Genomic DNA, 72,089 nt, shown 5'->3' with positions numbered 1-72,089 from the left:
GAGGAAACGGAGGCTTATGCCCAGGATCGAACAACTAGTGCTGGAGGCAAAATTGAACCTCGGGGTGTCCTGACTCTCTATTTAATCCAGATCAGCTTTGAAACTCAGAAACCTCCTGGGCGTCCTCAGTCACCTCTCTCCTCTGATTGGAAGGCTGGAGGATGGAGCCATAAATTCCTTCAGAGCCACCCTTTATGGCAGGTTCTGAATTTTCCAGCTCATTTCATTTCCCATCTGCTGCTTTGCTGGGTTTCAGCTCCAGACATCACCCCCTCCCCTCCCTCTCAGCTTCTTCTTATATAGTGTCTTCCCCTGGGAGATTATAAACTCCTTGAGGGCCGGGACTGTCTTTCTTTTCCTTATTTGTATCTCCAGAACTTAGCACGGGGCTTGGCACATACTAGCTGTTAATAAATGTTCATTGACTTGCATCCAGGCTCCATCCACTATCCCCACCTGGCTGCCTCAACTCCTAGAGTTGTTTAAGGAAGAATCTATTGACCTGATTTATTTAGACTTTTAAGTCAATAATAATGTTCTAAAGAAAAGAATTAATTTTCATTTCAGTCACTAAAGGATTGAAGGGAATATTTTTTAAACCCTTACCTTCCTGGTTAGAATCAATACTGTGGATTGGTTCCAAGGCAGAAGAGCCATAGTAAGGATTAGGCAATGGGAGTTAAGGGATTTGCGCAGGGTCACAACAGCTAGGAAGTGTCTGAGGTCACATTTGAACCCAGGTTCTCTCATCTCTAGGCCTGGCCCTCCATCCACTGAGTTACCCAGTTGCCCCCAAAGGGAATATTTTTTAATGAAGAAGAAACTGACTTGAGATATGCTATAAAGGGGAAGAATAAATAAGTACTTCTCTAGATGAAAATATGAAAACAATTTTTTAAAAAATAATCCAGGACTAGTGTTGAGATAAGTGTAAATTAATATTTTTAAAATAATTACATAATGTCAGATGCATAGCAAAGCATTAAAAATAAATAAATATAAATAAATGAATAATGAACTGATTTGATATGGAAGACAAAGAACATTGAAAATATTCCCAATTTAGTGATGATAGTAGATTAAGCCACGGGGAATAAACTGCATGGAGATATTGGAAGACTATAAAATGACTGTTAAAAAGTTCCATTTGAGCAAGTATAAGTTAATGAAGGAATGAAGGAATATCTAGAAATATCCAATATAGGGCCTAGTTCCCTCATATGGAAAACAAAAGTTGAAATAGATCTCTCAGGTTTCTCTGGGTTCTAAAATTCTCACCATGAAGTCTGTGGCTGCTCCAGAATTGGCATGCCTAAGGTAGACGGGATTCACGCTGAAGGTCTGCTGCAACTTGAACTTGTCTTTGACCCTGTGGGCAGTAAAATGGACATTGCTGGCTGAGGCCTCTTCAGAGGCAGATGATGGGGTTGCATGGGTGCAGGGCTTGGTAGCTGCACTCACCAGAAGCCAGTACAGTCAAAGTGAACCATCATCCACTTGGAAGGATTAAAAGTAAAGGAATCAGCATACTCGATACCCTTCAAAAACTCTCGGAATTCAGGGCAGAGGAAAGCAGTTCCTGCATAGGCAGCGTCAACATGAAGCCACAGGCCCTCACTAGCACCTGTTGAAGCAAAAAACTATGTGACTACAAGATTTCTTGCAATAAATTCCCACAGATAATGAGTTTAAGGATTTCTCTCCTCTAAGATTCGGACCTGGCTAAAATCTGATTGTGGTCCAAAGTGGAGCCCAACTCTATATATGTGTGTGGAATAAGGCATTTAAATTTGGGTCTGAGACAAAAAAGGGTAAGATGTGGAAGTAGAGCAAATGAGACATGATGATATCCTCTTCCTTCTTTCAAGAAGAGCCTGAAATTATCCCTGCTTAAATCCCTGGGGCAAGAAAGTCCACTTCTTTATTTCTTCATTAGAAATAATTCTTATGGGGAAAACCAGGGGAGTTAACTTAAATATTAAATGTGGGTCCAGAAGGGTGTGTAGGAGACCGGAATGACAAAAGATGGGGACTTAACAAGTTAGGGAGACTGGGTTTAATTGCTAAGGAAAATGTCTGTTGACAGAAGTAAAAGGCCTAACTGTTACCCTGCACCGTCTAGACAAGGGGCCTATGGAAACTAGCAAGCAAATAACAAGAGTTTATAACTAAGGGAACTATGATAAAGGATGGGAATAGGGGTTTCTACACTTCTAGACTAAGGGCAAACCACAGGGTCAGGGGAGGAATTTATCTACACTGAATTGAGACCTAAACAAGGCAGGGCCCAAAGGATAGCAGGACTGAAGTGGGTATCCTCACAGCAGAGTCCTGACACACTCCAGCGATGCTGCAGCTCTTCCAGGACCACTAGCTGTGCTCTTTCAGGTGGGTAGATTCTGGGAGCTAACCCAGCCCAAGTTAACCTGCAACTCAGGTTGGGATTAATAGTCTATACCAAAATCTCCCACAAGTAGATGACAATCTTCCTTCAGGATCTCTGGAAATCAGGGTACAAATCCACTTCCTCTGAGGTCTCCCAAGGTCAGTTACAACTTGTCCCAACCACCATGGAGTCTGTCTCAGAGAGAGAGCCACACTTCCTTCTTCCCCAATCCATTTGGAATTCTCAAGCCCTTCCTGCTAGGTCTCCTAAATAATAAATAATCCTCCTCACAACATAATCCTTAAACTGACTCACTTCCTTTTTTCCATCATTGGGCAGGGATACCCTCAAGTGTGAGTAGGGAGTGAGTCTCTTGTCTTAGGTCAGGCAAAACCTGCTCAACTCAAAGCATTGTTGGTAGGAAAGTGCTTTGTAAACCTTAAAATATTATGTCCATATGATTTTTTGTTATTGTAATGATCTGTTCTCCCATTTTAATAAGAGGGCCCTAGCTTAAGCTACTGGAGAAATGTTCTCTTCTTTTGGATAACCTAACTCAGAAGTCCCAACAGTAAGGTTTGGGGTTCCTATCATTCTGATCCTTTCCATTCTCTCTTCCACCATCTTCTTCTCCCATTGGGCTCCCATGGAAATTTCTTCACTGGGGCCAACTTGGATTGGTCTCACTCGGGTGGAGGTTACAGAAGTCCTTGAGATTGGTATATTGCTACATCCAGGAAAGGGAGCAAGTTTGGACAAAGGCGATACTTGATTCCTTTTAGAAATATATTCAATGAGAGAGCAATGATACTGGCTAGCCAGCAGGGGTTCCTTAGCCACCTTCTCTGGTCCTTGTACCTCTATATTAAACAGGTCTTAGAAGGTCAAGGAAAGGCAGGTGTGAAATCCCACTAAAGCAGTTCCACACTGTCAAGACTTCAGAGTTCTGTATTTTTGTGGCTGTGAGCAACAACCTTTACCAATTCAGACCACAACTCCTCCACACCTAAATAGATTATCTTTATGAATTGCTATAATGCCTCTCCTCCCCATTTACCCCTTCCCCCCCAAAAAAACAAATATCCCAGTATTAAGTGTCTCTGAATATAAGTAAGCTGATCCTTGGACAACGTACGTACAATTTGTCACCAAGGCCATGCTGAGAGTCTTTCCAGCTTGGTTAAGACTTATTAGAGTCACTTAAATCCAACATGACTTCCAACTAATGAACAAATGTGGACAATTGTGAGCTAAATTATCTTAGCTAGACAGGATACATGCTTACAAATAGGCCCCAACTCTGCCAAGCAGTCGAATGCACAGACACCAGTGGTCCCTAAGGTAGCACACACCTGAAAAGAAAACAAAAGTTACTGTGATTAGTGGGCTCAATTTATTCATTTTTTCTTCAACCCTTAATTTTCCATCCTCGAATCCATTCTAAGACAAGAGTAGCAAGGGCTAAGAAACTGGAGTTAAGTGACTTGCCCAGGGTCACATAGCTAGAATCTAATTTTTTAAATGAAGCTGTAACCACAAATATAACCTGGCATCACTCATGACATTAGAATATTCTTATTTCCATTTTTTAGCATATTGCTAAAATTCTCTCAAAGCTTCTTTCCCACATTCCTTTTCTTTTGCTCAAAATCACATCAATTTATTTCCCTTCAATTCTCATGAAGTGTATGTATTCATTCATTTCAACTTACAAAAACAGGCACCAAGCCCTGCTTCCTGTCCTCTTCAATTGCTTTCTGAAGAGTTTCCCCTCGGAGAGAGAAATTCTTATCCACAGGCAGGAATTTCATCTTCACGAGTGAAATCAGACCAGCCTTTTCAACTGAGGAATGGGCCTGAGCAAAGGAGAGAGAATAACACCACCTCCTGACATTGGGCATTTATATAAGAGTCGGAAGAGGCCTTAGAGCTTTTAAGGCCGACTTTCCTTATCTGGTAAATTAGGAGACGGAGGCCAAAAAAGGGTAAGTGACTTGTCTGAGGTCATACAGCTATAAAGTAGCAGATGCATGATTTGAACTCAGACCCTCTGACTCCATATCCATCACACTTTCCACCAAAGCATTCTGCAAAACACTTTATTATATATTTTGCCTCATTTAAGCCTCACACCATACTCTGAGATAACTGTTATTGTACCCACTTAATAGATAGAAAAATGGATTAAGAGAGTTTAAGTGAGTTGCTAAGGGTCATACATCCAGTTAAGTGTCTATAGCAAGATTTGAACCAGCTCTAAATTAGGTACTTTCCTAGAACCAACTCATAGCAGCACTTTAATAATAATGATAATTATAATAAAAAGCATTTATATAATTCTTTAAGGTTCGCAAAGCACTTTACATAGGTTAACTCATTTGATCCTCACAACAACCTTGTGAGGTAGGTGCTCTTATTATCCCCATTTTACAGGTGAGGAAATTGAGACAGAGCAGTTAAGTAACTCACCCAGAGTCATAGAGGTAAGGAATTTTCTGAGACAGGACTTGAGAGGGATTAAATCCCACTTCAGAACACAGAAGCTCTGGAATGTCAAACATTGGCTTGAAAACTCATCTTGTGAAAACAGGTTAGTAACATGGGACAAATTCAATTGAGTATAGGTTTGGGAGGAAGACAGAGAGGAAGGACAATTGACAAGTCGTATGTACTAATCAGCTGGGAGAAGAGAAATCTATACCCTCTGAAAGTCCAGCCCTCATCCTCCTATAACGGGACCCTAGAGCAGGGGAGTGGGGGTCAGCAAACTGTGACCCAGCCCAAATCTTGCCCACTGACTGTTTTAATATATATTTTAAAATGTAAAAACCATTCTTAGCTCACCACAAAAATAGGCAGCTTGCCAGATTTGGCCCTCAGGCTGTAGTTTGCTGCCTCCCTGCCTTAGAAATATCTATCCAGGCCAGGGGAAAGATCATGAGACAAAGTATAAAGATGCCAATCACGATGGAAAGGAAAAATTCATCCCTTCCTCCAGATGTTGGCACTCAAAAGCAAAGCCCCAGCAATACCACCTCTAGGTCTATACCCCAATGATACCAGAAAAAGAAGGAAAGGATTCATTTGGACAAAAATATTGTAGCAAAGAACTGGAAACTGAGGGTGTATCCATCAACTGGGGAATGGCTGAACGAATTATAGAAAAAGAGTGTCATAGAATAGTATCGTGCCATACAATGAATGTGACAAATGACAAAAAGTGGCAAATGACAGTGTGACAAATTCAGAGAAACCAGGAAAGATTTATATGAATTGTGGGGAGTGATAATTGATAATATTTATTATAATTTATAAAGGATATTTATAATAATATATCTTATATAATATATTTTATAATTTATAAAGGAAAACAACTCTGAAAGGCTTATGATCAGTATAATGACCAACCAAGACTCTGGAAAACTGATTTTGAAACAGAGAGATGATGGACTAGGGATGGAGAATTAGATATACATCTTCAGATGTGACCAGTGTGTGGATTTATTTTGCTTGACTATACTCATTTAATTCAAGGTGAGGGGAAGAGAATTAAGGGGGGGGGAAAGAGGATAGTAACAGTGATGGGGAAAAGAAGCATAATGAGCATTTTAAAAAGACACAGAAGAGGACAGAAGGAAAGTCAAAGAAAATATAGACAACTAAGGAAATGTTGATGCTATCAGGTTAAATTTAATATATATATATATATACCTTTTTTTAAACTGTACCTAATATAAATTAAAGTTTTGAATATAATCCTCATTCCTTGGTTATCTTTTAAATATGAAAATGTTGGGGGCAGCTGGGTGGCTCAGTGGATTAAGAGCCATATCTAGAGATGGGAGGTCCTAGGTTCAAATCTGACCTTAGACACTTTCTAGTTGCATAACCCTGGGCAGATCATTTAACCCCCATTGTCCAGTCCTTACCATTCCTCTGCCTTAGAACCAATACACAGTATTGATTCTGCGATGGAAGGTAAGGATTTAAAAGAAATAAATATGAAAGTGTCTGTGTTTGTTGATATCTGTCACATTCATCCTAATCAAGAAGAAAAATTCTTTTTCAAAGTACCTTTCACCTCAGGTTAATAACTTCTCTCAAACCTGGAGAGCTCACCTGGTCAGAGGCATAAGCAATAAGACGAGAGTTCAGAGAAGATTCTTCCACATCTGGCTCGGACGCTTTCATGTTCAGGATTTTGTTTTTTCTGGCTGCTAGCAAGGCCACCAGGGTGGATTCACTGACTGTACTCTGGGAAGGAGGAGAAGTCATGAGTGGCTGCTTCTTTTTTCTCCCCTTCCAGATACTCCAGAATTAGTTCTTTTCATTTCTGTGGTTTTTACAACTACGCCCAAGAAGAGCCCAGTCTCTGCTTGAGGCTATTCCTCATCCCCTCACTTTATTCTCCAACCTCTGTCATCTTGTCCTATTTGTCCCTTGTCCACAACATACCAAGACTTGTAATGTAGCTGGATATCTCTTTTACTAATCTGCTAAAGGGTCAAAGAAAAAAAAAATCACAATACTAAGGGGATCCTTGTGGAAGGCACAGAAAATAAGAAAACAACCAGTCTCTAGTAAGTAAGGATTAAGTTCCCAATATTACAGAGAAGGAATAAGGGAGGAATAGGAGGAAAAAATAAATATCATTTGAAGCAGATGGAAATTAAAAAAAAAACACTTTTTTTAAAGACAGGGCACAGAACAAAGACAGCAAGAAAATCCTTAGCCCCAGCTCAATTTGTGACCTGCTTCATGACTCATTCCCCATCTCCAGGGCTCAGTCTTTCCATCTATAAAATGTATCCACTTTCTCTCCTTCCCAAGTCAAAGCATATGTTAGCTAATCAGGAAGTTAATAAGGAAGGTCTAAACTATGGAAATAAGTGATTTACCATACTAAAGGACCATCTCCTTCCATTTTATTTGATGTTCTCACATATTTCCTCCCCACTTAATCCTTGTTTTCAGAGCTATTTTTAAAAATCATCAAATGAACACTACTGGACACTTCATGATCCACAAAACAAATAGGCACTAAGACTCCTGGGGGACAATGTGGCCAAATTCCGATTCTCTCCAGCTGAGCTGTATCAAAACACTGATTTGTACCCTGATGCCTTGAAAGGGTTAACTCCAGATACATCCAACAGTCAACAATTTAACGCTTGGACTCTGGCTTCATTATTTTCAGTAAATTATAGAATGACCCGGACCATTTAAGGAACTCTGACTTAGTGGTCCTTAGGAGATAGTGACAAAAGATAAGAATATAAAGGCTACACACTTATCTTTATTTTGCTCATTTCTCCCTTCTCTCCAGCTTTCCAGAAAATGTGAATTACATGTCCTAATCTACCATTCTCCCTTATCCAGCCTCACCATATGGGCAGGAAGGGGTTTGAGTCTGTGTGGTTTGGGGGAGGAGGAGGAGGGAAATAGGGGAAGTCAGGTTTATGAACTAAAAAAGTCTAGATTGGGATAATTATGGTAATATGATGATTTATTGATTTTCTTTTAAGGAAAGAGGAGGTGGGGTGGGGAAGAAAAGGAAACAGGGAGAAAAGGAGAGGGAGAAAAATGGGAAGAAGAGAGGAAAACTATGAGGGAAAAGAAAAAAGGAAGGAAAATGGAAGAAGAGGAAAGAATGAAAGGGAAAGAGGATGGATAAAGGGGGGCGTGGGAAGAGGAAAGCAGATAGCAAAAGGGCTATTTTATGGTGTGAATGAGGCAAGGAGTCAGGTTTATCATTCTCTTCCTAAATCAGCACCACTTTTTTCCAATTCCAAATGCAAGAGCATGGCATCATCTGAGGCACCTGTAAGACGCCTCCACCTTGGCTCCCCGGGTGGTGGTGTAGGAAGTGCTCCGGAAGACCCAACATTTTTGCCAGCCAATCCATGACATTCATCTCCAGTTCCGTGCAGGCTGGGCTGGAGGCCTGAGACATGGAAGGGAGAGTTAGGACCTCTATCCAACCTGGGAGCAACATTCCCACCCATCTCTAACACTTGAAGCAAGCTGCTCCTCTGCATAACCCCTGATCAAATCCACCCTCCCTTGCCAGTGGGAAGCAAAGATCTCCCTGAGTAAGAGATCAGTGAGTGACAGGTAAGCTCCCAGGCCTTCTCCCACTTCCTACCCTTCAGCTCTCAGGCATACTAAGGGAAAAGGGGAGCAAGTTTCCTGGCATCTGATCATTTCTCCCTTGGAAGTCAGCTAATCCTTGTACAATGCTAGTCAGGGATCACCAATTCCATCTGGCCTTGCTACAGAGAATATATGTGCCTGAGGAAGATTTAGATAAACACAGACTTTCCCAGCAAATCCTTGAAGAGTAGATCTGGAGAGTAGGGGTAAGTATAACACAACTAAAGTTTAAAATTTTATGATATCAAATAGAATATTAATTTATGCAGAAGATGGGAAAATGTGATATTATTATTCACCTTAGAGGAAGGATTCTGAATCATTTTTTGTCACAAACCCCTTTTTATAATATTGTTTTTAGATATATGAAATAAAATACATAGGATTATAAAGCAAATCAATTATATTCAAAATAAAGATATGATTTTTTTCCTATCCAAGTTCAGGGATTCCTTGAAATTTAGTCACAGACTGTGGACCCCAGAGTTAAGAATGCTTCTTGCCTTAGAGATAATATAGACAAAAACCATAAATAGGTTCAAGGGGTGTTAGGATACATTTTTGGATGATGACAGGAGGGAAACTAGGGGGTTGGGGGATAGTGAGGATACATCTCCAGTATCAAGAAAGACAACTATGCTCCCTCTCAAAACATTCCTTGTTGCCACTGTCAGAGAAAGGAAACGGGGCTATATGAGTTATTAGTCTAAGATGGCATGATGTTTGTTCTTGTTTCCCCTTCCAAAAGCAACTTGTTTCCCCACTCTTGCTACTTACCCAGGTGAATCCTAAGCAGTTAATAGCATCTGCTAACATGTCTCCTAGCAGAGATGGCCAGGAGGTCAGGGCTGGAAAGTAGGCGTGCATATGGGGACTCTGCCAGTGGACTACCTGGGAGAGAACATGCAGAGGACATCAGAGGAGCACTGGGGTCCAGTTTCCTTCCACAACACCCAGAGAAAAGACCTGGGCAGGGGCCATACTCTCTTCCCAAGCAAAACCCAATAAGCATTTTTCCTTCCATCAATTCCAAAGTCACCTGAAACCCTTCATGTGCCAGAGAAGTCTTGTTAAACAGAAACAACCCTATCCCCTTTAAGAGAGAGAGAGAGAGAGAGAGAGAGAGAGAGAGAGAGAGAGAGAGAGAGAGAGAGAGAGAGAGAGAGAGAGAGAGAGAGAGAGAGGTGTATATATGTGTACGTGAGAGGCAGTCTGGCACAACATAACAAATGGATCTTGGAGTCATAGAGACCTAAGGAGGTGGCACATATTAGTTAGGTGGCCAGAGATAAATCAGTTAACTTCTCCAAACCTGAGGAAATGCTCCAAGTTATAGACAGGTTAAAGTCTTACAATGTGGAGTTTCCACACCAAACTAATTAGCCATATATGTAACATAACCCATCTACGTGCGATCCTGATGTTTTCCATTAGCAAGCTGTGTTTCTTTTGAACTGTGCCTTATCACATGTCTCCCCACATCATTGTGGTATGTTTTAGAACCTTTGGGCTAAAATAGAAACCTGTCTGATTATCACTCAAAGCTACTCACAAGTTGGCCCATTTCTACCTTTCCAGTCTCTTTTACATATTATACATCCCCATACATTCTATGATCTAAACATATGCTGTTCCAACCACACATGGCCCCATGTCCCCGTGCCTTCCCACTAGCTGGTTCCCATTCCTAGAATGCACTCCCCCTTTACCTCCATCACTTGGAAACCCTCATTTTCAAGAATCAGTTCAAACTCCACTTTTTGCAGGAAGTTTTCCTGACAACTACCACCACCACTTTAGCTGCTAGTGCCCTCCCTCCCAAAACAAGCTTATATTTATTTGTGCATATGTTATCTCCCCTGATAGATTGTAACTCCTTGGGACAGAAGGCATTATACATTTTTTTAAATGATGCCTTCTCACTCCGAGTTCAGTGTCTTTTCTACTACCTAATGAAAGGAGGAGTTGGATAAGACCAAAAAGAAGGTTTGTACAGTAGGTTTGCTTTTGCTCTTCTGAATTCCTTTATTCTACTCAACTTCTTCTTTGCCTTCTCCCCAAGTTGTCTACTTCGGTCCAGTTTAATCTTGTCTACAACCCTAATACTATCATTCCAGATCCTATATCTTTGCTGGAGGGAGCCCCTAAATTGCTGCCTCGACTATTCTTCTCCTACCCCTTTTTCTTTGTCTCTCCCAAGTCAACCAATTCATTAAAATCTAGTTCACATCCTTCCTCCTCAAAATTCTTCCCTGATGACTCCAGACCATTCTGACTTCCCTTTCCCTTTCTAAATTTCTATAAAATAGTTTGTCCATATTGTACCCTATGCTCTAATAACTTAAAACCATACTAAAACTTTTGGAGCATCCTAAATATCACAATGTATATCCCTAACTTCCTAAAAAGCACAGCTTAGGTACTGTTTCCTACACGCTTCCTTTCCTGTTGCCCTCAACAATCAGCACTTTCTCCCTCTTAAAAATTTCTTGAATATGATTTGTATTTACTTATGTGCACATTGTATTCAGACAGTAAAATATAATCTTCTTGAGGGCTCCTCTTCTTGTTTTTACCTTTGTATTCCCAGTGTATTGCACATATTAGATGCTTGATAAAGCATTATTAAATCTCTTAGCTAAATTAATCTTCAGTGTGTATAGTTACTTTTCTATTTAGATCTTAAAATCATAATAGCAATAACTAGCACTTATGTAGTGCTTACTATATAGTAAGTGCCAGGCACTATGCTAAAATCCAGCAAATATCACAGTGCCTTCCACAGAACACTTGGGAAGATCTCAGTTTGAAAATTGCCTCAAAGAATGATCCTAGGCTGTACAGGTGGTAAGTATCAGAGGCGGGATTTGGAACCAAGTCCTCTGACTCCATTATCAGAACTCTTTCCCCTCTACCACACATAGGTCTTATCTTCCCTACTAAACTATAAGTATGTTTGTTGAGGTAAGGGAATGTATCTTACTCATCTGTATTCTCTACAGATCGATGTCCATAACAGTGCAATTCACATAGACATTTAATGAATTTCTGTTGAATTAATGGATGAATGGATGGATGGATGGATGGATGATGATGCTAACTAAAAGATATGCCTCTAGAAAGTGGGGGGGGGGGAGGAGAAAGGAACCACTGTCCCAAATAGATCTCAGAAGGTCGATTCAGGCTTTGGAATTCAAGGTCTTGCCCTGTTATCATTCTTCTACAGTGACTGTTGATGGGTTTCCCCTTTCAAATTCTACCATCTAGTGGCTATATCAAGAGTGAATCACCTGCTCTCTCTAGATAAAATATCTAATCCTGATGAGACTTTATCAATAGCAGACAGACACCTATTTCCTAAGATAAGCATCCTTGGCTCCGCCTGGCAGCAACCACTGGATTTCATTACATCAAGTAAATCAGCTGTTTCCCCATCACTTTTTGACCGTTACTTTGCTTGCTTCCTTTCAGGCAGAGAGGCAGGAGATGGCACTGCCAGATTACAGTTAGCAGAGGGCTCTTCCTACAGAAGGGAATCACTCTGATCATCTCATCCAGGAAACAGCCCCTTTTTGATAAACTTGCACTTGTATGTGTGTGTGTGTGTGTGTGTGTGTGTGTTTTAATGGTATTTTGAAATTGGTTGGATGGTCTAAAAGCACTGGGATTATCAGAAGCTTCTTTCCTTCATTTCATTGCCATAACTCAGTTTACTTCATTTGATTCTCTTTACTATACTCCCCATTCTAGTAAAAGTGACCCCCTCCCTAGCTCTTCCTGGTAAATATATCATCTACTTTTGCATAGGTAATCCCCCAAGTCTGAAATGTACTCCCCCACCTCTGATTGGAGGTAAACCTAGCTCCTTTCACAGGACGGCTCAATGGCCAGCCTCTGTGGGGTTTTTCTGATCTCCACTCTACCTACACCAATTATTAGCCCTTGTGAATTATTTTCTATATGTACTTTGTATTTACTTATCTGAGCACATGTTCTCCTTCCCTATCCTAGCCCTGACTACAGTAAAATGTAAACTCCTTGAGAACAAGTACATATTTTCATCTATCTTCAATGTCTTACATACAGTAGGGATTGGGGGGGGGGGGCTTTCTATCTCCAGTCTCTTGTTCAAAGTAAGTGCTTTTTGGCTCTCCAGCACCTTGCACATAATAGATTCTTTTTTAAGAATCCCTTACCTTCTGTCTTCATACCATAGAGTAGACAGAAGAGTGGCAAGAGCTAGGCAATGGCGGTTAAGTGACTTGCCCAGGGTTACACAGCTAGGAAATGTCTGACGTCACATTTGAACCCAGGACCTCCTGTCTCCAAGCTTAGTGTTCTATCCACTGTGCCCCTACATGATAGATTCTTTTTTCTTTTCTTTTTTAGCCCCTCACCTTCTGTCAGAGAATCAGTTCCCAAAGAGCTAGGCATTTGGAGTTTAGTGACTTATCCAGGGTTACAGAGCTAGGAAGGTTCTGAGGCTGAACCCAGTTTGAACCCAGGACCTCCAGTCTCCAGGCCTGGCTCTCTATCCATTGAGCCACCTAGCTGCCCCCCACATAATAGGTTCTTAATAAATGTTTAGAAAGTTGAGTGGTTTTCCTGGGCCAGATGGGACAATGTTTGGATCCAAGCATTCTAGGTGAATAAAGTATTAGAGAATCATAAAATATTAGAGCTAGAAGGAACTTTGTTTTACAGATGAGGAAACCAGAAGGAAGTGAAATAATAAGACCAAGATCACACAGTAAGCTACTGGAAGAGCCAAGACTGGAAGTTGGCTGACTCCTAGACCAACATACTTTCCCCTATAAGAGGTAGCATCTATGCAGTTTAAGAAGCAATCACATAATAAATAATGATGCAATTGTGAATAATGCATTGTGGATCACATTCATTGACAAGGGTAGAATTAGGTGATCCCAAAGATGCTTTCTAAGGCTAAGATCCTATAATCCTATGAAAATATAGTTCTGCATAGTAGCTGAATTCTGGTAGATGGAATAGGAGTGCATGAAACTAGTCTGGACTCAGAAAGCCACTTAGTTAGGAGTAGCTTGTTAATCATAATTAAACCTCAACTATGTCTTCATTTCTTCAGTATCAGAAGAATAACAACGGGAAATAATAATAGCTAATATACAATAACTTTAAGGCTGGCAAAACACTTTACCATAGATTGTTTTTCATTTGACTCTCACAATACCTCTTTGAAGTAGATGGTATATATTATTCACATTTTACAGATGAGGAAATTGAGGAACAAAAAGCCTAAATGATTTCTCCCTGGTAATATTGTAAATAAGTGTCTGAAGCAGATTTTGAACCTATGTCTTTACTTCAAGTCTAGCACTATGTGTACCATACCTCTCTCAAAAGAGAAAAAGAAATAATCCTTTTTAGCACTCGTACCCTGGTATAAAATTTCACTCCATTGTTAATAGAGCCCCTCTCCCAGACCCAGAAGGGACCCACTTGGGACTACTGAATTTGGTGTATTAGAACAGTGGTCACCAAAGTAGGACTAGGTTCCCTTGTGAAATCTCAGACCTGACCTCAAAGATGTATTATTAACCAGTTGGAGGGTGGGAAGAAGTTCATTCTAACTTCACTGATTAGTCCTTGGAGTTTGTCTCCCAATGATCATACCTGTTCTTTTCACTCAACACCTCCCCCCTTTCCCATTTCCTCTACTTTGAGTTACCCCCAGTTGCTGTGTAGATACCATTGGGAAAACTGTACCTATACCTCCCCATTATTGCTGAGATGGCTTCCTGGTGGGCTCTGCTTAGGGGATGGTGACCAGTGAGTAAGATTCCTGCCTCCTCCCTTTTCATTTTGGGTGGGACAGAGCAGGTCATATGGGTTGAGCAGGCATGGATGGATTACAGCTCTCATCATTCTCCCTAAAACCCCCCTCTTCCAAACTTCTCTATTACTATCACGATCCTTCCAGTCATCCAAGTTCACCACTCAGGTATTATCTTCAACTCCTCATTTTCCCTCACCTCGCATCTCATAGCCAATTGGTTATCAGATCTTTTGGGTTCTGCTTCTTCTTCTATCTCTCTCACACAATCAGCCTTATCACCTCTCATCTGGACTACTGCAATAGCCTGCTAATTGATCTCTCTGCCTCCAATTTTTCTCCATTCCAATCCATCTTCCACTCCTACTGCTAAATTTTCCTAAAGCACAGGTCTGATTATGTCACTCCTCTATTCAATAAAGTCTAATGGTTCCCAATTGATTACACAGTCAAATATTATTTCATCTTTAAATCATTTTTTGTGCATCTAAGTTTTGAAACTGCACAATTATTAGTAATGGTGGCACATGAACATGATTTTTAAATAAGTAAATATATACATATTAGAGATTTTACTCAAAAGTTTTTTACTGATAGGGATGTGAGATCAAACAAGTTTGGGATCACTCTTTGAATGAAATAAAAATCAAGGATTTTGCTACCCACAGACCAGTTTGCTTCCCTCTTTTCTATGGTTGCAGCCTACAGCTGTAACCTTGGTTCTATCACAAATATGTGCTCCTTAAAAAAATAAACAAATAGGGACTCTGGGCCCAATGGAGGCAGACAAGACAATGTAGATGGCATTGTCCAGCCCTCGGCAAGTTCTTTGGCCTATTTGGCTTCAGTTTCCTCCCCTGTAAAATGAGGGAGTTGGATAAGATGAAATCTAAAGTTCATCCAAATTTTAGCATTCTGTTTTTCCACATCCTAAAGGTCTCTTCTTGTCTCGTCTGTGATTCTATGAAATCAGTCCCCATAACTAGAAAAGCATTTCAGAATACATATTCTACTTAGAGGTAGTAGGCAGGCTAACTTGTCAGCAAAAGGCAAACCCAACACGACATATGAAAAAAAGAAGGGAACAAATCAGTATGATAGAACAGAAAAACCACTGGATAAGGATTCAAATCCTGATTCTGCTACTTACAATCTGTGTAGCCTTAGGCAAGCCATATAACTTTTCTTGGCCTCATCTTTCTCATCTACAAAACAAACAGGTTAGACTAAAAGCCTTCTAATATTCTTTCTAGCTCCAAATCTATGGTTGAAGACTACAGAGATTATTAACTTCAATAACAGGTCCAGTCTAGCACTGAAATCCAGAATCCTGAGTCACCAAACTCAATAAGGCAAGTGAAGAATTGACAGTCACTGTCAATACATCTGATGTGCTGAAACTGTACATACATGGTCTTTCTTGAATCTCTGGAAAATCCAAGTTCTGCATCAGTTCACCTCAATTACCTGCCCCCCCATTCTTAAATCAGTGCAATAAGACGGTCTGCCCTTTTTCCTTTGGTGCTGTGCCCATTTCTTACCCCAGGCATAATGATTTTCTCAATGTCTCCAAAGATGGTGTCCCAGCTGTCTGGCTCCACAGGGGCACTGTCAGGCAGCTGGCTTCTCATGTAACCGGGCTGCACATCAGGAGTAACCCGCCTCTCTCTCACAGTGCTCAAATACTGGAAAATGTAATCCACCATCTCCTTTCCTGAAAAAAGAACAAAAGAGAGAGGCTGTACCTTGTGACCTAACCAGTCCCTTTGCATCATCATTCAGGCTTTCTTATGCCCACTTCAACCCTAAGACTCATATGCTAAGAGACAGGGTGGAGAAGCAGACAGAAAGGAGGTTTGAAAGAACTCTCCCTAACCCAGTGGGTCAGAAGGGATCTTGGCTTCAATTGGCAATTTTTTAAATTTCTGAACTTCGTAATACCAAACAAAATGGATGTTTCCATATACATAGTAGACTAGAAAGAAGATTGTACATGAAACTTCTTCAGATCTCTACTGTATACAGCTTGCTTTTCTTTTTTAAGTATGTAGTAAATTTAACCTATAACTTACCCTGCTTATCTATGACTCTTTTTGGCTTGCTTTCTTTTTTCTGTTTCTTAAAAATGTTTCAGTGACCCTCTTTTCTTTCATTTTCTTTTCTTTCTATCGTTTTAAAATCTTATTCTCATTCGCCATTGCCCTCCCCCCACCACCACCACTGGAAAATTTAAAAAGAAGCAAAACGAAACTCATATAATGAATATATATAGTGAATCATCTAATGCAAATATTAATAATATGGAAATAGGTCTTGATCAACGATACATGTAAAACCCAGTGGAGGGGGAGGGGAAGAATACAAATCATGTAACCATAGAAAAATACTCTAAATTAATTAATTTTTTAAAATGTTTAAATAAAATTTTTATTAAAAAAATATATAGTGAACCAAAACAAATTCCCTCATTAGCTATTTCCAAAAATGTATGTTTTATTGTTGATGTTCAGATGGTGATGTGCTAAAAAAAATTTTAATAGTTTCAGTCTACATATCTTCCTCCCTTGAGGGAAAATTTCCTGTGTGTCAAGTCACAACGGTCTAACATTAATTCTGGACCACTCATTCCTACTAAGAGGAAAAAAAGTCTGATATAAAGTAAAGCAAAAACAATGTATACAACAAAAAAGTAAGGACAAAGAGTATAATGTATACAATAACAACATGGCAAAAACAAACAGTTTTAAAGGACTTAGGAGGACTGATAAATGCAATAACCAACCATGAATCCACAGGGACTGATGATGAAACATACTACCCACCTCCCAACTGTCAACGGATTCAGGATGCAGAATGAGAAGTAGGGGCTAGGCATTTTTGGACAGGATGAATGTGGGAATTTGTTTTTCTTTTCTTTTCTTCTTTTTTTAAACCCTTAACTTCTATATATTGGCTCCTTGGTGGAAGTGTGGTAAGGGTGGGCAATGGGGGTCAAGTGACTTGCCCAGGGTCACACAGCTGGGAAGTGTCTGAGGTCGGATTTGAACCTAGGACCTCCCATCTCTAGGCCTGACTCTCAATCCACTGAGCTACCCAGCTGCCCCCGGGATTTGTTTTTCTTGACCATAACATATTTGTTATGAGGGTTTTTTCTTTTTCTTTTTAATTTGAAGAATGGAATAGGAAAGTGATAAAGTATATTCTTGTTAGTTAAAAAATAAAATGAAAAAATTGTCTTAAGAAATAAGAAAAAAAGGAAGTATTCTCCCTTCTCTCTATCTCATAGAACCAGCCACCAGCCACAAACTAATGAAATTTATATTGATTCAGTTACAAAATGCTCCCTAAAGAAATAAAGAGCAATTCAAATTATGAAGCACATTCAGTGCTCAAGACTGGGCTATGCAAATAAAATTAAAATTAAATCATCTTTTCCCTGCGCTCCACTACAGAGAAATTCCAGAGTCCTGCCATCTTTACCTAAGCCATCTGAAAACAAAGAATATGTTTAAGAACACTTGTATCATTACTCCATTTCATACACACATACACAGATCTCTGACCATACTCCTCACTCTTAAAATTGTAGTTATTTCTCCAAGACCTCAAGAGGTAGAAGATTGTGATTCCCTAGCAATTAAAAGGGGGAAAGAGTGTGTTTATTCAGCATTCTGGAGGGTCAGAGTAGGAATTCCCCAAAGCTGAGTGTTTTGAAGCCAATAACAAATATTTCCTCTTTGCTCCTCCTTATTTCTCCAGATCTATTCCTAGTTTTCTACTTCTAAATAAATTCTCATTGGTAAAATGTCCATGCAAAATTCTCATATGGTAGTCCTGGGCAAACCTGTGAAGCAAACAAAGTTTGTTCTAGACATCTTCCCCACATTCCATTTCTGTTTCCCTCAGTTCCTTTTAGAAGCATTCTTGCTGCTTGTCCCAGTCTGAAAGTTCCCTCCAGTCCAGCACTGGTTCCATAGGCTTTTCCTTCCTTTTTTTAAGTCCTTGCCTTCTGTCTTAGAATCAATACTGTTTATTGGTTCCAATATAGAAGAAAAGTAGGGGCTAGACAAGGGGGGAAGGGGTTAAGTGATTGGCCCAGGGTTACACAGCTAGGAAATGTCTGAGAATAGATTTGAAGCCAGGACCTCCCATCTTGTCTCTCAATCCACTCTAGCTACCCCCTCTTTACTCTTTTGACATCTTTGAACACCTTTAGTCTCCGTTTATCCCCCATTAGATTCTCTTCTCAGAATAAATACCCACAGAGAAGAACACTATCAGGCAATTGTTTTTTTTTTTTCCTGAAAGAAATGTTTAAATGAGCTTAGACAAATTTAGTGTATTCCTATTTCTATTAGATATTAAAATTTTAAGAAGGAATTCCTTTATTCCAAAAAAATGACTCCCAAATAGTGAAATATCAGGCAATAAGGTAGGTCAGTAGAGGAAATGTGTTGGGTTGGGGCACTTGGGTATGCTTTCATATAGCCCCATAAATTATGCAAAATAGGCACTTATATCATTACTCTATGCAGGGGTCCTTAACCTGAGACCTGGTAGATAAATAGATAGATAGATAGATAGATAGATAAATAGATAGATAGATAGATAGATAGATAGATAGATAGATAGATAGATGGATAGATAGATAGATAGATGGATGGATAGATGGATAGATAGATAGATGGATGGATGGATAATGTGAATACACATATATTACATACACACATATGCATATAATCATGTGTATATACCTATAAGTATACATAGATATACATAGATAGCTATATTTCAATATAGTTTGTTTTCTTGATAATATTATGCATTTTCTTTTAAGCATTTAAAAACATTATTCTGAGATGGGATCCACAGGTTTCACCAGTCTGCTGAATGGTTCAACGACATAAGAAAAGTAAAGAACCAACTCCTGGTCTTAAGGCAAGATTGCTTTGAGGAGAGGAAGAAGTAAGAGTGGCCCTGGGAATATACTATATGTGGAATGAAAAGGAAGAGAAAATATGTCGCATGGGCTATATATAAAAATAATAAAGTAGATAATTTTTTTAATCTTAGAATCTCTGGGATAAAATATAAACTTCTCTCATTAGCATTCAATGCTATTGAACCTGGTCCATTTCTGCCTCTCTAGTCTTTTTTACTCATTATACTTCTCCATACATTCTATGATTTGGCTATATACTCTTCCAACCATACTATATCCAGGGTCTCCATACCTTTGAACTAACTGGTCCTTATACTGAGAATACATTCTTGCCTCATCTCCACCACTTGGAAACCCTAGGGTTTGTTTTTTCAAGAATCAGTTCAAGTTCCATCTGTAACTGAAGTTTTCCTGACTACTTCCTAGATGTTAGTGCCCTTCCTCCCAAAAGTACCTGGTACTGATTTGTATATATGCTCTCTTTTCTGATATAATGTGAACTCCTTGGGGACAGGAACCATTACACTTTTTAGAATATTGGGAAAATAATTGTTTGTTTAGCTGATTTAGAATCTAAACCTTCACTTCTCTTTGGGAACTGGAGAACCAGTTACATTTGCCACAGAGGAAAAGGGGGGGGGGAGAGACAGACAGACAGACAGACAGACAGACAGACACTCTAGGGGAAGAGGCGGACATAGCAATATATATAATCATTTACCTCTTTCTCTGTATTCCTCCAGGTCCATGATGTGTCCCTGAGTCTCCTGCTCCCTTTATAACCAAGTTAGGTTTGTCCTGATGCACAGGGTCACTTGCAGGAGGCTTTGAGCAGGTAGAGTAACACAGCTTCCCCAAGGGACTCTTCAGGTTCCTCATTCTCCAGGCAGCTTTTATTCATTCTTATCTAAAGGACTCACGTCATAGGGAGGCAACATCTCTTCTCTGTATCATCCCCACCCCTTTTGTAGCTATTTATATGTTCTTCTAGACCTTTGATGCTTCTGGATACATATATTTTTTTTTGCCTTTTTAGTAATCTTTTCCTTTGATATTAATAAACTCATGCCCCACTTTACCCACCCTGCCCCCCCCACTTCATTCTCTTTTTTGTGAGTAATGACCAGGACCCTGGTTTATTAAGATAAAAAGAAACTTCTGAATTAAATATGATTAAAGACCAAATATGGACACAGTCAATGTGGGTGGTGTGCATGTGATGCTTACAGTCAATCTCAACTGACAAAACATCCAAACTTAGAAACAGCCACCTAATCATTAGTTTCTTATCATAAATTGAACCATTAGAAGAACTTGCTGCTTTCATTCATTTCATTATTCTCCTACTCTTAGTATGGAAATAGGGTTTAGTTAGCATCATGTACCCCTGCTAACAAAGCTGTGATGGTAAAGGACCAACTATTCCTCGACTTTACTTGAAACAAGTAGATTTTTGAAGCACGATATCTGGGAGCACTTTAAAAACCATAAATGTACATATATATGTCATGTGTTTGAGAGTGCTGTAGAAACTATAATAGCTTGAACACAAGTTAAGAAATGTTAAAAGTCCAAAGTTTAAGAAAAATCAACAAGATGAAATTCTTGGGTCCTCATCTCTCTTTGATATTGGGGTGGTAGCTGAGGCTTTTCCCGCAAAACTGGCATTTTGTCTCAATTTTCTTATTGTCATTCAACAAACATTTATTTTGTAACAAGAATGAGCAAGGAAGTGTTAGACCCTATAGAAAATGGTAGGACACAATCCCTACCTTCCAGGTTATAACCTAGAAGGAGTTAATGGTTTTACCATCATCCTAGTGAACCCATTGCCCTCAAGCTACCTACCCTGAGACTTGCAACCTTCTGTTACTTTTTTGATTCTCTCGGTCCTTTACTTACCCCTTATAGTCAATTACCCAAATCCTCTTGATTCTTCCCTTCTCCTGTCTCTTCATTTGCCCCTTTTACTCCAATTCCACAGGCAACACCTTACCCCTGAATCTCTGCAATGGTTGCTTTTCCTCTCATTTCTCATTCATCCCACACACTACTGAAAAAATACATTTCCCCAAGGTTTTAGGGTTATTTTCCTTTCCCCAACAACTTGCAGAACTGCTTTGTTAAGTTAGATCAATATACACACCTCAATATGATTAAGACCTCTTTCAAGTGGCTATTCCCACCACCCACCTCCCCACAACCATCATACCACCACATCCCTACAAGATATCTCTGGTAATTCTTTATCATATCCTCAAATCCAACTAAAATAATTTGCTTGATGACCTTCCGGTTTCCCACCTTCATGATCTGATTAAAACAGGGTAGAATAGGATTCATTTACATGTATGTTCTTCCCTCTTAATGCAGTATCATACTGGGGTTCACCCAATGGAGCTGTACTGTTTTGCCTTGCTCAATTTTTTGGCAACTAGAAGGTTCGGCACCAGCTCCTTCCCAAAATATGCTAAAGCTCTTTTTGCTTTTGCACTTATGTCTAACCAGTTCTTTCTCATTCTTTTTGTTTGTTTTGCTGCATTCTGATCATTGAGTGAAATACCTTACATTTTCCCCCTCTGAATGTCACTGTAGAAATTGCAGTTTGGATTTTTTTCAAATTATATAGGTCATTTTTTACTTTCTATATATTTTCTGAGATATTTCTACTTAGTTTGATTCCAAATTATCTCCACAAAACTAAAGAGATGTCCTTCAATGGGGGAATGGCTGAGCAAATTGTGGTATATGATAGCGATGAAATACTATTGTGCTATAAGGAATGATGAACAGGATGATTTCAGAAAGAGCTGGAAAGACCTACATGAAGTGATGCAGAGTGAAATGAGCAGAACCAGGAAAACATTGCACACGGTAACAGCAATACTGTGGAATGATCAAACGTAATAGACTTTACTACTAACAACAATGCAATGATCCAGAACAATTCTGAGGGACTTATAAAAAAAGAATGCTTTCCACCTCCAAGGAAAGAACTGTTGGAATAGGAATGCAGATGAAAGCATATGATTTATCACTTGTTTATTTGTATATATATTTGGGGTTTTGGTTCTATAAAATTATTTACTTACAAAAATGAATGATTTGGAGATATTTTGCATGATAATACCTGTATAACCCAGATTGAATTGCTTGCCAGTTCTGGGAGGGAGGAGGGAAGAAAAGAAGATAATTTGGATCATATAACTTTGGGAAACTTATGTGGAAATTTGTTATTAAATTATTTTGAATAATAAAATTTTAAAAAAGAATTATCTCCATATTTTAGAATATTTTAGCCTCCATTATCCATGTCTTCAATAAAGATATTGCACAAAACAAGCCCCAAGACCAATCATGAAAGACCACTCAATTCAGTTCAATTCAATCAATAGGTTTTAATCAACTTCTGCATTCATAGCACTGTGCTAGGCATTAACAAGGAACCAAAATATAGATAAAATAATGTCCCTGACCTCATGTAATTTGTAGTTAAGTAAAGAATTTTGATAATTTGATATGGTACAAATCACACAAACCATCCATGTTCTCTCCCTATCCTTGCCTAAATTCTACATAAATAACTAGCAGAATGTGAGCTCCTTTTAGGCGGGGATGGTTTTGATTTTGGTTTTTGTTGTCTGCTTATTCTCAATGCCTGCACATAATAAGCACTTAAAATGTTTTTAATTGAATTGTTAAGTGGGCAAGGGATCCGTGAATAAAATACTATGTGAGTTCCTAAGTAGAAATTTTTTTTAAAAAGAGAAGGCTTAGGAGAGTTGTTATCTGCATTAGATTTTAAAGGGTCTATGAAAATTAACAAAGGTGGGAACAATAAGGAAAATAAATCATAGCAAGATTGGGAGTATACCATTGGACTGTAAAATAGAGTACAAGGGAGTAAGATTAAAAAAGATCTAAAAGGTAGAAAGACATCAGACTATGAAGAGCCTTGAACACCAGACAAATAAATCCAAACTTTATCTGGTAAGCAATTATAAAGAGGAGCCATTGAAAGACTGAGCAAAGAAGCAGCAAGCATGTCCAGAAAGACCAGAGGCAGGAAGGCTCATTAAGAAGCTACTGTAATAGTCCAGGTAGGTGATACTATGCACCCTAGTACTGGAAGTAAAAGATAGATATTTCTCCAGAAGAATAAAGAATCACTTCCAACTATCTTTTGGATTTTTACTTCAAATCAATTCATTCACATTAAGTCAAATAATCACCGAATTCCTATATTATTAGGACTGAAGGATTTATAGCAAGGATTTTGAGATGTAAGAAATGTTAGCAGAAGACCACCCAGCATAGATTATCATGATCAAAACATAATCACAGTAACACAAAGGAAACAGATGTGCAAATCTAAAGCTCTCTCCATCCCAAATGTTCAAATGTACTATTTGTGTCTGACCTGTGGCAGAGCCTTCCAACATCATATTGGATTGATCAGCCACAGCTAAACACACTGAACCCTGACCCCAACACTGTGACATCATTGGTCCTCTTGGTATATCAAGGATGAACAAGCCCAACTCTCACATTTTGTAGCTATGGAAACCCTCAAAGTCAAAATCAGAGTTTCCTAGTTTATCAAAAAGATCACTGAACCATATCACACCTCTGCTCAGCAATCTTTGCTAGCTCCCTAGTATTTTGCCTACAGGACAAAATGCAAATTCCTTAGCATGGCTTTTAAAGTCTTCTAAAACCTAGCTCCTAGTTACCATTCCAGACTTATGTCATACTATTTGTTTTCATTCATTCTATGTTCCAGACAATCAGTTCTTTCCCCAGAGTCAGTCAAGTGTTTTTTGTTTGTTTGTTTTTTAAACCTTTACCTTCTATACTAAGTATCAGTTTCAAAGCAGAGCTAGACAATTTGGGTTAAGTGACTTGCTCAGGACCACAGAGCTGGGAAGTGTCAGAGGTCATATTTGAACCCAGGACCTCCCATCTCTAGACTTGACTCTCAAACCACTAAGCCATCTAGCTGCCTCTCAAGAAGCTTAAGTAAGCATGATGTGCCAGGCACTGGAAAAATAAAGAAAAGCAAAAACACTCTCCTTGCCCTCAAGAAGCTAGCAATAATGGAGAAAGACAACTGTAAATGATTATAGATGTCCACAGAATAGATGGAAAATAATTCCAGAGGACCAGTCATTCACAGTTGAAGGATCTAGAAAAGACCTCCTGCAGATGGGATTAATTGAATTATGAAGCAACCCAGTACAAATAAGAGGCAGAAATGAACGGGGCATTTCTTCCAAGATACTGGAAGCAAGCAATACAAATGTACAAAGGTTGGAAGTGGAGTTTCACATGCTAGGGACAGCAAGTAGGCTAATGTAGCTGGATCATAGTTCATGGAGGGGAACAAAATTTGAGACAAGAAAGAGAGGGGTCAGTCAGTTAGGTGGTGTAGTGAATGGACAGTGAGCAGGGCACAGTAAGAAAGCCAACCTTGGACACTTCCTCTCTGTGTGACCCTAGTCAAGTCACTTAACTTGGTTTGCCTCAGTTTCCTCATATGTAAAATGAGTTATAAAAAACATAGCTAACTACACCAGTATCTTTGCCAAGAAAACATCAAATTGGATCATGAAGAGCTGAACAAGACAGAAAGGATTTAACAATAACAGGTTGTAAAGGGCTCTGAATTAATATTTGATCATGGAGATAACAGGGAGCCACTGGAGCTCATTGAGCAGTGACATAACATGGTCAGACCTGCATTCTGGAAAAATCACCTTAGCAGCTGAAGCAAAGATGAATTGAAGTGGGAAGGTGTGAAAATAATTTTGATATCTTTACTCAATTTAATCAGTATTTACTTAGTTCATGGTGCCTTCATGGGAATCAGTGATTGTTGTTAGATTAAATAATTAAGATTGACAGATATATTATGTATTACTAATATTAATATTATGTGTTTGTGGTATCATTATAGATTATAAGACAAGATCATATGACTGTTACAGAGAATTATATCCCATTAACCCTGGAGGTTATGACTGCACCAACATCCCCTGACCCTAGGAATCATTGTTACTCCTCTTTTTTGACCTTTCTTTTTAAAACCTTATCTTCTGTCTTAGAATCTATTGGTTTCAAGGCAGAAGATTCACAAGGGCTAAGCAATTGAGATTAAGTGACTTGCCCAGGGTCACACAGCTAGGAAGTGCCTGAGGTCAGATTTAAACCCAGGACCTCCCATCTCTAAGCCTGGCACTCAATCCCCTGAGCCACATGACCTTTCCTTTTGCCCACAAATTCCTTATCACTCAAGATACTGCTGACCAAACACTGAATGTTTGATTCTTCCTGAAACCTTCTGCTGGAGTGGCAGGTAGAAAGCCTCAGTTGATGGCCTGTGGAAAGTTATAACAAGATATTAATCACTGATAACCTGCAGGAAAAGCCTGCTGACAAAGTGATTATGATGGATGTACATGTTCCTTAGCCAATCATAGTCTCCCCAACTTCTGAAGATGAACAATCATGGAATTGTACCACCTCTTTCTATTTTTGGCATCACCTCGATGGCTGTAAAAGAACTTTTCCCTTAAGTAGAGTGGTCCTTGGCTGTGATGAAGGTTTTAGACCCAATTGATTAGGGACCACCAGAATCCCTAATAAATTGGTTGTGCTCAGAGCTCTGTTTCAGTTACTTTTGTTACAGGTTGTATATTTTGGACCAACAGAGGGAAAAGAAAGCAATTAAATAGCTATTGTAAAAACCTAAATGTGGTGATAACCACTACTAAGGTAGTAGCTATGAGCATGGAGAGAATGGGACATATTTGGGAAATGCTATGAAGGTAAAAACATGATTTGACAACAGATTAGACTTTAGATGAGTTCAAATGAGAGGTCAAGGCTGACCATGAGATTGTGCTGACAGTGAGGTTCACTGGGAGGATGATGAGACCCTTGGCAATAATAGGAAAAGGGAAGAGGAGAGGGGTTGGGGAAAGGAGAGAGATGAGTTCTGCTTTTGATATGTTGAATTTAAGATGTCCATGAAACAACCAGTTTAAGATGACCAAAAGGCAGTTGATGAAATGTGAACTTTGGAGAAATGGAGGGATGGATGGAGAGAGAAGAGAGAAGAGAGAAAAGAGAAGAGATAAGAGAGAGAGAATCTGAGGCTCCCCTCCTACCTCATTCTCTTATCTTTGGCCCTGTTCTGGAATGGTACATGTAACTATCTCTGTCTAGATCTTGTCCCCAGAGTCTAAAAGACCTTTCTGTGTCTCCTGTGATTATTTGGTCTGAACAAAATGACTCACTGCTATTCAGTCTGGTGAAAAAGGTCAAGATTTTGCACTAGGACAAAAAAATATCTGACTCACAGAAAGGCCAAATCTTTTGTAGGATGCAGGAATAAGTACCAACTGGCAACTCTGTTGCTCACTCAGATACAATAATTTTTTAGATTATCTCTCCTGGATGTATTTACCAGGTCAGTTGTTTTTCCAATGAGATAGTTCACATTTTCTTTTATTTCTTTATTCTTTTGGCTTAGATTGCTTCTTGATGTCTCATGGAATCATTATCTTCCACTTGTCCAATTCTAATGTTTAAGACAGATTTCTCAAGTGAGCTTTTATACCTCCTTTTCCATTTGGCCAATTCTACTTTGTAAAGAGTTCTTTTACTCAGTGAATTTATGTATCTCTTTTTTCCTTTGGCCAATTGTGCTTTTTATGAAATTCTTTTCTTCATTAGATTTTTGCACCTATTTCACCAATTGGTCTATTCTGTTTCTTAAGATATTACTTTCTTTAGTTTTTTTTTCTATCTCCTATATCAAGCTGTTGACTCCTTTTTCATGATTTTCTTGCATCACTCATTTCTTTTCCCAATTTTTCTTCTCCCTCTCTTTGATTTTTAAAATCTTTTTTGAGCTCCTCCTTGAATTCTTTTTTGGGCTTGAAAGTAATTCATACTTTTTCAAAGGCTTTAATCGTAGCAGTATTGACTTTGTTGTCTTCTACTAGCTTGTATTTTGGTTTTCCCTGTTACCAAAATAACTTTCTATGTTAGTTTCTTTTTTTTGTTGTTTGTTAATTTTCCAATATTTTTCTTTTCTTTTAATTGAAAAAACTGTTTAAGTTGGGATCTATAAATAAAATGAAGGAAATACTGTTCTAAGCTTCAGGTTCTTTGTGTACCTGCCTTCAGACCCTATTTTGTGGTCTGGGGGTAACCACAAGCACCCATTTCTGCCTTGGAATGGTAACAAAGGTCCTGTGCTCCCCTGTGGCTGCAAGCACTGGTATGTGGTAGTTCTCTTCCCGCTAAGAGTGAGTCCCAGGACTACTTCCTTGGTCTGTGTATGAGCAATGAAACAAGAATCTTGTACCAGCAAAGGAATACCTGTAATATCTTTGAGTCGTTGTCCAACTCCCTCCCTTACTTGTCTGTTCCTGAGAGCTCCAGAAGCCTTTGCTGCTGCTTCAGCTGTGCCCAGGGCTTGTTGCTGCATTGGGTCCTGCCCTAGTATACTGCTTTGCATCCACCTCCACCCTGGTGTGCTCGCTCCCTCGTGCTGGCCTTCTAAGTTGTTTTGGGCTGAAAAATTACTTCACTTCATCTTTTTATGGGTTATGCGGCTCCAAAATTCATTCTGAAACATTACAGCATAATTTTGGGGAGGGTAATTAAGCAGAGATCACATGGGGCCAGGTACCTTCTCTGTCCCCTTGAACATTCTTGGCAAGTGATCTTCAAGTCTTTGTTTAAAAACCTTCCATGACAAGAAACTCATTGCTCCCGAAGTTGACACATTCCATTTTCTGATAGTTCATCTCTCTACATCTTATTAACAAAGACACCAGAGATTCTGTCAAATGCTAGATAAACTATATCAAGAGATTCTATAATTCTGCTCTGGTAACTTGTTTTTTTAAAGAAAATAATTAGGGGGCAGCTTGGCAGCTTAGTGGATTGAGAGCCAGACCTAGAGATGGGAGGTCCTTGGTTCAAATCTGACCTCAGACGCTTCCCAGCTGTGTGACCCTGGGCAAGTCACTTGACCCCCATTGCCTACCCTTACCACTCTTCTGCCTTGGAGACAATATACAGTATTGACTCCAAGACGAAAGGTAAGGGTTTAAAAAAATAATAAAATAAAGAAAATAATTAGTCTGGAATGACTTTAAGGAAGAAACACTTATTAAGTACCTACTTGATGCCAAGCACCATGCCTGGCAATGTGCTACAAAGATAAAAATGAAATAGTTCCCATCTTAAAGAAGTTTACATTCTACTATCTTACATATCAATGTATTTATAGCTTTATTTGGGGATTCTGGTTTAGTATGAGTGTAATCTTACAATGACCAATATGGAAAAGCATTTTGCATGATATTAATAATAATAATTTCTTTAAAAAGAAGCTTATATTCTGTAAGGGGAGACAGCATGTACTGTGTGGACATGGGATGTGTGTGTACACAAGTGCAAGATAATTTAGAGGGGAATACTAGCAGCTAAGTAAGGGAGGCAGGGAGAAGAAAATCCTCGCTGTGCTTTGAAAAAACTAGGAAATCTAAGATGCAGAAGGGGGAAATGCATGTAGAACAGTTTATTCAAAGGCCTAGAGCTAAAAAGACAGAATGCCATGTATGAGAAACAGCAAGAAAGGTGGTTGGCTGGAATGAATAGTGTGTGAAAGGACCTAAAGTATTCTAGGCTCAAAAAAGAGATTAGAGCTATGTCTTGAAGAACTTTAAATTGTAAAGAGGGCTTAGGAGAGGTGTATGTATTTTATTCTAGAGGTAGTATAGAAATACCAGAGTTAACAGAGCATCAAGGAGCTCACTCTCTAATGGGGGAGACAAGCAAACAAATGTATACAAACAAGCTATGTGAAGGATAAATAAGAAATAATTAACAGAGGAAAGACACTAGAATTAAGAGGGATTAGCAGAGGTTTCCAGAAGGTGGGATTTCAGCTGGGAGTTGAAGGAAGCCAGGAAGTAAACATAAGGAAGGAGAACAAGAAAAGTAGGAAAAAATTTCTAGAGCTGAGAGATGGGAGTGTCTTGTTTAAGGAACAGCACTCAGACCAATGTCACTCTATTAAAAAGTATATAATGATGAGTAAGGTGTGGAAAGATTTAAGTGGGGTAGGTTACAGAGGACTTTAGAAGGTCAAACAGATTTTTAAAAATTTGATCTGGAGGTGCTAAGTAGCCACTTCAACTTATTGAGTACAGGAGAGGGAAAGAAAAAGGTAAAAGTTACACCAGTGCTTCAGTAAAATCACTTTGGTAACTGAATGGAAGATGGACTGGAGGGGGGAAAGATTTATTAGTGACTCCATTAGACAATGAGAAATATTAAAACAAAGTCCAGATATCAGACAAAGAAAAAAAAGAAGAAAAGGTAAGGTCTCTTACAGCAAAAACAACTGACCTGGAAAAGAGTTCAAGGAGAGCTAATTTAAGATGAACTACAAATCATGACAAAAAAAGGACCCTAGGCATATTTCAATAAATCAATAAAGAAAATTGTCCAGATCTTTCAGAACCAAGGAGTAAAGTGAAATTAAAAAAAAAAAAAAACCAACAATCACCTCCTAAAAAAGAAAAAAAAACGAAAACTCCCAGGAATGTGATAGCCAAAATGCAGAGGTTCCAGATCAAAGAAACTAGGCTACAAGAAGCCAGAAAAGTTGAATTCAAATACCAAGAAACCACAATTGAGGATGACACAAGATTTAGCAGCTACCATTTTAAAGGTGACAAAGCTTGGTAATATAATATTCCAAAAGGCAAAAGATATAGATTTAAAATCAAGAACAAATTACTCATCAAAAATGAATAAAATCCTACAAGGGAAAAAATAGATCTCTAAATTAAATTAATGATCTCCAAGTGTTCCTGATGAAAAGACCATATTGAATAGAAATATTGAAATGAAAACAGAAAGAGAAACATATAAATGAAATTCAAGTGATCCATCAGAAAAGACCTTTGTAAGGATGAAATATTTGCCTTTTCTTACCCTACTTTCTGTCTGGGAAATGATATTAAATATAAGTTCCAAGGCAAAAAAGGCAGTAAGGGGGAGGCAATTGAGGTTAAGAGGCTTGCTAAGAAGTGTATGAGATCAGATATGTAACTACATCCTCCTGATTCCAGGCCTAGTACTCTATCCAATGTACTATCTCATGGCCCCACGTATTTGTCTTCTAATGCATGTAGGATATAATGACACAAACATACTGAGAAATAATGCCAGCAGAGATCAAAGAGTGAGTCAAAGGGCCTGGGATTGATTTTTTTATGTTATGATCTTTAAAAAAAGGGGAGGGTGGGAGGGAAGGACAAATTAGGGAAGAAAAAGAGAAGAACAGAATGGGTGGGGGAAACATTTTTCCCATGATCAGGGGTACAAGTAGAAACCCATACAAATGAAGGAGTGGGTGTTACTTGAACCTCATTTTGAAGGAATACAGAGTGAAGTGAACAGAATCAAAAGCATAACATATTACAACAACAACACTGTAAAAACAATTTTGAAAGTAGAGAAGCTAAGGAGAAAAGCATTTGTTAAATTGGAAGATGACAGGAGATGTCAAATTATCTTCCCTCTTCTGTTACAGGCACTGTGCTATGTGTTTTACAGATATTTGATCTTTACAACAACCTTGGGAAATAGGTGCTATTATTATCCTAATTTTATAATTGAGGAAACTGAGACAGACTAAGGTTAAATGATTTACTTGCTCAAGATAATAGCTAGTAAGTGTCTCAGGTCAAATTTGAATTTGTCTTCCTGAATCAAGGCTTAGTCTTCTATCTAACACCTCACTTAGTTCTTGAAAGACTTAAGAATTCTGATCAGTTTAATGATCAACCATGATTAGAAAACTAACGATTTAGAATGTTACTCATTTTCAGATAGATAATAAAGTAGGTATTCACTAGTGAGATTCAGGTTTGGGGGCTTGAAAAATTTCAATATGTTTTGCTTAAATATGCATATTTGTTGCAGAGGTTTTTGTTTTTATTCCACCCCACCCCCATCACCATGAGGAATTTGTTAACTGAAAAAAAAAAAAAAAAAAGATAACCAATAGCAAACACAACTGTGATTTCTTTCAGCACCCTAAAGCTGTAGAGGATAGTCAGGCAGTCCTGTCTGACCTGTCTTGGGTTTATGTTCCCAATTAACCATCTTTGTTTTGTCCTCAATTTGAAGATCCTTCTCCTTCAGTGAAGCAGCGGAGTTAAGAATGGAGTAGTTCTATCTTCTCTGCATTATTTTTTTATCATCTTCTAATTCACTCTAAACAGGGCTCTTAGTCCTTATCTGGTATTCTTCCTTTCTCCCAACCTGGAGGATGGGTATAGAGGGAGACAAAAAAAGCTTTTTCTATATCCTTAGGTCTAGATCCCTGAAGTTAGAGTTAGTTAGATCTGGGTTTCAAGTCCTATTTCAGACCCTTAAAAATATGTGTGTGTGTGATCTTGGGCTCTCTGAGCCTTAGTTTCTTCATCTCTAAAACTGACATAATATCTGTAATACTTACTAAGGTGTCTCAGTGGAGAAAGCACTAAGCTTGGAGTCAGGAAGACCAGAGTTTCAAATCTGGCCTTAGATACTTACTGTATGACCCTGGGCAAATCACTTAACCGGTTTGCCCTAATGTACTGGAGAAGAAAATGGCAAACCACTCCAGTATCATTGCCAAGAAAACCCCATGGACAGTACAGTCCACAGGGTCATAAAGAGTTGGACACAACTGAACAACAATACCTACTTATGGTTGTGATGAGGCCTCAATAAGACAACATATGTTGAGCACTTTGAGGATGTTAAAAGCTACAGAAAAATTCATAGTAAACATATTGTGGGAGGCACTCAAAATTGGTTGACTGGTTCTTGAGCAGATGGGGCAAGACCCAAAATATAGAAAAGTTTTGGAAGCTTAAGTTCAAAGTCATTTACCCTTCAGTCCTTGATGCTAAGATCTAAATGGCAGTGGACAAAACTTCTTTCTTTTATCAGAAGGAAGTGGAGTTAGTTCTTCAGAGTAGCTCTCTGCAAGGTTAAAAAAACTATTTAAGTCTTAGTCGTGTGGCTTTCATAAGATAATTGCCATTTCATGATAGCAATTTTGATAAGTGAAAGCAGTTTCAAATTGGAACAGTAATTCTCAGATGTAGAGATGATATGACATGGGCAGAATTCTAGACATGAGATGAGGGAAAACGGATACATAAAACAACTTCCTTAATTGACTTAGAATGGGCATACGAACACAAAACTTATAAAGTAAATTATATTTCTTTCAAAAGGTCAAGAGGCAAGTGAATTGAAATGGCAATTCAGACATATTCCACTGAACTCTACTCTAAATGAGTTAAATTTTTGGATTTTATTATGTAGCACTTTTCCTGAGCATCTACAAAGCACATTAGGACAAAACTATTCAAAACAAGAAATTGAAAGACAAGTTTCCTAGTGATTAGGCCAAAAGTTGTTCTAGAATTTATGTAAGAGGATCTTCTAACAAAAAAAGAAACATTTACACAAGTAAAATAAAGTGAACAAGTAAACAAATATCAAAGGAATTAGATTAATGGAGAAAATCAAGCTACCTTTTTATCTTTTCTTTTAATGTTTTTAGGGCTTAAATTATTGAAAAATTCCCTTAAGTCCTCACTTAACTTTTACAAGAAAAATTCAAAGTGGTTAAAAATTGTACCCAAACCACATCAAATAATTCATCCACAAAAATAAATACTTCTGAAGGAAATCCTACATGTCATAAATTAAGACTTTTTTTTGGACAGGTGGCAAGGAATAGAGGGAGAAAGGATCATAAGGATCCAGATCTATGATCTGATCACTGAAACCTAGGAATTCCCTTCCCCAAGGCATATCAGCAACTCATTTCTAATATGTAACCTAATAGAGTTGCCTTGGATGTGTTGTCCATGCTGGCAAAGCTGTTATGTGTCAGAAAAAGGACTTGAACTCAGATCTAACTAACTCTGAGTCATCTTGATTCTATGCACTATACTCTGCCTCTCTACACTATCAACACTGTTAGCTTTCTAGGGCCTTTCCATGATGCATTATGGTTTCAGCATGACCTGGCAAAAATAAACAAGAAAATTCTTCACACTGGAGTTAGAGTTCTGATTTGGTGCCCTAAACAAATGTCAAGTTCCATCCTTACCTACACTAGAGAGAGTTATCAACGTAATTAACTTATATACCCGATGTCAAACTGAATCCACGGGTAGCAAGGTGTTCTCTCATCTAGTGTGGGAAGAATAAATATGGCTCTCCTTCAGAGTTACAACAGGTATTAATTATCTATAATGAAATCCATGAAGAGCAAACATTACTTACCAAAACAACAAATCTATCAATGAGGTCATTCCTCAATTCATCTATCCTGATGGAATATTTACTCACCGGAAATTGTGTGAAAAGAAAACCTTTTTTTGTTGCTGTTTGCTATATGAGCCTGAGGCCCATTGCCTTGGGAACCTGTCCATATGGAAATAAAAGGTTTCTGGAGCTGGTTTATGGTTATAATGTGAAGTCTTCCTCTTCTGTGGCTTCATGGAGTATCAGGGATGCTGGGATGCTGCAAGTGTGCAAGGCACTTAGAGTATAAAGAAACTCCACACTATTTTTCAGAAAGAAGCTATAAGGTATTCATCCAGAAAACTTAAGCTATAACAATAAAGGATACTTCTATTTATCAATAATACATGTCCTCTCTCCCTGAGCAGAGGTCCCTTTTGATTTTTAATAGCTACCAACACAAATGCTCATTTTAAGAGAAAAATGCTATAATGATGATGATGATGATGATGATAGCGAGCACTTATACAGTGCTTATTTTGTGCCAGGCACTATGCCAAGTACTTTATAATTATTTTCTCATTTGATCACCACAACAACTCTGGGGATTAGGTGCCATTATTATCCTCATTTTACAGATGAGGAAACTGAAAGTAACAGATCTGAAGTGGCTTACCCCAGGTCACACAGCCAATACATGTCTAAGGCTAGATTTGAATTCGAGTCTTCCTGAATCTTGGCCTAGAGCTCTATCCACCATGCCATCTTGTACCCATTACCAAAGACTGTCACTAAAATATTCATTCTAACATGTCTTTGGCATAAAAATATTTTTTTTCATTTTTTTCCCAAGATTTTCATTATGTGGAATTTCCCAGCTTTTCAAATCAGGTTTGTTTTCATAATAATAACATTTATATAGTGCCTTAAGTTTTATAAAGTGATTTACATTTATCGGACCACTTAATCCTCACAATTCTGCATGTTGAATACTATTATTATACCTATTTTACATGCTGAAAGAGTTTAAGTGACTTGAGCAGAGTCACACAGCTAAAAAGTATGAGATCAGATTAAAATTCAAGTCTTCCAGATTCCAAGTTCAGTTCTCTATCCACTTGGCCACCTAACTATACAATCAGGAAGGCCTTTAGAGATCATCTAGTCCAACTCATCATGAAAAGGAATCCTTTTTATAACATGTCCAATAAGTGGGGCAGATTCAAGGAAGTTTCAAGATATGGAAAACCTACCTAACAATTACCAGAATCATCTGAAAGTGAAATGAGTTGTTTGGGAGGTAGTTTGGTTCCTTATCCCTCTCATTGAAGACCTGTAGCAACAGGAAACCTAACAACCCATTATACTTTCAGATGGTTTTGGTCATTGTTGGGAGGCTTCCATTTGCTGATTCAGTCTTGAATTTGCCTTTCTGTTACAACTTTTATTCCTTGCCTCTGGTCTTGCTCTCTGGAGTGAAGGAGAACAAGTCTTGTACGGAGACAAAAGCAGTAAGAGGCAAAGTAAAGAGCCCCATCAAGGGGATTTGAATCCTGCTTGCTCCTTTCCTCCCTTGCTATATGACCTTGGGAAGCTCACTGTGCATTTCCCAGCACTGGTTTTCCTATGGAGAAAAGTGATTTGCAAGTTTGCTGTAAGGACGAACAGGTATACAAGTTCTCTGGGAAGATTTAAAAAGCTGTAGCAATACAAGGAATTATTATCATTACTATAGATGTTATATGGTATTGTTTTCCTTGCTATTTGCTTTATCTTTCTGACCATTCGAAAGAACTGAGGATGCTTAGTTTGGAAAAAAGCCATGGTGGGAGACATGATATCTTTCTTCACGTATTTAAAGAATTGTATGGGGGAAGACCATTTAGAATTGTTCTTCACTCCTCACCCCCATGGAATGGGAAGGCAGGCCTAAGACAATAGAAAAAAAGCTGCAGGGAGAGCTAGATTTCAGCTCAATGTAAGGAATTCTTAATAATCTGAACAATTCAGAAGTGGAGTGGCTACGTCAGAAGACAGTGAGTTCACCAGTAATAGAGTCTTTAAAAAATAAAGGTTAAATGACCAGGGACATTGTAGAAAGGATTCGTTTTTAAATACAAATTGGACTAGATGGGTTCTGAGATCCCTTCTAATTCAGAAATTCTATAACCATTCTTTGACCCAATTCCCTTTCTGCAAAGCCTAAGATGAGAATAATAAAAAATGAATAGCTTTTAAACAATAGAAATATCTAGAAGGAAACATGATACTATTCTTATAACATTCAAGTCAAGAAAATAAGCATTATGGATGATATTACAAACAAGTATCATTTGCTAAGGAAATATAATGTCTATACACTGTGTGTACATTGTGACCCCTCTGATCCCATATACCCATAAATGTTTCCCAAATAATGTACGCAGAAAGTATCACACTATTGTATAAACGAAGAACATCGTAAATCTTGGCCAGCAAGACTGATAATGCTATAATCCTGCCAATATAGGGAAATATTGAGAATCCAAATCCAGTTCTTCAGATAAAAGGTCAGAAACTTTAAATAAGTAAAATCAAAATCCAAAAAGTGTTTCCTTACCTGAAGTGAATACCACTGAATGTTGACCTCTCCACTGAGAGAAGATGGCTCAACTCCCAGGCCAAAAACCTGATTAGGTACCAGAGAAAAAACTGAAAGTGTGGAAATTCATACACTATTAGCATTTGCCCTCTTTTGTGGATGGTCTTAACTATGGGAGTATTCACACAGAAGTCAGGGATGTAGTCTTGCTGAGCCCTGGTTATAAAGCAAAGCTCCCACAGGCCGGTCTTAAGCATAGTAAACCCTTCTAAGAACCTTTCCCATCTGCATGCCCAAAGCTTTCCTTCATATTATGAATGTAGCAAGCTATTAAACTGAAGTCAGTGGGGAAAAAAACAGACCACTCATAGAATCTCCAAATAGCTGGACTCTAAATGAGAACATAGATCTTCTGCAAAGATCTCCAAATAGCTGGACTCTAAATGAGAACATAGATCTTCTGCAAAGAAGGTGTTTGCGGAAACCTGACTATGCCACTATTGCCTGTCCATTTTCTTCCCAATGACCACAATGGAGTAGGGAGTCTGGAGGCAAAAAAGAAAATCTGTAAGCCTCTATACCACTGAGTTTATCTCCACCCCATCCTTCAAATACTTGCTGAAATGCTAAAACTAAATAAGCAGAAATAGCTAGCCTGGTGTTATTTGGAAGATGTGATAGAATTGTCAAAAAAGTAGACTCCACTATCTACCAACCAAATAACCGTGAGCAAGTAAGTCATTTGAAATACCTAAGCTTTCCTTTCCTTATGTCTAGAAGAATAAGATTGGCATTACCTATACCTAAAAGTTATGAGGAAGGTGCTTAGCAAACCGTTGTTGTTTAGTCAAATTTGTCATGTCTAACCCTTCATGACTCCATTTGGGGTTTTCTTGGCAAAGACACCAGAGGAGTTTGCCATTTCCTTCTCTAGTTCATTTAACAAATGGGGAAATAAGGCAAATGGAGTTAAGTAATTTACCCAGAATCACATAGCAACTAAGTATTTGAGGCCAGATTGGAACTCAGAAAGATGAGTCTTCCTGACTTCAGGCTTGGTGCTTCTATCTACTGTACCACCTAGCTGCCCCTAATAAACTGGAAGCATTATGTAAAGATGAATGATTACTATCATCATAGAAGAATTATTATTACATGTAATTGGGAAAACAAAGTATCTTTGAATTTCAAAAAATTATTGTAGAAGAAAATTCCATACCATGTCTTCAGTTTTTGGCATATAAGTATGTACTCCAAAGCATCCAATTATTATATAACATGACTTTGCTTAAATGACAAATAACTGATTGTATGTATAAGTACTTGAAAAAAAATTGCAATACTCAAAACTGACTTTTCACTAGCCAGACAGATTTGACACTACTGAAAATATGGAATGGCAAGTATGGAAATATTGCAGATGATTTTAGATAACGTGTAACACCAGACATGAGAAGAATGGAGGCTGCAAGTTGTTTACAGCATAGTCTCAATCATGAAATTTGAAACCTTCTGGAATTTATTCCTAAAGACCTTTAAAAGTGCTCCTATAGAGCAACTAAACTTTTTTGTTCATATTTCACAAATATTTTTATTACATTAATAAGTACACTTGAAATTCCAAGAAAGGAACTACACCCTCCTAAGCAATTGAATACGATCCAAGTCATTACATACCTTGTGTTTTTATGTTAGGGATTCTTTTAAGACACAATGTAAAAATTATACAGTATTTTAATAGAATAGATTATGGTTCAGATATACAATAACATACAGCTTTTAATGTATGAAGATCAAAAGAGAATTAAGTCTACACTGAACATATGTGGAAAAAAGATATTTAATTGTAAAATAGAAAAGTAGGCCAGAGTACAGTTTTAAGGGTAATTTCTTTCTTATACAATATATGTAATCTAGAGGGTTTTTAGGTTTAGATAAACATTTTCATAAAGCAGTGAAACAAAAGCAAAGCAAGAAAAAAAGATCCAAACTTATGTTTTACTGGGAAAAAAAAACAAAAGTGAACAATAAAGTCAAATTTTAATCATTTGCTTATCATGGAATTTAACAGTGGCATCAATGAAGTATGAAAAGTTCTTGTCCTACATCCAAATACAAATTTTTTTAGTAAGAATAGCCAAGACAACATCTGGCTCTTCTAGTTTCCTGGGGGGAGGGAGGGGGGATATGAGTCCTTGAGAATATTTCAGAAACCCACCTGTGTTGAGCTTTCCAAAAAACATTATCCCACAATCCAGTGCCTGGAAATGTTTTCATGTGGAAGTCATGATAGAAGGCACTGAGTACAAAGTTTCAAGTCCCCTATGTAAAATTTTAAAAGAGAGTACAGAGTTTGCAAATTTAAGTTACTTTGCAAACTACTACTTCCAAGGACACTGTCATTCCAATAGAACCAGCTGCTAGCTTACTTAATTTCAATGACCTATGGACTAAACTTTTTTCTTCCTAATAACATTCATCACCTTTGCAAAAAATATCTATGCAAGTGATGCACTTTGAAATTATAAAAACATGCAGAATATGTACAAACTGAAATTTTAAAAAATATTTGCTTCATATACAGGTAAATCTACTCAGGTATAGCTGAAGTTAAACAAATATAAAAGTTTCACTTTCTAAAAAATGTTTTCAGATAATCTGAGACAACTACTTAAAGCTATACAAAGATTTCCTTTGAGAAATCTACTCTTTAGGTAGAGGCCTAGTTGATACCTATAGAAATAATTCCAGAATCAGTCCACCACATAATTATTATGCAAATATTTGGTCTAATCAACAAGGATCACCCTTAAAACTGTTCTGCTTCTGAGAAATTAAGATTCATACTAAAATCAAAAGGAATTCACAAAAACAGTGGCTTATTATGTTTCTGGATCTCTTCAACCATCTTTTATCAACTCATTTTGGAACTGTAAAAAAAAAAACCAACTATTTACAGAATTCAGTTTTAAATACTTTTCACACAACTTCTAAATTCATAGTTTATGTTACAAGAAAATTCAGAGCTCATGGCTTAAGTCCAATTATCAACTTGTAAGTCTCTTTTCTCTATGCTGGATTCCCATGGCGTACTTATATGGGGTATACAGTTCAAGATTGTACTCTTTTTCTTGACCCAAGGTAAAAATCAAACTATATTGTCCATTTCAATTACACAGCTTCTTTGTTAGTCTGGAGACGGGTCATGGCCTCTAATTTCTGCCTATAGGCTTCTGCTTCTTGTTCTTTCTTTAGAAGCTGTTGCCTATATTTTTGTGCTTCTCGATTTGCCTCATCCAGCTGTTTCTGAAGTGCTTCCCTCTCCTATTAAAAAAGAAAAAGGGATGTTTCATCAGCCTTTGTACAAATGTCCAACTTAAAAATGCAAGAGATCCAAAGCATCAGAACTTTATCACTGCTCACTAAACATAAACCTAAACTGCATAATCATCAGTAGATATATTACCAAGTGCACCTTCACACAGAAGGGTCTAATAAGGGTTAGTTGAGCTACACTAATCTGACTAATGAGCAAATACAAATACAGGCATACTTCTCTTTTCCATTTCAATCAACAAATATTTACTGAGGACTTACTGTGAGTTGAGTATTTTGCTAGGCCTTGTGGAAGATATAGAAATAGTATTAGACATCATCCCCCCAGATAAAGTGTTTAAAATTTAGTTTGGGAAATAAGGAAAACTAAACTTTAAGCCAGAGAATTTCATTTAAAGCAAAACTCTAATATAAAGCATTAAAGAAATGGCTAGTGAATACTTAGAAGGGGAAATAGTGATTACAAAAAGTCAACACAGGTTCAAGATCATCTTCATTTCCTTTTCTGATAAGATCATTAAACTCACAAAGGAGATGGTAAAAATATAGTTTATTCTTGTGAAGAAGATGGAGAGATGTAAAATAGAGCATAATAAATTAGATGGACTCAGAACTGGTTGAATATTTGGATTCAAAGAATACTGGTTAATCATTCAAAGTCAATTTGGCAGAAGCCTCCAGAAGAGCATCCCAGTAATCTGTGTTCAGCCCTGTGAAACTCAACATATTATTGCCTTGGATAAAGGTATAAATAACATGCTTATCAAGTTTTCAGAAAGCACAAAACTGACATAATATGATGAGCTAGCATAACTGGATGATAGGGCAAGGATCTAAAAAGATCCTGACAGACTAGAACTTTGGATTGAACCAATGAAACTTAAGGGGTTGAACAAAAAGTCTAAAGCTTGCATTTAAAATAACTGACTTCAAAAGTATAAGAAGAAGGGAGGCATGCTTAAAAGGCAATTTGTATGAAAGATCTGGGGGTTTCAGTAGCCTGCAAACTCAGTAGCATGCAAAAAAGCTAAAGGCATCTTGGGGTTCATTAAAAAGAGTTATGGCTTCCAGAAGCAAGGTGGGGACTAGACTGTCTCTGTTGATCTTTGGCCAATTTCCACCAAATTTGCAGTACTGTGTTCAGTTCTGAGTGCCACAATTTCAAAAGGTCACCAAAAAACTGAAGAACATTCAGAAAAAAAAAGCAACCAGGAGGATGAAGAGTCTTGAGTCCATGTCTTTGGAGTATCATCTTATGGAGCTAAGGATGTTTAGCTTGGAAAAGACTCATGTGGGACATAAAAGTATGTTTGAATATTAAGGTCTGTCAATACAGAAGAAGGGGGGGATTAACTTGGAGTTATTAAGATAACTCCAAGGGCAGAAGCAAGAGCTATGAGAGGAAACTGGCAGACAGATTTAGGTTTAATAATCAGAACTAGCCACAATTGGATTGCCTAGACAAGTGAGGGATTACTCCTCATGAGAGGACTTTAAGCAGAGGCTATATAACCATGTGGTAAGTTTGTTATAATGAAGGGTTCCCTTTGGGTATGGGTTCAACCAGATGGTTAGTAAGGACCCTTCTGACCCTTGAATTCTTGAATAATTATGGGTGGGTGGGTGTTTGTTCAAAAAATCGATACCAAATGCAAAAATAATAGCAGACTAGAATCTCAAAATTAATTCCATGGTACTCATATCACTTTATGTAATATTGCTGCCATTATGATTTTCTTTTATACAAATCAATTTTATTTTTTTAAACCCCTACCTTCCGTCTTGGAGTCAATACTGTGTATTGGCTCCAAGGCAAAAGAGTGATAAGGGCTAGGCAATGGGGGTTAAGCGACTTGCCCAGGGTCACATAGCTGGGAAGTATCTGAGGCCACATTTGAACCCAGGACCTCCTATCTCTAGGCCTGGCTCTCAATCCACTGGGTCTGCCCCCTATACAAATCAATTTTAAAAAGAGCCTACTTATGAATATCTAAAAGTTTCCAATGGACATTCCCTCATAAATTCTGTGTTAACTTTATATCATCTCTATTTAATATTTAGGGAGCAGATATTAATTGCATTTTTAATATGGAGGAATTTGAAAATAAGGAGAATAAATAATTTCCCAGTCATTAAGCAAGTTAGTGACAGAAAAATCTTTTATTACTGATGTCCTGTTCAATATTTTTATATCCATTAAGCCACAAAGCTTTCTCTCTGCATTTAAAAGGATTTTTTTAAATTCAGATCAGATTGATAATATTCATTTGGATAAAAAATGTATAAAATATTGTACTCTATCCTAAAATAACCTCAGTAGCTTGCTGAAATGAATGGAATTGTGTTTCATAAGAAATTCAGTTTTTTAAAAATGTGCTTTTTAAAAAAAATTAGATGTAAAGATAAAGGTAGACCATTATAAACTGGTAATCTATTTTAACCACATACTTATGAAAACTGATCATTTGGCATCATTTTATATAAATATAATTGAAATGTGCTAGTTATATAAGCAAAAGTACTTTGATATGTATGATATATAATAAAATGGGAGAAAATTTATTTTTTGTTTGTTTGGTTTTTTTTAATCCTTACCCTTTTGCCTTAGAATCAATACTAAGTATTGATTCCAAGGCAGAACAATAAAGGCTAGGAAATTGGAGTTAAGTGACTGGCCCAGAGTCACAAAGCTAGGAATCAAATGAAGTTCGATTTTAACCCAGGATCTCCTTTCTCTAAGACTAGTTCTTGATCTACCAAGTCACGTAGCTGTCCTAAAAATAATTCTTTTAATAATCAGGACCCTTATATGCCTATACCTTGAGTAATAATTTCTATTTTGATGAAATTTTAAAATCCTCTATCTGTGGTAGATCATTTAAACTCTCTAGGGCTCAGTTTCCTCATCTGCAAAATGAGGCTGGCCTAGATGACCTCTAAGGTTTCTTTCTGCTCTAAATCCAATAACCTATGAGATGAAGTCTACTGAATAAATGTCTATTCTGAAAGTAACTGATTTAATTCAGTTAAATAACTGGGTAATTAAAAGACTAGCAAATAACCAGTTGTTTTCAAAATCATGAATTTGACAACAGAAGTCACTTTGGCTGTTCTCTCCAGAATTTCTCCAAAACGATGTGATCATCTAACATGAGACTGTTAAAATAAACCAGGAAAATAGCCTCTTTGTGATAAGGAGACACATCATCTCTTGTTCATACCTGTAATGATGAATAATACATTTGAGATTATTAGGGAATTAACGAAGGGATGAAGTACAGAAACCAAAGACCACACAAAATATCTTGTACTAATCAATTATTGTCAATAAAGTCTGTCAAAAAAAAGCAAAATCTAAGCATCATAGAATGACAACCCTATCAAACTTCATTCCACAGCAATAGAAAATATTCAATAAGAAATATAAAAATAAGAAAAAAAAGACTGAATTTATTTCTGACAGCCCTCGTAAAACACACCGGGTAATAGACTCCTTACTTCTATTTCTGCAGATTCCACCCGATTTTCTATAATTTCAATACATTGTCTCTTGACTGGTGGTTCTTCACTTATAACGGTTTCTTCAGCTATATCTGTTGCTGGTACTGTTAATACTGAAATGAAAACAGTATATATTTGTAAATCTAGAACATATTTATCACAGTAATAATAAAAATAAAATTATCCTTAAAATTACTGACACATATAACTCCGAAATAGTTATTCACATATTCCAAACTACATAGAAACAGGTTTCAAAATGCTGGACGACTACAGTCATCAGTCTCCTAAAACTCCTAAACTCCTTGCTCTAACTTACTATAATACACTTTTTTTAAACAACAAAATATTTTTTTTAATTTAATTTATTTTACAAATCAATATAATTTTAATAATCATTTTCTGGCTTTTTTGTGGTCCATGTTCTCTCCTTCCCTCACTTCCCCTCCTAGAATGCACTTGTTAAAAATACAACCTTTTTTGTTGAAAGGGGAAGAAAGAGAACTGACTTTAGAGTTAGGAAGGTGTAGGTCCAAATCTCTTGTCAGTCAATAAAGGACCTACTATGTGCCAGCCACTACAAAAGGCTAAAGGAAAAGAGACAGTCTCTGCTCTTATCATGCTATGTGACAATCATATCAAGTCACTTAACCTAAGGGCCTTTCCAACAACCTTCAAAAAATTTAAGTTGCAGAAAAGAAGTTAATTTGTATGGGCAGAGCAACATCCTCACTAGGCATTTCCTATACCAGTGAAATCACTGGTCCAGCCTAAATAAATAAATCTTCTACATCTAAAATAAGATCATTCTCCTGGAGATTATTTCATAAAATTCACATCCAGTTATAGCCAACTCTGTTATCTGGTTAGCATCTATAGTAATTATAAAGCCATAAAAAGGATTTCTTTGTCACACAGTACCCTTCTGGGTCAACATTTCCCTACTTTTTTGACTTTATTGACTGACAAGAGATTTGGACCTACACCTTTCTAACTCTAAAGTCAGTTCTCTTTCTTCCCCTTTCAACACACTCATTGAAAGCAAAGAAATGTTAATGCTAGTATGCAGAAAATGTATTTAGGAAGTTAAAGGAGTAAAAAGAGTCCTGAACTTGGATTCTGGATGACCTATGTTTCAATCTGGCCTCAGGTATTTTTCACTAGCTGCATGATCCTAGGCAAGTCACTTAACCTCTTAACCACTTAACTTTAGCCTTGGTTTCCTCATTGTAAAATGAAGATAATAATAGTATCTACTTCCTAGGGTTGTGAGAATTAAAATGAGATAATATTTGTAAAGAACTCTTAAAACTCTTAAAAGAGCTATATATGTGTTAGCTATTATTTTTTATTAAATCCACTTTCAAAAAAAAAAGAATACAATGTGAGACAAAGCTCAAATATACCATTTTTTGGAACTATAAAACAATTTCCCACTTAATTAATGAAAAAAAATAAAGAATTTACCTTGTTGTCCATCTGGCATGGTTACAATGATGGGCTGACCTATTCCACTGGTTGGAATTGAGTGCAAATTACCAAGCTGAATTCCATCTGTAACTATTGTAATAACTTGCTGACCCCCAGAGCTAACAACTTGTTGGATTGCACCATCTACTGATTCTGCTGTCACCACTTCCTCAGTAGCCACTACTGGAGAAAGAATTCAAAAGTATGTCAAGAAATATATAAACATCAAAAACTTAGATTAAAAGTACATTTTTTAAATTCAGAGCTCTTCTATAATTTCTCCCTTCATTTAGATTTATATGATGCACAGTACTGACACAAATGTGTTCCCAAATGCAAAATAGACAAATCAAAATGTCTTTGAGAAAATACCACCACTTCAGTTAAAAGAATAAAATAAAGTTAAAATGCTTCTCCAAAACTTCCTGACAAAGGTTCAATACTTCCCACCATAGGGCCTTTCTTATCACTAGCACTGAATTATTCTCATTCACACGCATTCACAATATGACTTTATCAGATAAATGGCTGTGATTCCCATCTATATCTGGGAAAGAACCTAATTCAGATTCAAATAAAATTTAAAGAAATGCAGTGAGAGTCTATATGTTTGTCATTCAAGAAACAGCCTAGCTAAGTACAGAGACTAATTACCAGGGTGACATAGTCATAAAGAATTATAAACTTCACTGGTGGAAGGACTATCCAAGTCAATGGAACAACAGATCCTTCGAGTATTGAGGCAAATCAAAGAGCCAAGTCTAGTACTGAGGCACAGGGAAAGGTCTTGGATCTGTGGTTTCAAGGAAACTTCTACCAGTTCAGATAGACATCTGCTAACTTTTTTTTTTTTTTTTTAATTTTTAACCCTTGTACTTCGGTGTATTGTCTCATAGGTGGAAGATTGGTAAGGGTGGGCAATGGGGGTCAAGTGACTTGCCCAGGGTCACACAGCTGGGAAGTGGCTGAGGCTGGGTTTGAACCTAGGACCTCCTGTCTCTAGGCCTGACTCTCACTCCACTGAGCTACCCAGCTGCCCCATCTGCTAACTTTTAATCTTTAAGAGTTGCCTAGAATTACTCTTACAGCAATATAAAGGATTGATTGCAAAAGGGATAGATTGGAGATAGGAAAATTGGTTGAATTTAATTCAAGAGTTTAAATGAATTTTGTAGAAAACATAAGGATGAATAATAATAATCAACAGAAAATGAGAAATATTAAAGATTTTTGTTGAAGTAGGAAAAAAAGAGTTGCCTCGAATACTTAAGAGATTGTCTTGCCCAGGAGTGTCAGATATAAGATTTAAACCCAGATCTTCTTGGTTTTGAGGCCAATTCTCTATCTTCTATGCCACACAGTTTTCTTATACATGGAGTATATACTTTAAGAAATCGAGTAATCCCACTGGTATTTCCAGGAACAAACTTTAGTGCCACAGAGAGATATTTTATTTTAAGTATATGAAAAACAGTAGAAATATAGCAATTTTATTATTAGTAGACACGATTACCAAAAATGAAAACAAAAATCAAAATCTCATGATCAATTTGTTCATTTACTTCCAAAATAAAGTTGTATCTTAAAAAACAAAACAAATAAAAAAAAACTTTTACCAGTTTCACTTAAAAGAATTAAGCATATGAAAAATAGTTTCCATATGGATTTTCTGTTTAAGAGTCATAAGATAATACTTTATGAGCCATCTTTTGATAAACTGTAGTTGCTACCATTTATAGAAGAACATCATGGGTAATAATGACTAAAGAATTTCCTTCATAAGGAGATCCCTCATAAGTACTTCAAGAAAAGCAAAAAGCAAGGTATATTTCAACCTTGGTATTCAAAGGAGTATCTATGGTAACAGGATTGACCTCAAACTTGTTACTATAGTAATTAACAATTGTCGAGATATAACTCATGTAAAATAAATCAAAATATGGAGAGCCTTTACATTTTGAGTTTTCTAATTATTTCTGTTTGTTCTTTAAACTATAATAGATTGTATCACCAAGCAATTAAGAAAATTTCAGGAAAAATCTCTTAAAAAAAGGAGTAATGACATATACGGCATGAGTAGCCAAAGCTACTGAGGTTTTCAAATGCAATTTATCCATGCTTTGATTTCTTTTACATGCACATGAAAAAGGAATTTCCACTTTCTGGCTACAGTCAGGTAATATTTTAGAACATAATCTTATATTAGGATTTTCTAAGATCAGAAAATAAACAAGGAACAATTCACAAGCTTTCATCTTTGCAATTAGTTATGCCATTATTTTCAATGATTGCATTAAAATGGATACGATTTTTGTCTTTCATCTAAAGATCTTTGTTCTTTTATAAATTTCACTCAAAGGGATTAGAGGCGGAAAGTTACAATGTACTGCTTAGAAAAAGAATAGCAAACTAAAATAAGGGAAGAATTTTTTAAAAGTTGAAAAAGAATTTTGTATAACTAAACTAGAATTGAGGGAATGCCCATCAGTTGAGGAATGGCTGATATATGATTGTGATGAAGTACTATTGTGCTATAAGAAACGGTAAGCAGGATGGTTTCAGAAAAACAAAAAAACCTGGAAAGACAAATGAACTGATGCAAAATGAAATGAGCAGAATCAGGAGACCATTGTACACATTAACAAATATTGGGTGATGATCAACTGTGAATGATTTAGCTATTCTCAGCAATACAAAGATGATTTCCAAAAGACTTATGATGAAAAATGCTGTCCACTTCAGAGAAGAAGCTGGAGTCCGAATATAGAGAGACACATATATTTTTACCTTATTATATATGTGAGGGTGGGGAGGTAGGGTGATTTGGTCTATTTTTTGTAACATGGTAACATGGAAATTGTTTTGTATGACTTCACATGTATAACTTATACAAAATTGCTTACCTTCTCAAGGAGGGAAATGGAGAAGGAGGGAGATAATTTGAAACTCAAAAAAATTTTTAAAGGAAAGTTAAAAAAACATTTTTTACATGTAATCAAGAAATGAAATAGATTATAGGTTCCCTTCATGGTATTTTCTTTTAAAGCTTGGAATTTAACATTAAAGTCACAATGAAAAAAAAAAACAACTAAAAAACATAAATATTCACTGATCTGATTCAATAACAAATAGTAAAAGAATATAAAGCCAAAAAATAATCTAGAACTAAGATATAGAAACCTTAAAAACCGTATGCATGTCTATATTTGTATCTATTTATACATATACGTAAACATATATACATATATATATTATACATATTATATATACAAAATACTTAGCATTCCTCAATGAAAGTAGAGATTATTTCATTCTTTGTTACTGTATTCCCAGCACTAGCAGGCAATTAATGAATGCTTCTTGATTGATTAATTGGTTATCTAAATGACTGATACAGGATTTGAAAGCCACGAAACTGAAGCAATTACCAAAAAAGAAGAAAAATCCTATCTTTAAAATACTGACAAAGATGAAAAAGTACCATAAAAGTATCTTTCCACAATAAAGTCTTAACTACAAGTTTATCAAGCATGTTTATTAAGGAAAAAATGCATCTGAAAGCATGGTAAGAAATCTGTCAAGAAAAAAAATCAATGCCAAGTATTAATTTTCAAATGAGAATTCTAAGTTATTTAACTAAACTTAAGAAGCAGGGGAAAGGAAGATCTGTTTGTAGTCACTTTTATAATAACTGATAAAAGCAAACTCTCAAAAATAGAGGGATTGAAACAAGATAGTTTGGTGATTCAAAAATGAAGTATAGGGCAGCTGGGTAGCTCAGTGGAGTGAGAGTCAGGCCTAGAGACAGGAGGTCCTAGGTTCAAACCCAGCCTCAGCCACTTCCCAGCTGTGTGACCCTGGGCAAGTCACTTGACCCCCATTGCCCACCCTTATCAATCTTCCACCTATGAGACAATACACCGAAGTACAAGGGTTTAAAAAAAAAAAAAAAAAAATGAAGTATACTGTCTCTGAATGCATTTGGGTATTTAAATTTTAGTACTAATTGCCTAATAAAATGGGAATTCACAACACTTTAAATTAGATAAAAACATATTTATAAGTCTGGAGCCGAAAGTCTAGCTCTCTCTATATTTCTCTCATCTATGTTCAAAACTCTTGCCTAATATTAATTTCAAACAGGAATAAAGTATTATACCTCATCATATAACAAAACATTAAGCCAAAACAAGATGTACTAAATGCCATAACTCTTCTAAGGATGTGATAATTTAAGTATTCAACATTTTAAAAGTTCCCCTTTCTAAATTATGGTGAATAAAGATGCCAGTTCTATCAAACAGTTTAAAATTGACATAGTACATGTCAATATCAATAATTAGTGAAAGAGAGGTTTGTTAGAGATAAACTTGTAATTCAGATAATCCACGTGAGAACTGACTTCACAGGACTAAATTCAAGAACCATCTTCTCCATGAAGACCTTCCTAATCTCTCAATCAAATCCCACCTTTTCCTCCAAAAGTACCCTGTATGTATTTTGCATATACCTATATGTATATATTGTCTTTTGGAGCTATATTATAAGCTCTTTGAAGATGAGGAAAGTTTCCTTTTGTACCAGTGTCTCTCACTAAAGCCTGGCCCATAGAAGACACTAAAGAAATGTTTGTTGATTGTCTAGAAAATTACACAGTCCTTAAAATCAATGCCATCTAACAAGCAAATCTCCACAAAATTCAGGAGTACCTCATACTGACTTAATCAATAAACACCTCCTTTCTAACATATCCAATCTTACCTAGTTACAATGGCTATTACCTATATGAGTACTGATATTCTATCACTTCCCAATATTGTACTATAAAGCCTATGTTATATTATCTAGAAAAGGACTGTTATTCACAAAGGAAACACTTTACCTCTAACTTTATCCTTGGAGATGCAAACATCTTATGTGAATATTAAAAAGGTCACTGTAGGCACTACAATTTCGTCCTGGGACAACCAACCTGATCTATGAATCACTCTATGATAAATTTTTTTGGTTTGAGTATATTTGTATCTAAAAGGCATCATTCTAAGCTATTCTCTAAAATCTCCAATTTTATTCTTAGAATTATCATGAGTGTAAAGCAAAAAGAATTCAAATAAAATTTGTATCGATGAACTCATCTATTTGGATGAGCCCTCCAATAATGGACGCTTTAATTCCTCTATTATCTATCTCAGACAAAATTTGTTCATGACCTCTTATAAGTATACCACAAGGGGACTATTTAATATATTGGTGGCCTTCCTCCTAATATAACCAATTTTTTACTTAGTCCTTATCAAATAACCAGTCCAACTTTTCCTTCAATCATACATGCATTTCCTTGATAAAATGCTACATTCTCTTAACTCTAGTACTTCTTTATAAAATTCCTGATTCATATGTTACAGCTTACTCACACATACCACCTGCTTCTCCATTGATTTCCCTCTCTATGAAATTCATTTTTATTTCAATTGAGACTCTTAAGCTCCATGTTTCATCCATATGTTCCATGTTTCCATATAACACAAGTAGGCAGGCTACTAACAAAAATATGGGCTTTTGATTCTGGAAGAAGGCTTGAAGTCATTGAAAGAGTTCTGGTGACAGCTATGTAGCATAGTGGGTAGAGAGCCAGACCTGGGAGTAGGAAAATCTGGGTTCAAATCTGGCCTCAGACCCTTTCTAGCTGTGTGACCATAGGTAAGTCACATAACCCTGATTGCCTAGCCCTTGCTACTCTTCTTAGAAATGATACAAAGACCAAAAAGTAAGAGTTAAAAAAAAAGCAGCCTTAAAATTTTGTAAAAGTAATTCATCCTACTCTTTCCTTGTTTAAATCTGAGCCAAATTCATTGTTCATTTTTCTGTCCTGTCTGTCCCAAACATACATATAGATGGGAAAATTCTAGAAGTTGTCCACCCAACTACATGTCAAAATCTGGAGAGAAGACAGTCTTTATCCATTTGATTTTCCTGGGAAGATGGTCAGTCCAATCTCTTGAGTGGTTCCCGTTCTCTCCTATGAGGTTCTTCAGTGCTCCCAGGTTTGATGCAACCAACATAATGTTAACTGTAAACAGGAGGGCAGTGTAGAAGACAGATCCCTGGGTTCAAATTCTGCTTCAGAAACTTACTAGCTGTGTCATCTTAAGCAAATAACTCAATCTCTCTGTACTCTAGTTTTCTTATTTGTAAAATAATGGGATTCAACTCAATGACTTCTTTAATATTTTCTAGCTCTGAATCTGGGGCATATTCATAGGGAATGCCTTGCTTGGACTCTGCACTAAAGCTTCTCCATTCTATAGGCAAACGCTTTTGGTAGAGCATACATTTTATGCCTGCCATGATACTTATGATTAGATCACTGAACAAAGTTATTTCTGTGGTTATATGTAGGTAGGAATAGCTAATGATTTTGATGGTTGGGAGAAACTCTGCTGGAAAATGTCTTTAAGCTGATGCTTTGCTCTACTAAATACAAAGCTTTTTAAAAAAATAATCAACAATTAACTCAACAGGATTTTGTATCCTGAACGTCTTTCAGTCAATTGTATGATAACAAGAGAATATTGCTTGCAAAAACTAGCTTGTTTATTATTAATGCCCTCATTGAGAATTGTAGGATTTAAATTAATGTCCAATACTCCAAGTGTTATATTTTATAAAGTTTATTAATAATCACAGGATAGAGGAATAAAAAGGTAATTATCTAACAAAATAAGACCACGTGACCAAGCTCTCCTTGCCTGTTTTAAAAGAACTACTAGCAGCTGCTCCAATCCGAGGAAGCAGAGAGAGTGTGAGAGGTGAGGCTATACCAAACTTATATCCTCCCTACATCAGCACACAATGTGAGCAGGAAAGTGGGGTGCTGGGAATTATAGTTCAGGGGCACAGAAATTAATTACACAAAATGCCATGCTCTTGGGGTAGTTGGTGGCTCAGTGGATGGAGTATCAGACCTGGAGTCAAGAGGATCTACATTCAAATCTGATCAGACATTTCCTAGCTGTATGTTGCTGGGTAAGTCATTTAACCCTGATTGCCTAGACTTTGCCACTCTTCTGTCTTGGAACTGATACTAACCAGAAGGAAAGGGTTTAAAACAAAACAAAACAAAAAAAAAAGGATGCTGTGCTCCTACTACACACATAAATAATGCTAATAAAAATGTTTATAATGGAAAATATAAACAAGCCAGTAGTTGTCAGTATTCTGTCAGGTAACTTTTTCAGTATTATTAATAATGTCCAAGGGTTTTTTGCTCCTTTGGTATCCTATAAGTAAGTCCTCAAAATATAGGTCTCAACTATATACTATTGATCTAACCTAGTTTTTTTCCCATATTGGTTCTCTTAGTCCAATCTCAACCTCTTCTAAAGGCTCATTTGCTAAATAATTCATGAAAATCTTTGAAAAGCTTTTCAATTTTACTTCAATTCATTGTCTTTCATTTTCAACCTTAAGTGTCCTTGGAATTACTTCGCTTAAATGGCTTTCTAACCAAGTATTTCTAAACTTAGTTTTACTCTCCATTGCTTCTCTGACAAAAATATGACAAAACTGCTCAAATTTTCCATCATACTTCTTATAAGGTTTTAGGGTTTATATTCTAAAATTATAGTCTAAAACAGAATTACTTCTGCATATCATCTCTCTCCATTTGTTAAGCCAAGTGGTTTTTAGGCACTTTTGGTCTCCTTCAAATGGCAACTGACTTTTATCAGTCAAACTTCCATAAGAAATTATTATAATCAATGTTGAAATCCTTGCTACTGTCCATTATCTATTTTTCATATTCAATGATTTGTTTGAATAGGTCAGGACTGAGTTTCTTCAACTGAATGAAACCAACAAGAAGTAAGTTTAAAATACTACAACCCAAGTGACAAACAAGAACAAGGAACAGTATTCAAAGGAAGTTTCAAATGTCAATGGGAGAAAAAAATGGTGTTGAGAGAAGATCAAAGTGTAGCAGGAATATAGCTGGTAATTAAGCAACAGTACTAAACTAAGTGAGAGAGTAAAAAGTGGGTACTAGAAAGAAAATGTTAAGTCCTGGTAGATGATACCAAACTTTATACCAAAGACCTCTGGGTGGTCAATAAAACAGAATTGTAAATTAAATATTACTTCTGAAATTTCAATACTTTTCTAGAGTTGAAAAAATATATATTCTCAGGCTCTAAAAGAAATAGGATAGAATAAAAAGAAAATTGAACCATGATGGTTATGACAATTATAATAAATGCTCTTCTTATGTAGTCCAACTTCATTACATTTTATGGTAATCTGAATCTGTGGGAAACTTTAGAATGTAATTACTTCAATTCTAACGCCCACACACCCCCCCTTCTACTTCCATAACAATGATGGGGAATGGTAGGAAAAGGAGGTAGAATAAAAACAATTCGATTTTGTTAACTGCCTAAAAACATTAATTTAACCAATTCCTTAGAAGATATGTGATATTTGCCCACCAGTCATGTATCCCACTGGAGACAATTGTGTCTGTAATGGCCTTCTCTCTATAAATGAAACCAGAAAAGAAAGAGTTTATGGCTAAATGAAAGAACAGCATACAGGTTCTCTTTCAAGAAGCAGAAAAAGAGAAGGTGATTACATCATATGCTCAAAGAGAACAGATATTTGTCTACCTCACTTTGTAGTGCTCACCAGGTACATAAATTTAAGAAAAGCTACTATGAAGGTATCTATAGTTCCTATGCCAAAATTTATAGCAGAAGATGAAGTGGTTGAGAAATTTTACTCAAGGTTTAAGAACTTCCAAATGAAGTTAATGTTAACCTTGACACTGAAGGATTGAAATGCAAAGGTACACAGAAATTGGATATTTATAAGAAAAAAAAGAGACCAAAAGCTCAGAATCTTCATGCCTGTTTTTCATGAATACTTTCTTCTAATGCAAAAGCAGAAGGCATTGGATATAGTAAACATTCAACAAAAAGAAAAGGAGGGAGTACACAAATAAGTACAGAAAAATGAAGGTATCTAAGGGGAACAAAAAAAAGTTTCATGGAAGAGGTTGCTTCACCTAAGCTGAACCTTACAGGAAGAAAAGGATTCTAAAAGGTGAAGATGGAAGGTATTTCAGGCATGGACATTGGCTTATAAAAATGCATGAAGATTGGAGATGAAGTGTCAAGTTCAGGAATAGTTCAGTTTGACTGGAATGTAGGGATCATGCAGGGGAGATATATGAAATAACAAAGGTGAAAAATAAAGAAAAGATAAAGCTGAAGACACACTAGATGCCTCAACATAACATATTTAAAGAAGCTGTTGACTTCTAAAAAATGGGAAATGGAAAAAAAGTGAAGACAATGACTACAACACCATTTCTTTGAGAAGCTTAACTGATACAAAATAGTTGCCACAATGAGGAGGTCAAAAGAGCCCACAAACCACCTTACCCAGCAAACACTTGATCTCCTTGCCAAGAACAGGGACATGGCAGCCAAGGGCAATACCAGGTTAGAGTACAAGCTCATTTGCAAAATGATGGAAGATGACGACCAGTGTTGCCTCACAAAATAGCGAAAGACAGTTGAGGAGGAAACGTGCCTGTAGGGAGCTTGGCATGAGATCTGGCTAAGCCAAACCATCCGGAGAACATATGTAGATGACACTGGAAGAAGGACAACAAATAGAAATGAAATGGAACAGATCTTCTGGCATTTCTATGGTGATCTAGTCTCATCAGCAATGAAAATGGAACCACTGCATTTGTACTCTACCACCAGGTGCCAAAGGCATTTGAGGTGAAATCAGTCTGTTTGCTACCTACTACCTATGTGACTTTGGGAAAGTTAACTTCATCACTCTGGGACTTAGTTTTCTCATTTACAAAATGAGAGGGTTAGATCAGACTCTCTCTTAGGTACCTATGACCCTAAATCTATATTCCTTATGATTTTATAAAAAACAGCTCTATGAGATCAAATACATGCAATAAGGAATTCATGATGGAGGTAATAATAATTTAAAGGTATTCAGACATTACTCTTCAAGAGCCTTGAGAGAAGAAAAGTGTTTAAAGAAATAAAAAGTCATGGATAATAGAATTGATCACTCTCCCCAAAAAGTAACTGAAAAGGTCACTGATCTATGTATTATTTTCTCATCTTTATAAAAGAAGAGCATTCTAGGAACAAACAAGTTACAATAATACATAATGATGATTTGTATGTTAGTGGCGTAAAAAAATCAGCAAGAGCAGGCATGAAAAAAAAGGAAGTGAGCTAGTCATCTTTTGAGAGCAGAGTTCAACAGAAGATGATCTAAATTTCATTAGCTAGTATCTATGACATTATTAAAGAATCAGAGGAACATCTCTAGAACATGAGGCAGATATCCCATGGAAAACTTATAGAAAGGCAATGACAAAGGTCTCACAGGATGAGAAAACTGAATGGTTTGCAATCTACACTAAAGAAAAAAATACCCACACCAGTGAGTCCATGGATCAACCTAACAAAAAACATTTATTAAACTCTTATTCTGTACTTGGCACTCAGTACAGAAAGACTAAAATGAAACAGTTGATGATCTCCTAGGGCTTCCATTCTATTGGGAGAGATAGCCTGTATACATAAGTATATAAAAATATAAACAAAAGATAATTTGGGGGGAGAAGAAGGAACTAGCAACTGGAAGAAAATAAGAAAATCCTCATGTAAAAGATGGCATTTGACAGAAATTAGGGGTAGTGAAAGTTTAAATTGAAGAGAGAATCCATCCCAGGTTGAGAGGACAGCCTATGTAAATGCATCGAAATAGGTGGAATGTTGTATGAGAAGAATAGCAAGAAGGCTCCAACAAAGTACTATAGCTATAATCTGCATATAATTCACTCTACTGAAATGGAGAAAGTAATACAAGGAATCTAGCTAGGAAAAGGAGAAGGAAGTCTGGTTAAGTATCAACAGGGCCTCCTCAATTTTGTAGGCCAAATGGAATGATTATATCTACTAATTATTAGCCCAAAACTATAGAAAAATTAGATTTTATTAATATAACGACAAATAGTCTAAGGAAAATCAAAATAAACAGAGTATATTCCAAGGAAACAAAGAAGTATATTCAAGAAATATATTTCACTGACAGATCAAACTGAACAAAATAAAAAACTTAAATATGAAACTAGAAAATTATGAAATAGAATAAGAAAAATCTAATGAATAAAGATTAAAGTTTAAAAGTTTCACTAGTATTCTGAAATGTTTAATAAAACACTGTAAACACGGTAAAGGGTCGGTTAATTCAGGTCAATGGTATATTGTCTCCCTCCACACAGGGGCAGTTAAAAGCAACAGGGTAAAATTTCAAGTTATGGAATTTAGTAATTAATATATAGTAGGCAATCTTGCCTAATTATTCAACTATAATCAAATGGAACTATGATCTCATTAACTCAAAAGTTCCCTCGAACAATACAGAGAGCCATCCACCCAAGCCTGCCCATCCAATGTTGCCCTTGTCTATATCCTCCAAAAAGTTAACGTGAGGTAGAGGTAGAGTCATACTAGGGGTTTTTGACTTCTAATATCACCAAGGTACCAAAAGAGCATTCTAACTTTCCAAATGTCATTCTTCACTATTGCAATCTGGCCAGAATATCTTTTCCTTCCTTTTATATAATTTATTGATAATTCCCTTTATTCCTGTTCTTTTTTGTAGTTCCTCATTGGTTATGTGTTGTAGCCTTCTCATACTCACCATATGCCTCTCTGTGATACTGACTTTAAGTTCTTTGGAGGCCATGGTATTTGGTGTTCCAAGTCTCACTGCTATGTGGTAACATGGGTAAATTAATATTAGTACTTAAAAGAATGGTCTTTGCTTTCATGGGAAACCTTAAGTTAGTAAAAGAGCTTCACAATTTCCTAAAAGCAAACCACTCTTCTATTCAACTCTGGTCCCAGGTCATCTAATAGCACTACGTGTGTGTGTGTGTGTGAGAGAGAGACAGAGAGAGAGAGACAGAGACAGAGACAGAGACAGAGAGAGACAGAGAGAGAGAGACAGAGACCCCGAGACAGAGACCGAGATCGAGACCAGATACATGATATGCTTACAGAAATGTGTGCTGAAATATGACCAACAGATATATTTTTTAAAAACCCTTACCTTCTGTCTTAGAATTGATTAAGCATTGGTTCCAAGGCAGAAGAACAGTAAGGACTAGGCAATTTGGGTTAAGTGACTTTCCCAGGGTCACACAACTAGGAAGTATCTGGGGTCATATTTGAACCCAAGTCCTCCCTTCTCCAGGCCTGGTTCTCTATCCACTAAGCCAAGTAGCTGCCCCAACAGACATTCTTTATTAAGTTATTTTTTCCTGTGTGAATATACAGGCCAAAGTCCTTTAAGTGATTACTGGTTTCTTCCAAGAGGCTCTGCAATGTTCTGGGGCTTAATGTAATCAGCATTTTGTCATCCATAAACAAAACCATCTGGTGAAACTGACTAATAAAGAATAAAGAATCTCTCTTTGATAATCAATAAAGATCAATAAAGAATCTCCCTTTGACCCAGATCTCCATCACACTTGTAAATACTTTTGGTGAGTACACTTCATCCTGGTTTACGCTTCATCTAATATTCATTATCAGAAGTGCATTGAAAAGGGTTCGATATCATATTTTCCAAAGAATTTTTACTAATATCAATGAATGGGTAGAAGAAATCTTGTTGTAAAGGGGCCTATTAGACAGCACTTTCTTCTATATAATCAAATGCTTTTTGTAACCAACAAACAATAAACAAAATCAGATTTTAAGTTCTCTTTATCTTCAATTTAACTGTGAAATGGTAAAGATGTAGTCTACATTCAAATATCACTTGGGAAAGCCTATTATTACTAATGGCTTCATCAAGTTTGCCCCAGATTCAATTAAAGCTAAATTTCACAAAGTTCTATTATGACACTTCAACTTGTGGTGAAGATAACCTTGGATTCTTACAGGATATAACAGTAACACTGAGAAGGTCTACCATGATGAAAAGATTTTGAAAATAGCTTAAGTAATAGTTTGTTCCCCAAGACCAACATACCTAACTATGGAGAGACACACCACCAATAGGCTGGTCATCTTTGGACTAATTTTTTTGGACATAGAAACACTGAACACACACCAAAAAAAAATTAAACAAAAGAATGGTCTTAAGTCCTGTGTAGCTCCTTTTTCTATAGTGCCAATAGCCGAGTGCTAGAAAGGAAGGAATAGGGTGCTAAGAACTACACAAGTTATTAAACCATCAAATTTCAATTTGCTGTTGCTGTTCATTTCAGCCATGTCCAAGACTCTTAACCCCTTTTGATGTTTTCTTAGCAAAGACACTGAAGTGGTTTAACATTTCCTTCTCCACTTCATTTTACAGAAGAAGAAACTAAAGCAAACAGGGCTGAGTGACTTGCTCAGACAGAGTCACATAGCTAGTGAGTGTCTAGGGCCAAATCTGAACTCAGAAAGATGAGTCTTCCTGACTAGAACTGGTACTCTATCCACTGTACCACATATTTGACTACTGATACTCTAAATGTGAGATCCAGTGACTACTGAATTGATATATTGCTGGAGACCATTAAACACAACAATCTTGACATTCTTGCTATAAAGTAAATCAAAAGAAAGAAGATGCTGCTAAATGGAAGGAGAGCTCACAGGTAGTTCTTAGAGAAGCAAAGAAAGGAATTGATGGGTTGTGTTTTACTGTACACTAAAGAAGAAACATTATTTTGTGGGATATCTTGTCATCATCATATATTATAGTACTTAATGGAAAATATTTGCAAAAAGACAACCATAAAAATAATTGCAAAAAATATTGATAAAGAAGAAGTGGGAAAGAAATTCTACAAAGAACCTGATAAGACCTTTCAAATTAAGTCAACATATAGACTGGTATTAATGATTCAATGAAAATGTGGGGAAAGGTGATAATGGGAAATATATAGGAAAGTATGGTTCAAGAAGAATGAGAGGGACAAATAACTATAGATTACAGTTACCATACACTATTATGAACACTTAGACACTAGACATGTTAAGAATCTAGGAACTAATAGATAAGAAAAAAACTTATCATTGATATGAGAGTCATTCCAAAGTCCAGTCATTCATGTATATTCAGACCATCAATTAAAAAAGGAAAGATTGGGGGCAGCTGGTGGCTCAGTGGACTGAGAGCCAGACCCAGAGATGGGAGGTCTGGGTTCAAATCTGGCCTCAGACACTTCCTAGGTGTGTGACCTTGGCAAGTCACTTGACCCCCATTGCCTAGCCCTTACCACTCTTCTGTCTTAGAACCAATACACAGTATTGATTCCAAGACAGAAGGTGATGGTTTTAATTTAAAAAAAAAAAAAAAAAAAGGAAAGATTTAGTAAAAAAAAATTAAGAATGAGAAAAATACAATGGCATACAATTGAAACAACCCTGAATTATTTAAACATGGAATTGGAAAATCAAAAATGAGGAATGCACCACAGAAATGACATTGATTATAATAATTCCAATCAGAAGTTTAATAATGTAAATTAATTGGAACTAAAAAGAGCAAAAGAGCCTAAAAAAAGATCTTACTCAAGAGATCTGATCTATTTGCCAAATCTTCTGAAGAATGATAGAAGAATGTGAATATGAATATGAATAGGATCCTCTCATAAAGCAAAAGGGAGAAGTAGAGGGTAAAACGAGTTTAAAGAGAGCTTGGCAAGGTATCCAATTAAGCAAAGAATTCCCAAGAGCAATCAAGGATAAAAATAGGACTAAAGAGAGAAGGAAAAAGAAAAAGATTTACAAGAACCATTTTTAACAAAATATTTTCTTTAGCCAGGATGGTGGAATTACCACACCTAGACTCAATATCACAAGCAACCGTGTGTGTGTGTGTGTGTGTGTGTGTGTGTGTGTGTGTGTGTGTGTGTGTGAGAGAGAGACAGACAGACAGACAGACAGACAGACAGACAGAGACAGAGACAGAGAGAAGACAGAGCAAGAGAGATCTGTGCTGAGCATGATACAATGGGAGATTCTTTGGGAAATATAAGGTATTAGGTGAGGTAAGTACTGAAATTTACAAGGTATTTTTAATGAACAAAGTATTAGAAGGAAGGGAAGATATTAAAGAAGGTGGGGGTGGGGGGTGGGAATCTAGACCTTAATACTGAAAAATATGCTTGAAGAGAAGAACATCAGTAACTTCTAACCTACAGACCCAGTTTTCCATCAATATTTACTAATTAAAGTTAAAAATATGAAAAAAAAAGTTATGTATGTTCTGATGAGTAATAAAAAGGCAGGTCAGATTTTTACATAGATAATTTTTAAGTTCAGGAAATAATACTGCACAGGATGAAATATAAAAATAGAAGTGGTAAAGAAAGTTCTTATTAAACTTGATGTGGAAGCTAACATAGCATCATACAAATAAACACAGAATGAAGAGCTCTTTCTACCTAAAATGACACAATTTACACATACACAGAATAGAGCTGGTTAAAGAGAAAATTTAAGTAACAAGAAGATACTGTTCAAAGTAATTAAACTGATAGACCTCTTTCCAGGTTAAAGGCATGTGCTCAGCCTTCCTAAGCTGACCTACGCATCTGTTCCTAGAATAAATTTTATCTTGTCATTGAAATTTAGTACACTGAAATATTTAGTACACCGAAATATTTATAGCAGCACTTTTTGTGATAGCAATGAATTGGAAACAAAGTAGATGTCAATCAACTGGGGAATGGATAAACAAATTGTGGTCCACAGATGTAATGGATTATTATTTGCTGTAAGAAATGATATGCATGCTGAATAAATAGAAGCATGGAAAGATCAATATGAACTGATGCAGAATAAAATAAGTAGGGCCAAGAAAACAATATATACAGTAGCTACAACAATGTAAATGGATAGAATGACCAAAAATTAAAAAGTAAATGTAACAAGATCATAAGACCAAGCAAGGCTCCAATGACTCCACATGAGAGGACTCCCTCAACCACCCCTTTGTGGAGGCGGGAAGCCCACAAGTGTTACACATTGATACATTGAAATGTATGCTATTTTTTTTTGTCCTCTTAAAAACATAATTCATTATTCAAGACAGCTCTTTGGGAAAGGGACATTTGGGATAACTATGATAACATAAGAAACAGAAGACATCAATAAAATCCTATTTTTAAAAACTACTTTAGAATGCAATTTTAAACAATTTTTTCTATAGTATTCTTTTTTTTTATAACTTCAGTGTTTGAATTTTAGATTGTTGAACTGGGTTCTCCTTAATTTACATGGGGCAGGGGACACTTTTTTCAAACCAATTTGGTTTATATATTCCCTAGTGAATGTATTTTGCACCTTATGTTTAATGGATATTTTTTGATTTCCCATTCAAAATTCAGCTATCACTTATGAATGCTCTATTTTATCCTATCTTCCAATGGAAAACTGCTATTTACTGCCACCTACACAGGTTCTTTTCACATACAAAAAAGCTGTTAACTGCTTTTCACTCACTCAGCACTTTATTCTTTTTACTAAATAAAAAATTTTAAGTATATTGTAGGGGAAGCTTTGTGAGATAGATAGTCAGGCCTAGAAATACAAGTTTCCTGGATTCAAATCTGACCTCAGATACTTCCTAGTTGTTTGATCTTGGGCAAATTACTTAACTCCAGTTGCCTAGGCTTTATTGCTGTTCTGCCTTAGAATCTATACTTAATATCAATTTTAAGACAGAAGTTAATAATTTATTTTAAAAAAATAAAAAAGTATACTATATTACAAGTGGAGAAAATGTTTCTTGTTCTTTTGTCAGTCACACTGTATGTCCATCATCATTTTGTCTTCACTCTTACATGTCAAGGCATATTCTAATGCCTTAATCATTTGTAATTTTTATGTATGGATTCTCTATAAGTTTTCCTTTAATTTCCATCAATTCAAATTAATTTTCTATTAATTAATTACCATTAATTAATATCTTCACTTGATAACTATCAGAATCTAGATCAGATTCAATTGTATTTTATAAGTCACAATACTATTAATTTATGCAGTCTAATATTTTTATCTGCTACCAATCAGCTATGACCGTCATTGTTGTCCCTACAAAAAGACAATCATGAAGTTGCATGTTGTACAATCCAAAATTTTTTCCAATAATTAATCTAAAATAATCAAAGAAGATATCCAGTGGCTACAAATTCACTTATTCTCTACAGTTTCTCAAAACAATAAACTATGGCTTCTCTTTTGTGGAGTATTTAAGAAGTGATTACTCTATTATTTAGTGTTATATTAATCTCACATCCCATAAACAAGGCAATTTTTTTCTATTAGTTGGAAATGTACATTCCAGAGTGAAATAAAGATAACCAAGTAAAAATATGTATAATAATTATAATAGTGTAAGTGAAAAGAGCACGCTAAAAGGAAAATGAACTCAGAATAAATGAAAAACTAAGGATGGTTGTTGAAGGCAAATAATGAAGCATTCCTCATATAGCAGAAAGAGAAGTACGCAACTTACTAAAAGAGAATGCTGCATACCTTGTCAGATGTTATCATTGTGCTGGATGCTTTTGCTTAATTGTTTTTGTTACAAGAGGGGGGTCATATTGGAAGGGAGGATAAGGATTTCTTTTTCCCTTTTACAAAAGATTTTAATGTAAAGGCAAAAGACAAATAAAAAATTTCCTAAAGATTAAATGGGCTTCAGTTACAACTCGAATAATACTTATTAGGTTAAACATAAAAAGGAAACATAGTGGTTATATCTGTACATCAAAGGTCAAGGGCTCCTTATTTCATAGGCTTATATGTTCACCAGAGCACCCAAGCAATGCACCCTCCTCAATATGTATAGTAGCCTCCTCTACACCTTAGCAAATAGTCTTTTTGTAGGTTGTTGCAGCTGAAAACAATTCATCAGCTGTTGGCCAACTGGAAAATGAGCCTCCCAAATTTAATTACTGCTAGTCCTCAGCAGACCCAACACATAGACTATATATTGCTTGTGTTCCCCCTAGCCTTCAAAAAGTAATGATAACCACCACATCATGTTGAAGTATTAGAGCAGAACTTCAGTGGAATATTCTGACTCTAACAATTATTATAAATAGTAGAATAAGTTACTATTTTCTGTCTTTAAGAACAGCACAGAGAGTAGTCTGATATAATAGATAAAGAATTAGTCTCAAAGTCCAGGAGACATGGGTTCAAATCCCTCCTCTGACATAAACTGGATATATAATCAAGGACAAGTCAATTAACCTCTAGTTTGTGTCAGCCACTCTGAGTTGTAGAATAGTTACTTATCTGCTTTGTATAAGGGTAGTTCTTCACTGAAAGTTTTTACATTGATATCATAGGTCTGAATTATACACAGCCCACTCGCCAAAAACAAAACAAAACAACAACAACAACAAAAAAAAAACAAATGGACAATCTCTCTTTTTTCTTTAATGGTTTTGGTGCAATGTTCCTGTTTCTTCAAGTGTTATACTCCTATATAGTTACAATTGCCTAGAGTTATACATTTTTTATTTAAAACCATAAAATTTATTTTTCTAACCTGGGGTTTCTGAAGAATTGGACAATGGAGCAGAAGCTTCAGCTAACGCAGCTAATGTAGCTAATACTGACGTAGATGAGTTTCCAAACTGAACAGCAGATACTCCCGTTTCATCTATATATTAAAGAGGAGAAAAAATAGGACACATTAGTTAAGAAACTTTAATCAGATTCATAGCTTTGAGCAACTACCTCCTTTTGGATCAAACTGAGATAACAGATTTATCAAAAACTAAAATGTTAGTGCTTTGTCCAATATCATCTTTCTTTAGGTTATCTGCCCAAATATTTACCATATATCAAATTTCCCAAAGAAGGAAAATACAACTCCTATGATCTTACCCTGATTCTCCAACAGTCCTTCCTTAAAATGGTGAATACCTACTAAAGCATAAAATCCCAACAGCTACCCTACATGCATCTCAATACCTGTTGCCTTGGATGAATTTTCTGAGGATACCAGACCTGTTAGGTTCACCACCCCTCCAGGTCCAATGATAAACTGTGGTGTTGCAGCATGGATCGTCACAGTGTCAGGGCTCTCAGGGTTTGTATTTATTTGGTTCTGCATTGCAATCTAGGGAACAAACAAAAATAGATTTTTTAGAATAACTGTCAGAAAAGCACAGGTTTTCAATGTAATCCAAAAGCTTCTCTTAAAGAAACTATATCTAACAAAGTTGTCTAGTGGTATACTGAGTGTCATATGTTTGAATCTCAACCTCAGCCTGTTTGTTAGGTAAAAGCAACAAAATATTAAGAAAGGAGAAAGTGGTTAAGAGCAGTGTCTGATGAAATTACCAATACAGCATTAGAGATGTGGGAGCTATTAGGAAATTCATGGAGGTCTCATTGCAATAGAAATGCTCCACTCATGTTAACTGGTCCTCAACCTCTTGATTCCCATACCTAGAAATAAAGGTTGAACACCAGAATATCTTAGTCTCCCTGAACAAAAAAAGCTTTTAAGTTACTGGTAGAAAAACAAGAGTCACAGTCAGCATTAAAAAAGAGAAAAGGATAAAAGTTAAACTGGGTATGAGGAATTTAAAAACAAAGAGGTTAAGGCAATGGCCAAAGAAGACAATTTATGTCGAGTTGGAGGAATTGCTTCTTAATGATGAAAAGCAATCAGGCCCTAAAAGAAATAGCCAGTAGCTATCCTCACTAGAAAGATGAGGGCCCTCAGAAAGCCTTCTGAAGTGGCAGCTAGGAAAATCAATGTACAGAGTCAGGGCTGAAGAAAGGAGGTCTTGTTTTTAAATCTGGCCTCAGACATTTTCTACCTAAGTGACTTGCCCAGAGAGAGAGAAAGAAAGAGTCAGACATAGAAAGATGAAGGAGGGAGGGAAGAAAGAAAGCCTTCTGAAGATAACAGAAATCAGAAAGGAATATAAAAGTAAAGTAAGGATCCAGAAGCCAAAGAATGCTTAGTTCATTGAACAGACATTAATGTAACTATTGAGGTTACATATTTTTATTTAAAATATACATAACTTACCCTGAAAATTTTCGAACTAGTCTCCAAATAAACTATCCAAATTTTTAAAAAATTTTTTAAAAACCAGCCAAGTGAATAAAATATCTAAAAGAATCCAGAAACAATTACATATCACATAAAATAATGACTTATTAATCATTATTTAGATATTAAAAGTTTAGAGACTCCCCAAGATAGAGAAAAATAAATCAGATGAATTCATTTGGTAAAGAAAAACAAAAAGGAAGAAACAAGAGAAAGGAAAAACCTTGTCCAAAGCACCTGGGAGGCAAAAGCCAACAATTCACAACATGATAAAAGCAGATATTATTACATAAGTTTTCAAATTAAAAGTTAAAGAAAATTACCTGTAATATTTCTGCCAAATCTTCATTTCCATTGTCTATTGAAATATCCAAAGCAGTTTTACAAAATTTGCTTTGTGTGTGGACATCAGCACCATATTTAATTAAAAGTTCTACCACCTCTTGATGATTATGTTCTGTAGCCCAGTGAAGTGCTGTCATTTTTAGCATGTCTTTTGCATTGACATCAGCGCCATGCTGCAAAAATGGTTTAAAGCCATAGATTACTTAAAATACAAAATACTATTCATATAGAAAATGAAATTAAAACTGGTATACATGCCTATAAGTAAGAACTTACAACAGAGACATATAATCACCATCTTTTATCAATGCTGAAATTATCCAAATGTCCTACCTATCAGTTATTCTTATGTTAAACTGACTTTTCTAATTGCTTTCTTTCTGATACATCAAAAAGCCCAAATTATTTTGTTGTGTTTTTGTAGGGTTTTTACCCCTCAATTATTCATAAGTGTGGACATGGAAATCTAGGAAAGAGAACTAGAAGAGGGAACAAAATCCTTCAAGTACAAACCTCTTTTAATGTTCCTTAAGGGTCTAGGAATTTTATTTTTAAATGTACACACTATTAATAAGGCAAGTCATTGAAAGTCATTTAAAATAGAGGATTAAAGCCAAAGAGTATAATTTTTTAATCCACCACTCCTGACCACACTTTTTCAGATTCTCTTTTCTCAGTGTTCTGTACTCTCTCTGTGGAACTCTTAAAATCTCAGAGGAAAAAATTCCTATTCAGATTATATCATTGTTTAAACTAAAACAAACAAACAAAAACTCACTCATGCTAATGCTATTTTCAATTATCATTCTTAAAAAAAAGATTATATATACATATAAAACTAAAAGTCCAATAGATAAGTAGTCAAAAAATAAGGACAGTTTTCAAAATATTGTAAACCAGTGATGGGCAAACTTTTTAAAGAGGGGGCCAAAGGAAAGGAAATGCTCATCTATCAGTCTGTTTCTAAGGCAGCTCTTTCGAAGTTTCATTGTGTTGTATCCTACTCATTGTATTCGTCAGATTAGGAATAATGTTGCGCTGCTGGATAGAACCTTTCAGGGGGCTGCGGCTGGCCCGGGGGCCATAGTTTGCCCATCACTGTTGTAAACTATTAACAACTTCATGAAAAAATTCTCCAAAATACTAATAATAAAAATACCACAAATCAAAACAACTTTGAGGTTTTATCACATACCCAGAAAATCGGTAATAATGACAAAAGAAGGGAACAGTTGGTATAGGTGGGGATGTAGAAGAAAGGCGCATTGGTGCACTGTTAATATAGCAAGAATAATCAGTAATCATTTTGGAAAACAATTTTAAATTATGCAAATAAAGTGACCAAAATCTCTACACTCTTTGACCCAGAAATTCCATTACCAGGCTTATAGCCCAAAGAGGCCAATCATAAGAAAGTTTCCACATATTACAAGACATATTCCACATCTTACAAAACAACACTTTCTGTAATAGCTAAAATTTTGAATCAAAATAGATGTCCATGGATTGTCTCAATAAACTGTATGTTTCAACAAATGTCTCAATAAACTGTATTGTATCAATGTCAGAGAATACTACTGTGCTGTAGGAAATGATGAATGTGATAAACATGTAAAGATTCATATGAACTGATGCACAGTAAAGATCTAAGAAAATAACATACAATGAATACACCAATATAAACAGAAAAAACAACCATGCACACCCAAAAAAATCAAAAGTAAATATTATAAAACTTTAAAGAACTTATTTGAAACTGCCTCAAAAAATATAAGACATTTCCACTCCACAATTCCTGGATAGGTGGGAGGGCCACAAGTGTTACACATATTTTCAGACTTTTTTGAAACATCGATTAGTTATCCTATTTTCCTCTTTTTTTTAATTTTTTGTCTCTAAAAATATTATTTCTTATTAAGGATGGGAAAAGGGAAAGGAAACAGGAGAAACCATAGTTTAAAAAAAATCAATGAAAAAACAATTTAAAAAAAAAACATTGAAAAACAATGTTTTCACAGAAAACTCTACTTTGCTCAAGAATCTAAGAATTTTCAAATCTGGTCTCAGATACTTCTTAGCTATGTAACCCTGGGCAAGTCACTTACCATCACTGCCTAGCCGTTCCTGTTCTTCTGCCTTGGAATTGATATTTAATATCAATTTTAAATTAGAAGGTAAGGGTTTAAAAAAAAAAGAATCTAAAAATCCAGTAGAGATAATTCTCCCAGAAAAAATAAATTGTAATAGGCAGTTTTTCTTTCCATTAACTATTATTAAATTTTAAATATTTTATTTCAATTTTAGATTCATTTTGAAAGTTTGGAAATAAAAAGACAAACCTTAAGTAAAACTTCTACTATACTTGCATGGCCTTCAGATGCTGCCATGTGTAATGGAGTTCGGTCCACTTTAGTTCTGGCATCTCGGCTTACACCAGCTCGGAGTAATACTTCTGTGGTTGAATAGTGCCCATATTGTGCAGCTAGATGAAGTGGAGATGTACCCAACTAAAATTCAAAATATATGTAATATTAAAACTCTTGATTTTCAGGTATATATTACATATCTATTTGTATTTAATTATATCCTTCTTAATAGGATATTTAAAAACATCCCTATAAAAATTCAACAATCAATATCTTCATTTTACAAAGAAAAAACCTAGGCAGAGAAATATTACCTGGTTAGTCTGTGATTTCACAGTCGGTAAGAGAACCAGAAATAATCCTGACTTCTAAAGCCCCTATAATCTACCCACTAAATTCCTGCTTACTTCATAAAGTCCAATATAAAGTTTTAATATAGTAAATTGTTTATTAGCACAGGTAAAATTTAAAGGGTGCAAACTGGATGTGATACTTCAGGTGAATTTGTCAGGTGAATTTGTCAGAAAAACACACCAACCACAGCCAATACCAATTTAGAGTACATATAAGTTTATGGATAAAACAGCAGCATAAAGAAGGCTGACAGAAGACCATAAGTAATGCTGACTCACAAAATACAAAAAAAAAAAAAAATCTTTTGCCAGACAGGCTGGTCCAGTAACATAATCCAACTGCTCAAGAGCCCTAAATTCTCAAATTCTAATAGACAGTCATAATGCTAAAATTATGCAAGTTAACTTGTAAAATTGTTCCAACAAAAAAAAGATTAATTTTAAAACCTACAAATACCCAAATGGATACGAGATCTCATGTGGAAGTATTTTTGCACAAAAGAAATCACAATCCATCCTGTTGTCCTATGTCACGAGGTAGGGGGTTGGGAAGGAGAATAGTATTTAATAGGCTGGACCCTCCATGAACATTTCTCATAATTGTCAGGGCAATTAATGGAGAATTTAGAGATACTAATCTCCTGATGCTTATAAACAGCCCATCTTTTTTTCCCATCATCTTTTTATTTGATGGTATCATTTACATTCAAAAATAAATGAGAGTAAAATCCTAGGATGTTTTTTTAGTGGGAGGAAAAAAAAGGCAAAACTTTTCTTTACCCAGTCTGTTGTAAAAGGAGCTCCATTTGCCATCAAAATCCGAACTTCATCATCCTGACCTGCTCGTGCTGCTTCTAAAAGCTTCTTTCCCAAATCTACCAGGGACATCTACAAAAATAAAAAATATATAGTTCCATGCTAAATTTTAACTTTAAATTTGAAATTCATGAACATCAGTTTGGTTTTTTGGCTTCCTTTCTCTATAATTAATTAAATCCTTAATTATCCTGTAGGAAAGAAAAAGTATATGGCTAATCTACCACTAAAGACAGAGCAAAATCAATTAATACTTAGTTTTTAAATATATTTGGATGAGAGAGACATATTCATATTCCTAATTATGCTTCGCTTAGGATAATATTAAAATTAGTTTTTAATTCATGCACATTCAAATACTACAAGGTGAGAAGAGTAGACAGTCACAAGAGAAAAATACCCCCAAATTAAAAACAGATAAACAAGGTTGATTACATTGCATTCATATTGTAAGTACTAAATATCAGAAATATTATTTGTCACAAGAATAATGTGACATTAGTTATTTTTCTCTGATATTGATATAAATAAGAAGCAACCTATCATATATTTACAATTAGAGTGGCAGTTATTCTGAGTTTTAAAAAAGGTGATGTCTTCTACACTTTTGCATATTATTAAAATTCTTCCAGGAAAGGACTAGATATCAGCTATACCAGATATTTAGGTAACAAAAGAAGAATAAAAAATTCTTTTTAAAATTTTATTGATGACTTTCATCTTCTTACAACACAATCACTCCTCTCCTAAAACAAAGAAAAAAGCAAGTGAAACCAGACCAAACATATTCCATTCAACATTCTACACCTGAAGTCCTCCATTTTTCCACTGAGAAAATAACGCTATCTGTTATCTGAGACCAAGATTGACCATTGTAATGAGCCTTAAGTGAGTAGTATTTTAGGAATGCTTTTGCTTATATTATTGCTGCTTTTCTGTATAATCTCTTGGTTTTATTTTCTTCATTTTGAACAATTTGCCTAAGACTTTCCATATTTCTCTAAATTCCTCATATTTGTTTCTTATAGCAACATAACAATTAGTCAAAATATTTAATAATAGCTAGCATTTATATAGTGCCTACTATGTGCCAGGTACTGTGCTAAGCACTGTGGATAAGGAAAAAAAAAAAGGCAAAAGATAGTCCTGGTCCCAAGGAGTTTACAATCTAATGGGGGAGACAAGCAAATCTTATAAGCTTGTATAGGAATATACCACAAGCTCAAAATAGGAAAATTTATAAATAGAAAATAATTGAGAGAATGCACTCTAAATAAGAGAGGTTGGAAAAAAATATAAAAGATAGAAACTAATTTGAAACTTAAAGGAAAACAGGAGGTGGAGATAAAGAAGAGATTCTAGAACAGGGGACAGCCAGAAAAAATGCTGGGAGCTAAGAAATAGTTTCTTGTTTTGGGATAAGCCAGGAGATCAGAGTATAATTAGGTGTCAGAAAATTGGAAAGGTAGGAGGGACAAGGTTTGAATGATTGAGAATTTTGTATTTTGGGGCAGCAACGTGGCACAATGGATAATGCCAGGTCTGGAGTCAGTAAGGCCTAAGACATTTAGTTGCTATATGATTATGGGCAAGTCACTTAAACTTTGCCTCAGTTTTTTCATATATAAAATGAGCATAATAATAGCACCTATCTCCCAGGGTTATGAATATTAAATAAGGTATCTATAGAGCTCTTAACATAGTGCCTGATACATAATAAGCATAGTATGAATGTTATGTCCTTTAGGTTACAGGGAGTACAATTGAATTTACTGGGGATGGGTGGGTGGTGTTTGTATAACATGGTCACACCTGAGTTTTAGGAAAATCACTCTGGTGGCTGAGTGACAGATGAACTAGAGAAGGGAGAGACTTGAGGCTTTTAGAACCATTTTTGCAAAAATTCAGGTGTGAGGTGACAAAGGCCTGAACCAGAGTGTTAGCAAGGTCAGCGGAGAAAAGCAGGAATATGAGGGTCACTGCAAAGGTAAAATCAATAGGCCCTGGCAACAGAATAAATGTGGACTGGGGAGGTGGGGAGAGATAAAAGGTAGTGAAGAGTCTAAAATGGCATCTAGCTTGAAAGCCTGGAGATACTGGGAGGATGATGTAAAGAAGGGAAGCAGGGAGGAGTTTAGGGAGAAAAATAATGAATATGGTTTGGGATGTATTGGGGTGTAAGATGTCTACTGGATATCCAGTTCAAGGTATCTGAAAGGCAGCTGGAGATGTGAGACTGGAAGTAAACAGAGAGGTTATGGCAGGCTAGGCAGGTTGGAGAATCACCAACATAGGAGAAGATGATTACATACATCACAATTTGTTCAGGTTTTGACCCATTAATGAGTAGGTATTTAGTTTCCAGTTTTCTGCTACCACAAAGAATGCTATAAGGAAGATACTATTATATATGGGACCTTTTTTGTTATGTTTGATCTCGTTGGCAGAGCAGAAAGGAAGCTAAACAAATGAAGGGGATGGGAAGAAATCCTCACATAGCTGTCCTCTCCAGCACTATCTATACTTTCTCTCATAGCTGTCACACTGGCTTTCTAGAAAAGAAGTGGGCATAATCCTTTTACTTCTTAAAGTCTACACAATCAAATTTTCTACCCAATTCAAATTATAGTGGGAACAGAAAATCAACCTCCAACTCATTTTCCCTTCTCTCTCTTTTTCTTTTTTTTAAAATTTTTATTTTAAACCTTTAACTTGTGTGTATCGGCTCCAAGGCAAAAGAGTGGTAAGGGTAGGCAATGGGGGTCAAGTGACTTGCCCAGGGTCACATAGCTGGGAAGTGTCTGAGGCCAGATTTGAACCTGGGACCTCCCGTCTCTAGGCCTGCCTCTCAATCCACTGAGCTACCCAGCTGCCCCTCCCTTCTCTCTCAAGGAGTTTGGCACCTGACTCACCATAGAGCTCTTCTCCTCAATTCTTGTCCTTGTACTAGAAGACTTGAATATCCATAAAGATACTCCCTCAAGTTCCCTAACCCCTCTTCAGCCTCCTTAAATGCCATGATCTATTCCTTCCCTCCACCTCAGCCAATAGGTAGAGTACGTGACACAATAGATCTTAACATTATCCATAATTGCTCTCTTCTCTAATTAAAACCTGACCATAATCTCTTACCATTCTACCTCTCCTTACTCCTCCTAAACCCTATTTTACATCCTCACTCATCCTCAGTATTTTCTGTTCTGATACCTCTTACCTCCTTCTCTAATCTCATCCTGGTAATTAGCTGCTTTACTTCTACCACTGCTTTACCTCTACCCTACTTCTAAATCCCCTTCCCCTTGTTTCTTGACAAAACCCAGCCCTGGACCTACCTCTTTGATTACTGTACAAAACTAGAGAAAGTCTCAACCATGTTGACTGAATTATGGTACATTATTCTATCTCAACTAGACCCTTACTTTAGCTTAAGTCCTTTTTACTTCTCCAAAATTACACTATTACACTCCCCACAGAATCTGTTCTAAATCTTTTGTTTCTTCCTCAAGTCCCACATACACTTCTACCCCCTCTTCTCAGCTGAGGACCTTGACT

The 72,089-nt window shown here is 36.3% G+C and overlaps 2 protein-coding genes across 4 annotated transcripts in view; both read right to left on the bottom strand.

Annotated features, from left to right (window-relative positions):
* HDC (histidine decarboxylase) overlaps positions 1-20,042 on the bottom strand; it is a 31,902-nt gene extending 11,860 nt beyond the window's left edge. The window contains exons 1-9 of the mRNA XM_044662245.1: positions 20,015-20,042; positions 15,893-16,065; positions 9,317-9,430; positions 8,208-8,330; positions 6,506-6,640; positions 4,099-4,242; positions 3,672-3,738; positions 1,462-1,624; positions 1,279-1,369 (exon numbers count right to left, since the gene is read on the bottom strand). Of these exons, the coding sequence (XP_044518180.1) occupies positions 1,279-1,369; positions 1,462-1,624; positions 3,672-3,738; positions 4,099-4,242; positions 6,506-6,640; positions 8,208-8,330; positions 9,317-9,430; positions 15,893-16,065; positions 20,015-20,042 (1,038 nt within the window). The remainder of the gene's footprint in view (positions 1-1,278; positions 1,370-1,461; positions 1,625-3,671; positions 3,739-4,098; positions 4,243-6,505; positions 6,641-8,207; positions 8,331-9,316; positions 9,431-15,892; positions 16,066-20,014) is intronic.
* Positions 20,043-39,300: 19,258 nt separating this feature from the next.
* Positions 39,301-68,609, bottom strand: GABPB1 (GA binding protein transcription factor subunit beta 1). 3 transcript variants are annotated; one of them, XM_044662242.1, is made up of 8 exons: positions 68,502-68,609; positions 67,342-67,509; positions 64,981-65,175; positions 63,562-63,709; positions 63,134-63,247; positions 44,525-44,710; positions 43,055-43,170; positions 39,301-39,544 (listed from the first exon to the last, which is right to left on the bottom strand). In XM_044662242.1, the coding sequence occupies exons 1-8, from the start codon at positions 68,607-68,609 to the stop codon at positions 39,392-39,394; spliced, it is 1,188 nt and encodes a 395-aa protein (XP_044518177.1). In that variant the 3' UTR covers positions 39,301-39,391. The 3 variants fall into 3 exon arrangements, with proteins under 3 accessions (XP_044518177.1, XP_044518178.1, XP_044518179.1); XM_044662243.1 differs by having other exon boundaries at positions 44,525-44,707; XM_044662244.1 differs by having other exon boundaries at positions 63,598-63,709.
* Between the last annotated feature and the right edge of the window lie 3,480 nt (positions 68,610-72,089).

The sequence above is a fragment of the Gracilinanus agilis genome, chromosome 2 (genome assembly GCF_016433145.1).
Source record: "Gracilinanus agilis isolate LMUSP501 chromosome 2, AgileGrace, whole genome shotgun sequence".
NCBI lineage: Eukaryota > Metazoa > Chordata > Mammalia > Didelphimorphia > Didelphidae > Gracilinanus > Gracilinanus agilis.
The sequence above is the reverse complement of the archived record's forward strand: the minus strand, read 5'-3'. Positions and strand labels throughout refer to the sequence as shown.

What these genes read in the sequence shown, in the direction of transcription:
- GABPB1 (XM_044662242.1), bottom strand. Translation starts at nt 68,609, where the DNA reads ATGTCCCTGGTAGATTTGGGAAAGAAGCTTTTAGAAGCAGCACGAGCA. An exon ending in CAATTCTTCAGAAACCCCAG is followed by an intron (nt 44,711 to 63,133) that starts GTTAGAAAAATA and finishes TTCTTTCTCCAG; the next exon opens with TAGTGGCTACTGAGGAAGTG. An exon ending in TGGAATCTGCAGAAATAGAA is followed by an intron (nt 39,545 to 43,054) that starts GTAAGGAGTCTA and finishes CTTTTTTAATAG; the next exon opens with GAGAGGGAAGCACTTCAGAA.